Source organism: Pelecanus crispus, chromosome 3 (genome assembly GCF_030463565.1).
Source record: "Pelecanus crispus isolate bPelCri1 chromosome 3, bPelCri1.pri, whole genome shotgun sequence".
In the NCBI taxonomy this organism is placed as follows: domain Eukaryota; kingdom Metazoa; phylum Chordata; class Aves; order Pelecaniformes; family Pelecanidae; genus Pelecanus; species Pelecanus crispus.
In genome coordinates, this window is record NC_134645.1 from 18,122,501 (window position 1) to 18,175,607 (window position 53,107).

Consider the following 53,107-nt stretch of genomic DNA (forward strand, 5'->3'; position numbering starts at 1 on the left):
CCTCACCCCTTTACAATTTGGCTGCTAATCTCCATCTTCTTCAGTTTGCCTTTTATTCACCTAAGGAGTGGCACTGAATCAAATGCTTTACTAAAGTCCAATAGGTAAGACCTACCATGATTCCTTTGCCAAAGAGATTGGGTTATCACATCTAAGAAAGATAATTGCTTAGTTTGGCATGATCTGGTTTTGAAAGACTCATCTTGCATCTTTTCCTGTTTCCCAGCTACTCATTACGTGCAATTTGTAATTATTCATTCCTCTAAATTTGTTCTAAAGGTCTCAATATGCAGTTGGCAGGTATCTGGTGAAGACATGATCCATACGCTTTCTCATAAATCAGATATGGGATTTTTGTGTGACGGATCTAAATAATATGCTATGCCTACTTGTGCTTTCATCAGTTTTTAACATGGTCTATTTTTAACTCTTAATTTATCAGTCAGGTGAGTGCTTGCTCCTGAAGGCATAGGCAGATTCACTGACCTTATTCAGGACCTTCCATACAGGCTTTATGTGTTTTCATGTATTTTATACTTTAGTTCTCAGGTTGTGCTCTGTGTGAATGCTTTATGCCCTCAGGCTCTGGGGAGAACGGGTTGTAAAATTTGCAGAGAGTTGCTTGGCTGACTGTAGAACATAAAATTAGTGTTTGAAAGGGGAGAGCAAAACAGCCAGGGTAAATGCAGTGTTTCTCCTTGGAGTCACTCAGGTTCTCTGGGAGCTGCAGCGTTGCAGGAGCAACTCAGTGTCAGGGGAACACAGGAATTTGTTTTCATCAGAGAGATGCTTTCCCTGCCAAGCTGGCAGCAGCTATAGGTGAAGCCTTAGCAGGGAAGCACTTTCATAGTCCCTGTGCTAGGAGGGGAGTTCTCCACCAGTGACTGAGTGCCAGAATAGTGACCTTCACCTTCTGATCCCTTTCCATCTACGTTCTGCCATCTTTTTTTTTTTTTTTCTTTTTTTCTTGTTTAGGGAGCTCTTGTCATTTCCGAACTACAGTAATGTTCTTTACAGTGATCTTCACAAGCTCTCCAAACATCTCTTCCTTATTCTGTAGTTACCAAGATGCTGGATGGCAGTGAACACATGTATCCCTGAGGATTTGCATATTGCAAGGGCAGAATTCACAAGGTGAGAAAAACAAGTATTGTGTAACATCCAGTTTTCCAGCACAGCAAAGATAAGGTTTCCTTCAAACCTCAAGCTGTTTCCCACAACCATTCTGAGGATCACCTCCACAGCCTGCTCTGAGTTCTGGGAGGTTCTGGAGGAAGTTCATTTCTAGCTTTCATCCTGCATCAAGCCTCTGTGGTTCATGGGTGTAACATCTAGTGGGCTCTCTACCAGTTATCTGATCCACTGTATTTCATCCACCATGGGGTGGGGGGAGAGAGATTCCCCCCCACCGCCCCCCCCCCCCCCCCCCCCCCCCGAGGTTAAGCATCTAACTTAACAACCCTAGTGGGGCACAGCCCAAGATAAGAGTTAGAGGGGATGCTGATGGCCAGCCTAGTGATAGTATTTGCACTTTTGCAAGTGGTTGGGGTGTTGGAGGGTGTGTTCCCCAGTCATGTGAGGAAACAGCAAAGAAAATATCTATTTGCAAGGGTGAAGGGGAGGTCAGCAAGATGAGCATTGCAATTATTTGCTAGAATGGGGCCTCCCAATGTTCTCTCTCTACAGGAAGATACAGGCCCTAATAAGCTGGGAAAAGACAGCCATACCCCTGTGGATTTAGAAGTACACCAAAACGCTTTCTAAATTCTATTTCAAATTCCCTGCAAACAGGCTAAAATTTCACTGCCATGGGTATTTATGGGGCGGTTAAGGCACAATAATTCATGCGTTGAAGGGTGCTGTCTACTTGTACTTGAGATATTGCTGTCAGATATCCAGTCTAATCCACTTCTCATGCTGCCAGGTATATAAGGTAAATGTCCATTATCACCAACCAGTTCCATCCCAGACCAGTCTCTCGAAGATGTTCAAGTTGCTGACTTGCGATGTTGCTGCTTTAGTCATTATTGTGTTTCCTTGCATTCCTCGGGGTCACTGTCTCTTCTTTCCTCTTCATGTTGAAGCAGGGCTTGTTGAAGGACCTGGTTATCTGGCACTTTCAAAACATGGCCAAGGTCAATCTGTTTTCTCCGCTGTACTGTTTGTACAGCTGTGGGTAATCACGCAGGCTCTGTAATCTCAGCATTCCTTTTGCTCTCTGGCTGCTTTATGATCACTGTCCCCTGCAGGCATCTGCACTGAAGGTACTTTGATTTCTGGGGAAGAGACATGTTCTTCCAAGATTTCAACTTGTACAGGTGTATTGTAATGTATTTTTAATAACAGTGGCTCAAAAGATCTTACAGGGAAGCTTAGTGTTGATGCTGATGACTTCCATATGGGACGCATACTTGTCATGGAAACAGAGAAAAGATTACACTTGTTTTGATATCATATACTTAGACCAGTGACTAGACATGTGCATGTCATGGATAGGTATCCTGCAAAGCCCCCTACTCCAAGCTTAATCTATGTTGTGTATTACCCTTACACAGCCCGCAGTAAATTTAGAAATTATTAATAAAGGCATTTAGCATTAAAAAGGCATTAGGATTAGTGTTTCAGTTATTACAGTTTTCTAAACAAGTATTGATTATCTGGGAATTGTTGATATCAATAGATTTTCCTGGAGGACAGGAAAATAAAAACTTCATGCGGTCTTTTTCAAGGTGAGGTTACAAGTGCATATCAAACCTTTATTAGTTTGCTCTCAGGGGCCTTTGCACTGTGACAGAACTATAAAATGTTCAGTGTGTAATGAGCACAGTTTTATTATGATTTCAGTTTTCCAGGTTGGAGCTGGTCACACAGCACAGCAGTCAGGGAGAGCAGGGCCAGAATTTTGGAGACACATGGTCACGTAACAGACTATGACCAGGTCACAGCATTGGCATGTGTATGGTAATGAGGAGGTTTTCAGTCTTACTGTCCTCAGCATCTTCAAGGTCATCACCCATGACACAAAATTACATTCTTAGACTAATACCTCTTGACAAAGTCTTCTCCAGCTCATTTTCAGTAGACAAAGGTCTGTAGCACTACTGTGCTTCATCTACTTGTCTTTAATTCTTTGTTTTGATGCAACTTTGTATAGGAAGAGAATTCACCCTCCCCTGAGGCCCAATGTAAACCTTCTGGTTTCTGTGCCTGGACCAGTGCATCTTTGCCTTTCTCCAGAGTATAAGAAGGATCATGAGCCCCCTGTGGCACAGAGGTAGCAGATAAAGTCTTTTGATGTGATACCAAGACTTGTTCCTAGAGCACCTGGGTCAAAAAAAGGCAGAACTAACTCTGTACTAGCATTTAAGTGATGAAGTGAAACCTGGTCAGTACCAGTCACCATGACCCTGTGGAGCAGAAGAAACTTGGATGAAAGCAGCAGCTAGGTGTGGGAAGGTGTAAAGCTATGTGGGAAGGTAGATGGAAGACCACCAACACACTTTGAAGCAAAGGCTTCTTCAACACAAATCTGTAACTGGTACCCCCTGCTCCTTGCTCCTGACCCCTGGTAATGTGGCTAGCATAACTAATGCCATTTTATAAGGCAAATGGCCATTATCTGTGACCAAGCTGGTCATGTATCAGTCCCCTTTCCCCTCTTCATCAGGCCTTGAAGGTCCTGCGTGCCAGGCAGATTTCTTCTCCCCCTCCCTATCAGCCTCAAGGTTCCTGGGCGCCGCGCCGACTGCTGCCCTCCTTACTGGCCTTGAAGGTCCCAGGCACCCGGCCAACCAGGTTGTGATGACCCCATCACAGAACAGCAAAGCACAGCAGCACACAGAGCGCTGTCTATAAAATCAAGCAGTTACAAGTTCTGCGTGGGACTTGGATCAGAACTGCTGCTGGATGGCAAAACCCATGATCCCACGGTGGCCAGGGATGCCTCCACTGTCATGTGTTTCCTCTGAGGATTGAGTGACTCATATTCTTTCATGTGTTTAGAGTCTAGATTATCATTGTTATATTGATAATGCAAGCCAAGTATTAAGATTTGACCCGATCTGCAGAGGGTCCAGGTGATTAGGAACCATAAGCTAAGCTGTGCTATAAATTCTGTGCTATGCTACTTATGAAATTGTGGTACACTGATTATGAGTATAAAAATCCTGTGCTACTCTGATCATAAAATTGTATGCTACGCTGATCATAAAATTCTGGTAAAAAAATTAAAGCTTTGATTTTAACTACAACTTAGTGCCATCATCATTCTGCCCAGGATCCCTGTAGTGCTGGGTGGCAAAACCCCTTCACGTAAAATCTCTCCTGGCCCAGCTGGGAATAAATCATCTAGAAGAAGTCCCATACAAATAGCTGGTGCAGATGTAGCTATTTTTTGAGCAAGGGAGCCAGATTTACTCCAGTGTAAATATATCAAATAGCTCATCCTCCAGTCCAATAAAAAGCAATAAATGGCTCTTCAGCTCTGCACTGGGGAAGGGGTCTACTAAGTGGAGTGGTCAACCACAGAGAAGACAGAGTCTGACAAAGCCAAAGAAGGTCCTGGAGACCAGCAGTACCAGCAGAGTGCATGCTCAGGGGGGCACTTGTTAATCTCCATTTTTTTCCCCATCATCACCATAGCCTCTACGCATGCACCAGCCACTAATGTTACTGTTGCAGACGCCAGAGGGTTTTGCACTGAAGCGTGTAGGAGGGATGGGTATTTAGTTTGTTTCTTTATCCCGCAGAACAAGGGAAGCTTCTTGTTGGGGTTTGGAGTCTGTCACTGGGAGTGGTTAATACGAGGCATGCACGATAGCTTATGAGAAGAAGGTTCCCCTAACTTGTCATTTCTTGTGTGGGTGTGTTTTGCCCTGGAGCAACCTTAACTGCTTTTTAACAGAACTTTTTGGTGGGAATTGTTAGGAAAGCATTTCTCTAACTACCTGAGCCTTGCTGTGTTTTTGGCCCTACCTATACCACAGCATAAAATATTCTGTACATTGGGAATTCTCAAGGCCTGATAGTCATCTCAATGGTACCCAATTTAAACAAAATTATTCCTGATTTACATTGGCATGAATGAGGGTTTTCCATATATAATGTAATATTTTGCCTCTCTCAGATGTAGACACAAACACCATTCTCAGACTCCTTCTTATAGAGGGTTAACTGCAGATGAATCAGATTAACTCTTTTGCTAAGACCCATTACCTCCAAACTGCAGCATTGAAGAGGACCAAGAGGGTAAAGGAGAATATGTATTTGGCACTGTTTATCCAAGGGGTACTGAGGGCTGTAGGTACTGAAAAGCATCTGAGACTCTTCAAGGTTGGTAAGGTTCAGGTGAGAGACCTAGGTAGGTGTAAAAAAAAATGCAGATTCTGCTGTTGTGTGATCGGATTTACCATTTCTGATGAGAACTCCACCTTCAGGCTCCCTCACTTTTGTGACTCCCATAGCTGAAGGAACTGGTTTGGATTTGCTTTGTTTGCAGCTCTTACTCCATCAGCACCTTTTTCCTAAACTACAACAAACCATAACTTTAGCCTATACCTTTCCTGTGTCCTGCCACTATGGTAGAAAAGCCCAGCATTTCATCAAGTTGGCCAAACTGAAGGATCATGTAAAGGATCGTATCACTTCAGTTATAATTTGCAAGGGGCTCAGGCACAGAGAGAGGCATGGGACAGATGGGGGAGAAAGGTTAGTCTCTGCACTTTGCTTCTACTGCATTAAGGGTGTTGGTGTTGATATAGATGCAGAATAAAGATATTCTCACCTTGAATTCCTCCAAAGCAATTCTTTCATGTGGTTGCCTCAGTAGAATGAAATCTTTATGAAACAGCCAGCACACCCACCCAGACATAAGCCAGGCACTAACTGTTCATGTTTAGAAACAAACTTTCCCCATGGGTACATTATTCATAGCCGGTCACTTGCCAGTTTTCCCTTGGAAGTTATAAACTAAACATTAGGGATAAAGGCAATGTACAGTTGGGTCTCTTCCCGCCCCCCCCCCCCCCCCCCCCCACTGGATATTGCAGCAAACCTGTAGGTTCTCCCTGTCCTTCTCTGTCCCACTTGCTCATTTACAAGTCAGCTAAATTGATGATGCATTCCCAAAATCTTCCCGCTGATCCACTCAAAGGCTGCACCATGGTGTATTAGCATTTGGGAGGATCCTGCCACTTCCAAGAGAAATCCCAGATCAACTGGCTGAAAAACATTCACGGCTTTCAAACGTTATTCCAGGAAAAGAGGAAATCATCCTCCCGATCCATCCTGCCAAAAGACTTATGGGCATCTCTGTTGCCTGAGAAACATAACAGGTTATTGTTATAACAACTAGAGACCAGCTGACCTCCCACTTCCTTTCGTCAACCAGCTGCAAAACTCCTCGGTCATGTAACAGTCTCAAATTGAACATCTGACCCCAGTTTATGCAATTCCCCTGTAACTGTTTTGTAAGCTTTTTGTCACTTGACTTCACTCAAATTGTTTGTTGAAAGCATTCACAGCTATATTGGCTAATGTGAACGTTTCAGTATGACAGATAGGCCTATGGTTAAGCCCTCCATCTCCAAGGCAACCTCACAACCTTGCTCTAAGAGTATGTTGTGTCATGAGGTAAAACGAAAACCAAAAGGATACGTGGAGATAATTCCAGCTCTAACTATCCATAGTGCTATTGCTTTAGCAGAGACTTTAGGAGACACTCCCAGGCTGGTTATTTAAACATGGGAGGGCATCACAAAGATAGCATTTGTCTCTAAAGCTACACAAGCCATACTGGTCCATGAAGAGTACACTGCGAGTTCTGCCAGTAAACCCAGGGATCTTAAACAATTTCCAAAGAGCTACACTGAAATGACTGAGGGCATAAAGATACGGTGATTTCACGTGTCTGCCAAATCAGTTGGGCCCTACCTCTGTACAACTCAGTTACTTGAAGCTGCAGGTGTTGAAGCAGCTTCACTACTGTGGTCCTTTGGTTGGACCTGCTACCACTTCTATGTCTGCCCTTCACAGTGTTCAGCTCAGTCGATATTAGACTTGGGCTTTTCCAGAGAAGGAAAGATTCATTCTCCACTCCCTTGAGCATCATTTCAAGGTGGTCTCTGCTGACAATACTGCAGCAGAGCAAAAGCCTCACTGAAGAATATTGTGTAGGAGTGTTATTAAAGTAGGTCATTCCCCAAAGCAGCAGACTTCAGGGATAAAATAAATGAAGTTCCTACCTCCTACAGTGGTTGTTTTATGTTGGTTTGCCCACTCAGAAAGGCACAGATCATATCTGGTCCACCTACTCGTGCTCAGTCCTCACAATGGTGAGTCTTAAAAACCACTTTTTTTCCATATGAAATCTGAGTTACTGACCTTGTCTTAGGATCTGGAGCACAGTCATATGCAACCTATATGCAATGTCTCAGTGTGACCTTAAGTCTCTGAGAAAACCTCATTGGTTTGTTGTTAGTTTGTTTGGGTTTTTTGCCCTACCTTAAATCCTTATACCTCCCTTCTGTTAGCATTTAATCCCTCAAAATGTTGCTATTAACTCCTTCACACTTGTGCAGGTGTAGGTGCCATTCTCTTCAGGCATAAAGAAAACCTAACTGGAAGGGGAGGGGGAAACGTATAATTATCAGCTAGAAGAAAGGGAAAGGCACTGCAAATAACCTGTTGCCAAAGTAGTTTAACGCTGCCACATTCAAATGGATTGTGTCAGAAAAAAAAAAAAAAACCAACAGTTTTTATTCACGACAACATCTAAGGGATGTCAAGCAAGCTGTTGAGTATCTCCGGGCATGTGCAAAGTGTCACTGAGTCCAACAGAAATCAGTGGAAAATGAAACCTCCAGTCCCCACAACTGGCTGAAAATTCTCCACTGCTGGGAAACATTTGAATGCCAGTGCTCTTTTCACTATCCTGTGACATCAACAACCAAAACCACTCTGCTTTTTGTCCAAATAGCTGCCGAGAACAGGGAAATAGCACAATTACAAAAAAAAAAAAGTATGCTTTCCAAAAGCAGTTTTGTACATCTTCTAAAACAAAAGGCTGTGCTTAAATGTGTGCAATGATAACACCGACACAAATCATTTCATGTTTTGATTTTGCTACATAGAAAGCAGAAAGCTCCTGTGCAGCTGGTAGGGCAGCAATCAAGCTGTTGCACAACTCAATATGCAGATCAGGCCTGAGGAAGTTCTGCCGGGATCCTCTCTGTACTCTGTTTTTCAAATGTGATTAACATCTGCTTTCTTAGATTAGGAAATTGGAGAGAGGTTTTATGTTGCGCTTCTGAATAATTTTGAACGCTGCATGACAGAGTCATGTGTTCTAGATATTTGGAAATACCAGGTTTTAGAAACTTCTGCTTAGTTGCCTAGAGACTGTTTAAAAGTCATTGTCTAAGCTTTACGCCTCTACTGTCTGGCTGAGGCGATTTATTGTCCTCCTGAATCTGTTGACAGATTCACCTGGTATTCAAGTTTGCTAATAGCTGTATTTGTTTATTTGTCAAACACAAAGGCCTGAGCCAGGGGTGGTGTCCTTGCTCTGTGAGAACTCCCAGAGGCTGGGCACTGCTAATGTTGGACTCCCAAGCACTCGCATCTCACAGCTGGGCTTATCTGGTTTCTAGTAAGGTGCAAGGTCCACCTCAAATTTTTTCCCTAGTCAGGATGTTTATAATCGCTCCTGGAGGCTCTTTCCCTCTGTCAAATCGGATTGACCAATTGACCAACAGATTAAAAAATTATTAAGGGTGGGGAGGAAGGACAGACACACATGCACACCCACACACAAAGGCTGTGAGCACTCCGCCTTTGTGCTCATATGGTCTTTGTTTCCTTGGGAATCCAGCTACTAAACCAGACAACAGCTGTGACAAGAAATGAAATCTAGCAGCAGAGCAACAAGACTGATGATCTGCCAGCCTTTTGGTTCTGGAATTTGCAACACCCATCCCTTTTTTAAACATGTTAGAGGAACACATCAGGATGCGTGTGTAGGAAAGAAAAGCATGAATAATCCAGCAGGGCAAGCAGACTTTTTGTAGCGCATCACCATAAAAACTGAAGTGTCATCAAGTGCCCTCTGTGCAGGGAGATATTTACAGTGAACATTCATTCACCTCCCTTGCGCTCAATCCTGCGATGTCTCCTATGAACACCCACCCTAAATCCCTAGCAGAGGAAACGCTGCTTTTACTACAAAACATAGGATGCAAATAACCTGGGTTCAGGAATTAGCAATCCCGAGCCACGTCAGATTAGCAATCCACAGTCCCCTCACTGCCCCTCTCTCCCTGCCTGCAGGCCAGGGACCTCTATTCTCCCCTGTGGCAGCAGCTACATCTGCTGCTTCTCGGATTTCTTTTCCAGGTATCAGGTGGCTTCGCTATCAGATCTTTTCGGTGTACAGTTAGTGTCTCCAGGTCCTGTCTCGCTGTCAGTTAGCATCCTCTCTGGCCTCCTTCACCTGGTGCCCCTCGTAGCTGGGTGCCTCGGGGCCCTGTCCCCGCTGGGCATTAAGGGGAGAAACGCGGTGCCTGGTGCTGGCTGTTCTGGGTTCTTGGCGCGCTCCGATTCACCTCGCGTGGAAGGAGAGCGCCATGGTCCTGATATGGCACGGAAAAAAAGGGGCAGTGAGGAGACAGAGAGTGAGGAGAGTGCCTAAGAGGGAAGGGAGGCGGGTGCAGGGATGGCGACATGACAGCCGCTTTCCGCGGGTCCAGGCTGAGGGAAGTCGGTGGGACCGATGCCGATGTCGCCTCCTCCTCCACCTCCTCCGCTCAGCTGGCCGGTCAGGGCAGTGGCGGAACACGCCGGCTGTCAGCGAGGGCGGCCGGCAGGTTACACCGAGGCCTCCCCGCCGGCCGCAGCTCCGCCACCAACCCCGCTCCGCCGGCGCCGCCACCCCCGCCCCACTACATGTCCCGTCGTGCCGCGGGCGCGGAGGCCCCACGGCGGGCCCGCACACTGGCTGCCCAAGGAGCCGCCTGCTCGGAAGGACGGCCCGGCCCCCGGCGCTGCCCCGATTTCGCGGGCAGTGAGGCCCGCTACCGGGCTCCGCGGCGCCGCCGCTGCGCACCGCGCCTCCCTCGCTCTGGCGGCGGGCGGCCGCCCCGCCGTGCGGCTCCTGCCCGTCAGGCGCCCGCGCGGGCGCCCCGCCGTGGGGCCGTCGGGGCGGGGGCGGCGGGGCCCTGGCGGCGCGCGGGGCGGAAGCGGGTTGCCGGGGGGACGCGGCCTGGCTCGGCGGCGGCACCGGGATGAGCGGCAAGGAAGGTGACGGCGGCGGCGCGTACCTCTCCCCTCCCTCTTTCCCCCGGCCCGGCGGCGGCGGGAGCCGGCGGCTCCCCGGTGCGTGGCGCGGCTGCGGCCCCCGCCGGAGCGAGGCGAGTACCGCGGCCCCCTGAGGCTCGGTGCCGCCTCCCCGCCGGAGCGGGGCCGCCCGCCGCCACCTGGCGCGCAGGGGTATGGGCGGGCGCCTCTCGGGGCGGGCGGCCGATGCGCCGCCTGCCGCCGCCACCGCCGCCGAGGGGCGGTCCGGTCCGGCCCGGCCCGGCCCAGCCGCAGCTGGCCGGGGCCGGTGGCTGTGCGGGCCCTCAGGGGCCGATTCAGCTCCCTGAGCCGGCAGGAGACAAAGGCGTGAGGAGTTAGGGCGGGCGAAAGCGGGGGGGGGGGGGGGGGGGGGGCGCTGCCCGTACACTGAGAGAGACCGTTTCTTCATAGGTGTTACCGCCTTCTCACTTGGGCTTTACAGATATGTCTGTGAATGTAGTTGTAGAAATCTTCACCCTTGGGCGTAAACGAAGCAGTTGCTACAGTCAAGAGCTGAGTGTGTGTTAGGCCTGTAAAGTGCTTGCAGTGGTACCCGACTCTTAGTGATGCAGCACTCGCTTTGCGGATGCGTGTTGGTTTAGCCTGAGCGGTCACACAGACCTCCCTTCAGCCAGAAAGTAGGCTCTGCAACAGGGAAGCTGGCTTTTTTTATTTTTTAAAAAATTAAGGCTAAGTTACTGTTACTGCAGTCTGTAGTTTTCTGACATTCAAGTTGTTGGTTATTCAGTGGAACCTCTTCTCTATTTCTCCCCCCACACACACTTCAGGAGGGCCTGTTTTTTCCTGTAGGTCATGATGATGTTCCTAACTTTCGGAATACTGCAGAGAGTTTAATTTTCTGCACTATTTCAGGGGTTGTGTTTGTAATGTTTTCAACTGCTACAGGAAAAACACAACCCTGAACTCATGTCCTAACAGAAAAGAAGGAAAAAATGATTTTCAGTTTCCTCTTTTAGAAAGTAGCTACGCCCACTTCTGGTTTTGGTTTGGGATAATAAACAATTAAACGGAAACATTTTAAAATCCAGTGTTCCTCTGTAACTTTTAAGTAGCTTCCTTTTGTTCTTCTTTTAAGGAAATTGAGAGAACTCCACATATTCAAAAAGGTATGCTTGTGTGTAAGAGTTTGCCAAATTTTGGCCTCTGTTGGGAACACAAAAGTGTACAGCTGTTACAAAAAGGAGGTAGCGAGAGAGGAATGGTTAAAACATGAATGACACAATAAGTCAGGTCTAGGTGAAGGAAGGATAAAAGGAAGAAATGTTAAAAAGTGTAAATCAGTAGTAAAACAATTCAAAAGAGGTGAGTTCTGCTTGAGGGTTTGAAAAGTGAAGCTAAGGAAGTTGAAGAGAACGGCTATATCAGGGTGAAAAGAGAATAAACTGGTTAGTGGGCAATGTATAAGGACCTAAGATGCTACGCTGCTGGAGATAAACCTGCATACCTGGGTAATGGTAGTCTACTTAAATTATGACTTGCTTCTTTTTCTGATTACTGAAGACTATGACATAAATAATTACAGTAATGAAAAACTTGTAGTTTTAATGACTCCTGTCAAGCTGAATATTTAAAATATTTAAAATAATTAAAAAAAAAAAATTTCTAATCCTGTAGGCCCTTGCTCACACAAGGATTTCCATGCAGCCATTCCCTTACAGAAAGGAAACGTAAGAGGGTGTGATGACCTTACAAAAAAGAAAAACAAAAAGGGACTTGGGATCCTACCACACTCATCCATTGCAATTAGTAGCATTTTTTTCTAATTTTCACCAAGAATGTGATGGAAAAAGTAGCATGCTAACGTGAAGATGACATCAGTTGGTAATAAGGTTCATCCAGTTACCTTATTCTGTCCTGTAAAATATGGCTATAGTCAGGAATGCTCTGAAGACAGCATTCTGATGCATCTTATGTGCTGGCAAAACTACTGTATTTTTAAATGTATTTTTTTTGTGTGTATCTTCTATTAATAGGATCGGGTGGATTCAGAAAACGGAAGCATGACAATTTTCCACATGGTCCAAGAAGAGAGGAAAAAGAGAATGTTAATCCATCTTCAGCTTTGATGACGTCTTTTAAATGTAAGTAAGCATTTGGAAAGCCACATTATAAAAACGTGTGGCATAGAAATTGCTAGGAAATTACTAGTATTTAGTGATGGAATAAACCAGCTTCTCGGGGGGAGAAACTTGAAACTAGTTGGACTTATGCTTCATACATGTAGTGCTTGGTGTTTTGCTTTTTGTGCAATAGAGTCCTGAGAGTGGGATTTCACATAGCTCCACCTGACTCATGACTTGTTCCCTTTTTCATCCTACGTCCTGTTCCCCCTCCCCACCCCACTTGTGCTGAACCTGCTGCTAAGCAAACTGCTTAAGTGTTCAGCCAGACAAAAGGTGACCGGGCCCTTTGGTGGCACAAAACTGTAAGATCTGCGGAGGTGTAATGCAAAATCTGAGCCATGGGGACAAGAGGAGGAAACGGCTGCCTTTGGGGAGACTGAGAAGGCTCTTAGCTGTTGCCCTTTGCTCTGGTGCATAGATGACTAAGCTACTTTAATGTAAATCTGGATGCATTGGTTTGTGAGTTGGTAGCTGTTTATACATGCACTTTTTAAAAATAAGAATTTAGCTACTAATATAGACCTGCATGTAGATGCTTATTTCAGTTTGAGTGTCTTTTTAAAATTAGCTTATATTTCAGTTTCTTTAAATAAGCAAGTGTAAACTTCCCTCCATCCAAATAGTTTTTATAGGATTTTGCACAAAACCAGTAAATTCAGTTGAACTTTCCCATTAGATGAGCTCTAACGAGGCAAAGGACAAGAGGAAATGGGCTTAAGCTGCGCCAGGGGAGGTTTAGACTGGAAATTAGGAAAAATTTCTTTACGGAAAGGGTGGTCAGGCATTGGAACAGGCTGCCCAGAGAGGTGGTGGAGTCACCATCCCTGGAGGCGTTTAAAAAACGGGTAGATGTGGCACTTCGGGATATGGTTTAGTCTGGTCTACCCTTGATTAGTCTAGAGTGGGCTTGGTAGTGTAGGTTAATGGTTGGACTGGATGATCTTAAAGGTCTTTTCCAACCTAGATGATTCTATGATTCTATGATTCTAAAGCTGAGCTTCAGAAATGAGGAGCCTTTACAGAAGAAGGAAGATGTGATGCAGGGGAACAGATTAATTCTTGGTGTAAAATTTTCCCCATCCCACCTATTTTTTATGAAGCTAAGGAGAGTGAAGAAATAAGAGCTGGATGGCTGTTATAGATGGTCACTTCAACATCACATAATTTCCTTGCTTTCTTTGAAACAGATTATTTATTTTTTTTCCTGCGTAAGTCAGCTTGGCAGATGATTAACTTTGGCCCCTTAACTTTTATATTGAATAACGTACATACACTTGCACTTGAATTGAGTAGTTCAACTGTACTTTCAACTTGAATTTTTCACCCTTAAGCATATCAGATTATCGTAAGGTTGCCATTAATTCAACTTCAAAACAACAGTTGTTTCCCTCCTTTCCCATGAGATCCAGTCAGCAGCGTTTGGTTAATTTCAGAAAGGATGTCAGGGACACGGTTTATTCGCCTTTTCAAAGGTCCACTCTTTGTATTGCACTAGTGCTTATAAGCACCGGACAGAGACACTGGTGGTCTTTGTCTCCATTGTCAGGCCCAAGTGTTAAGAAAAGGTGTGCTCCAGATGGCTTATAATTGGGCAAGCTGTGTAAGGTGAACCAGAGTGGCACACTATTTCTATGCATGTTGCCTGAATCTAAACAACTTAATGTGTGAAATTAAATGGTTATACACATTTTGCGCTTTTTCATCTCTTTGGAAAAATGTTGTACTTGGATTGACATAGTTATCTGTTGGCACCAAAGATTTCTAAAAAACTAATGAGAAATTGTCTAATAATAATTAATCAAAAACCAAGGAGTATTCAGTTACACCTTTTTTTGCTTAATACATTTTAAATATGACAGCTCAGTGATACAGAGAGTCGATAGTATCTTGGTTTGTAAGGTTAAGATTTATTAAGTGTCATTTTTAATGGTCTGATTCCGCACAACCAAAATCAATAGAGTCTGAGTCTCTGCTTTCAGTGATAGATTAGATATTAAAGTGGAATGTGTGGAGGAAATGGCTGTGTGGTCTCGCTGTGTTAGCCTGGAGAATCCCCTGAGTTCCAATCCTTTGCAATTTTAGGCAACAGTACAGTAGGTTTTCTTGCATCATTTTAGGCTAAAGATTACCATATTTGTGGTTTATTTCAGGTCAAAACCCACTTCCTAGTAGTCCCTAACAGGTTTAAAATCTAATGTAAAAGTCTAAAAGCCACAATCGTCCAGAAGAGTTTGGGGGCATTGGTAATGTTGTAGATCTTCAGAATAGTGAATTTCCTGGTAGATGAAATTTGTAAATGGTCATTGGAAATGTCATATATGGCATACGATGAAGGATAGTACCAGTCACCCTCCCTCAAGTTCCTGTCTCTATGATCTGAGAGAAAATTTCTTCATGATGATGTGGATGTGACTCTCAGAATTTGGAAGAGACACACCAATCAGACATGTGAAATATTTAAAAGATCAGTAGGAGCATTTATGACTTAGAGTTTCAGAAGAAGACTGGGGAGAAAGAACAAAATAAGAGGAACCAAGTTTTTATCAAGGCCATGAGAAGTACAGTTATTTTTGTAGCTTGCTCTAAATTTTGCTTGCCAGCAAACCACTACGCTTTTCTAAAGGATATTCACTTGTCAGACCCTTTAAAAAATGTAACCTCTTAGCTTATTTTCACCATCTTCTTGCACGGACACTTTAACACTTCAGATAGTTATGCAGGAAATGTGTTAGATTTGTTACAAGCAGCTATTAATGGTTTATGTCGTGGAATAATGGTCTATAAAATGTTAATGGTATCTCTGAAACATTCATGATGTTTGACTGTGATAACCAGATACGCATCCTCTCTTCTCTGTGTTCGTTGTAGTTAGACAGAGGATTTACATCAGTAAGTCAGAAATCTTATTTTAAGTAATTGATATCACTTTGCTTTAGTACTTCCAGTTCTTAGGGATATTGAAATACTTGACTTTTGGCCAAGTCTAGTTGGGATGTGAAGCGCAGCTTTCCTTTTTACTAAATGGTGCGTTTTTAACAGTGTATGTGCCTTAGTCAAATGCCTTTTTTTTGTTGTTTTGTTTTTGAGACTGGTGAATCTTATTTACTAATGATTGTAGGGTTTTATTTTTTTTAATAGATCTTGCTGAATTTGGGTGAAATTTTAAGTCAGTTTCCTGAACAGCAGTATTGCAGAATAGATTTTACTAGTTAAAACAAGTATTTTGCCTTAAAATTGTTTGGGTTGGCTTAAAGCATCATCAAGGTTGATGTATATTTAAACCTGACTTATTAAACAAAAGTCATATTAATGATGAATTTTGCAGCTCTGGCAGGTGGTAGGCAGTGGTGGCTTCCGCAGCTGTGCCCCATGCACAGCTGTGCTGCCCGCCTTGGGAAAAGGCACCCTGGGATAAAGGCTGGTGGGGCTGGGGCCCATAAGCAGGTAGTGTAGCACAGGCTCTCTGCTCTTCCCCTATGCTGTATACATGTGATAACCCTGCTTGTTACTGTAATGTTTGACTCTGCAGCGTTTCAGCTGGAGCTTGACACCAGGCATGATAAATATGAACGGCTTGTGAAGCTCAGTCGTGATATAACTATCGAAAGCAAAAGAACAATATTTCTGCTCCACAGGTTTACCAGGTGAGTCACATTGAGCATGAAAGTGTTCACAGAAACCTAGAAGCTGCCTTGCGGTGTTTTCTGTATTTGTGATTAATAGCTGCAGTGTTCTGTTGAGAGGAATTTAATTAAATTCCCATAAACATCCTGTATGGTGGATGTGAGCTAATGAATGCACACTCCAGTTAGAGAATTAGAAGGTGCTGGTCCAGGTTTCTCAGTTGGTTTTATTGACATATTAAACAGGATCAGAGTACTAGAGTATAACAGCGGATGAGAGCTTTCCAGCTTTCAGCAAGCTGGGAGAGAAGAGCATGCACCCTTCTTTCAGGTTAGTTGCTTCTGCAGTTACTTCACCATTTTGGTTTTTGCAGCCCCACCCTAGGTCATCAATGTAAAGAGGGGGTGACCTGAGTTCTGTTTACTTCAATACATACTGCAGCCTAAGAGGCTTTTGTGTGAAGTTTTGAGCTTCTACGTGTTTTGTGTTCTCATGAGCCTTCAAGCAATCTTTGGAAGCCACAGACAAACTAGAATAATAACAGGACAATTTGAAGCTTCGCACAGTCTGTTGTATAAAATGTTTACTGTACGTGTCAAACATTGGTCTTATGTGTTGCAGTTATAACAGCTTTCCCTGTTCCTTTTACTTTTAATTTAACTTCTTTTTTGTTACCTATCAATGCATTTCTGCTGTAGTAGTAACTATTTATAGTTACCATAGTAGTAACAGTTATAAATAGGGATTATGAAGTTGCCCTCTTTTTAACTTGGTCGTCTTCTGCAAAGAGGCATTGTGATAATTCTAGTAACCTCTACAGCCTTGACTGTAAATAGCTACTCCCACTGCAGGGGCTAGATAGCTGGAAACTGGTAGAGGAAAGAACAACAAACTCCTCCTCTTTACTCTGAATTTTAGATTCCTGTTTTGTAAGAGATTCCTGGTTTTGTGAGAGTGGAAGCTTTCCATGCTCTAGTTTTTATTTCCTTCTCCTTTGCTTTTTGCTATTATTGTGGCTTTACTTTCAGAAATCTGTTTGCTTTTAAATGTTTTCTTGAGACCAGTCTATCAGTAGTTCCTTAAATAGACTGTAAACCATATAGATTATTTGGGGGTGGGGGCGGGAGAAGTTTAAAGCAAATTAGATAAACTAAACTTTAAATGCCAAGTATATATTGTGGTTGTGAATCAGATATTTTGGCTGTTCCTGAAGAGCACAGTCCATAACTACTTCCTAAAAAAAAAAAAATCGCATGTAGAAGTAGATCATGTATTGTATTTTGCAACACTCTAATGTATTGTGAAATATTGTTGGTGTTTGGGTTTTTTTTAAGAGATTGAAGGACTTCTGCAATTACTGTTAGTTTTTCGGAATAATTTTTTTGAAGCCTTTGCACATGTTTCTCATTGTTCTTACTTAAGCAATAATTACAATTCTAGTCTGGAATAAACATCATGCTATCAGAACTGTGTTTGGCTGTTTGATTATTTTCGTGGTAAGAATCTACAGAATTTCAGAATCTGCAGTAGGTATCAATGAAAGGTAAACTGTTTCTCATTCCAATATCAGCTTTGCTTTTTCCTAAAGCTATTGAAAATGTATTGATTAGTAAAAGAAAATGTGTAATATTTTTTAACTGTTTGCTCATGTTCAGAAAGCTGCTCTTTCAGTTTCTGTTTTATGATTGCAGTGCTCCCAATGGGGAAGAAATACTAGATGAATCTGAAGTCAAGCTAGATGCTGTCAGACGGAAGATTAAGCAGGTTGCACAAGAACTGATTGGAGAAGACATGTATCAGTTCCACAGAGCTATATCTCCAGGTAAATTATTTTAAAATAGGGAAACTATGCTATTTTGCACTAAGCTCAACTTCTCTTTATGTAGCAGTGGTTCCTCTTCATGCCACAGGTCTGAATTTGTCACATTTCTATGATTATGAATCAGGACTCAGAATAATCTTTGTTGTTAGCAAAGTAAGGTCTGGTATTAGAGAGGCTATTGCCCTACAGTTGTCTTATCATTGCAGTTAAAGGAAGATTTAAATGGGAGACTACAACTGGACAAATTTGGACCCTGACCTAAACTGAAGCTGGGAGTAGTTCTAACAACTGTACTAGCTGGTCTTCTCTGACTGAGAGGAGTATGTGCAACACCCTCATTTACCCCACCTGAGGGGTTATAATTTGTGGGAGGAGAGTGGGAACAAATGTGAAATGATCCCATTTTGAGTTGATAAAGTTCATGAATTAAAATCCTTCGATTAGCATGTTCTTTCTTCTAAAGACTCAGGATGTGCTTCTGCCTCTGTTACGAGCATTAAATCAGAGTTTGTATCTGTTTCAGTTGCATCTTTTTCTGCTCCTCTCTGTAAATGGCAGTCTTTACAAACATCCTTGAGATACTGAGTCCCAGTGCTTTTGTGACTCTTGCTGTCAAATCATATTTCTTTGCTGAATCTTTGCTGACAATCTGAATCTTACCTAAAATGGTTATGCCTTGTTTGTGGCAACACAAGTAAAAGATGTAGCTGCTTCTTTGACATCTTGGTCATGGCATAAAAGTGTCTTGTGTTTATCAATCTTGTTTTAAACATATTGGAATCCTGTATATCTTTCCTTGTTCAGGCAAGACTTATTCAGCTGAGGAGAGCTGAAGATTTGCCCTGAATGATTTAATTGTTTAAAAATGTCCATAGGATTGATTTGATAAACCAGCAGCAAATACATCTATGTAATTTACAAGACAAACAGTGCACAGGTTAACTTGTACTTATGTCTTAAACTTAAGTTTGTTAAGAGTGAGACAGCTCTTAAGTGAAAGCTCAGTTTGGCACTTCTGAACCAGGAGCTTGCCATACTAGTCTTCAATGGCTCTAACTCAATTCCACAGTCCTGTGGTGAATTGGGTTGTTCAAATTAAATATAAGTAGTTATCCTTAAAGAGCCACTTAATCTGTGTGTGTCTTGCTGCTATTTATAGCTTAGTACTGTAATGAGGAAATGAAAAGAAAGAGGTAATTCAAAACTCTGACACTACCAATGACCTCAATCTGTGAACAATACTAGTCCAAGTATGTTATGAGTATCTCGACATGCTGAAACCATGTTTGGATTTTCATTTTAAGTACTGCTTATAAAAGCTGAAAATCTTTGCATTCAGTTTTAGGAACAAAAATTTTTGAAAGCTTCATTAAGCCTTGTAAACCCTGTCTGAATAACCCCTGAAGTTTGTAGTTCCGTGTGAGTCATAAAATGCTCTCTATAGAACAACAGCATTTGAGGTCTGCTACCTTGTGAATCTTTGCGAGACCTCATGATACAAGCTATCAGCCTTGCCACGTGAGCAAAATTGTTATGGGGTAACCAGTTACCCTGCATCAGCTGCTTCACCTGAATTGTCTCTGTTTTCTTAGTATGTGGCTTTGCATAGGTGAATTCAGAGAGGCATACTTACCTCTATTTTTCCTGAGGGGCAGCTTGCCTGGAATTAGCTTGCATTCATCTCAGATGTAATAGAGTACGCCTACATAGCAGACATATGGGAACTTATTGCGCAATAACTTCTGTGTGTACCTGTGTCTTATAAAGCAAGTGAGCAAACCTGATGCTACGTTTCTACTTCCAGATTCTATCCTCTGAGTAAAAAACCAAAATTACTGGTGTTTTGGTTTTTAAAAAATACCTCTTTTCCAACCTGAAAAGTGTGAAAGATATGTAAACTTAAGCCAGACGTAGGAACCTGAAAATGAAGAAATTAATGAAAAAATTTCTGTTCAGGTTTGCTTTGTGTGTTTGGTAAATACTCATACACAGTCAGGGACACTGATTCTCCTGCATAATTGATTTCTGACTTGCATAAAGATGTCTGTTTATATCAAAATGGACCTGAATAAACTCTTTAGAAAACAAATGAAAATATGCTAGCAGAAACTATTTGGCATTTCTAAAATTCTTCCCCAGTGTTTTAGATCTCAGCCTCTTAAAATGACTAAGATGTACTTGTCCATTGTAGAGCAGGGCAAATTACTATAGACCTTTAGTAGAGGAAGTTAGAAGCCTGCTGCATGTGTATGATGACTCAATGCCTCCACAGCTGCAAAGCTTTTGGAATAGAGTAGAACAGACTATTTCAGTTGGAAAGGACCTACAATGATCACCTAGTCCAACTGTCTGACCACTTCAGGGCTGACCAAAAGTTAGAGCGTGTTATGAAGGGCATTGTCCAGATGCCTCTTACACACTGACAGGCTTGGGGCATCGACCACCTCTCTAGGAAGCCTGTTCCAGTGTTTGACCACCCTCTCAGTAACGAAATGCTTCCTAATGTCCAGCCTAAACCTCCCCAGTGCAGCTTTGAACCATTCCCACACATTCTATCACTGGATACCAGGGAGAAGAGATCAGCACCTCCCTCTTCACTTCCCCTCAGGAAGCTGTAGAGAGCAATGAGGTTGCCCCTCAGGCTTCTTTTCTCCAAACTAGGCAAGCCCAAAGTCCTGAGTCACTCCTCACAGGACATTCCTTCCAGCCCTTTCACCCCCTTAGTTGCCCTCCTCTAGATGCATTCAAGGATCTTCACATCCTTCTGAAATTGCAAGGCCCAGAACTACACACAGTTACATATACAACAGCACGTCCCTAACGGTTGCATGGGACTTGAGTGAGTTTGTCATAGAATTAAAGAATTTCTTGCTACAGTCTTACAACAACTTAAGAGAATGAATCTTATTTACATCTCTAGGTAAAAAGAAAGGATAACAAAGAGTATTATTTAGTACACTAAGTAATAAAGGGGAGGAGAAGTAGAGTCTGCTGTCCATCTTTCCAGCAATCAGGTGTGCAGTCTCTCAAACAAATGCCTGAACTTTGCGGTTTTGTGGACAGAACTAAAAGATAGAAATATGCAGCCCCCCATTGCATTTCTGGAGTTAGAACTGGGAATGGCTGTACTTTCACCTTTTTCCTCTCTTCAGGTGGCATGAGGAAGTGGGAAGTCTGTGGAACATCATCAGTTGTATAATACTGCCTGTCCCTGAGATCTCCCTGTAGTTTCTGTAATTAGGTAGCTCTTGCCTTATTACGAAGACTGTATGTAAAATCCAGCTGAAATAAGTTGCCTTCATTCCATTTCTGTAGGTCATCCACAGTGCCTGCTTAAATTCTAGCTCTTCTACATGATGCTCCTCTGTGAGGGGAGTTTGTGCCAGCTGGTGTCCATTGTGCATGTTTTTTGAGGGCACGTGCTAGCATATACGTGTGTGTCACTGAGAAGACAGGGACTGTTTTTAGGCTTTGTTTAAATGAGCCCGTGTATATGACAAGTATGAAATGCAAACTTTTAGCCAGAGCTTTACTCTTACCTTGTTTCATTAAATCCTCCGCTCTTCAGTTAGTCATTGGGATGGCAAAAAAAGGAATATGCAGGCTTAAAGACTTGTAGATCTTGATTGTGCTGAAGCTAGTATCAAGATGTCAGATGTGAAGATGCTTGATGTCAGGGTTATGAAGCTGAGATAGAAAACTGAGAGACATGAAGAATGAGGGGACAGTTAGATGAAGAGTAACTGTGAGAGGGAATGCTTTATTCCCCCTGCCCCCCACTGTTTATGGAGAACTGTAATTGGGAGGGAAACAGTGATAAGAGTTAACAATGTTGCTTTTAGTTTTGTTTTGAAGTCTAGTGTTCTTTAATTGTTGCTTTGCTTTTTTTGCAGTGGAAAAAGCTTGCATGCCTTTTTGAAAATAAATGTAGCTAGGAAAAGTGCTAGATCTTCTGTCTTTATGTATTTCCTAGAGCTGTAAGTCTTGGCCTTCCTTTCACGTATTTTTCAATTCTCATTTTGTATTTTAAAGAAATTCTGGAGAACTAGTTAAAAAGCTTTTTATGAACAAAAACATTGCCATGAAACTGCTTTTTTCTTCAAAAAAGAATAAAGAAACGCCTATGTCCCATATCTCAAAAGCAGCGTGTCCAATTAACCTCAAACTTCCTAAAAATATTCTCCTTTGTCTTGAAACCAAACATGAAACATCCTCCTGTTCCCCACCCTACCTCTCACAGAAAGAGTAAAAGGGATCAAAACTGGGCTTATAATGGAAACCATCGTAGCAGTCTTAACTGGGGAATCATGACTGCATCATAAAGCTGCCTAATACATATTTTATTCAGTATAATAGCTGTTAGCCTATAAATAGATGAGTGTTATGAGTATAATGCTTGGGAATATTGTTTGCCACTTGTAATTGTTAAATGCTTTTTTTGGGGTTACTCCAAGCAGTTGTTCTTTTGACTTGAAGATAAAACAATTCTGGCAGAGCACTAAAGGAGTTTCATGCTTTCCCTCATTAAGAATAGTGCTAACGGCACGCAGGTCATTTCCCCAAAGGACACTTGCATGAGCTCAAACACTGAGTATAGCACTAATTGAACAACAACAAAACTGATGACTGTTTTCTACACGTTTCTTAACAGTACACATTGTCCCAGGGGATGATTAAACAAGCAAACAAAGAGATACTGAAATAATGAAGTCTTTTTTTAATGTAGAGTTCTTCATTTGTTATGTTAAAATGTTCTGCTTTGTTGATATTTTTAAAGCTTTACTATTTGTAATATAGAATTCCTGCTCCTTTGCCCCACTTTGCAGTGTATACCTTATATATCCTGTGAGGAAACGTGTACTGTTTCTTTAAAATTGTTGTGAGACTGTGCAAGAAAAGGACTGAAAAAGATTGTATGAATTTATGAAGGGGAGGAAGAATTTTTTCAGGATTTTATATATGTATATATGTGTGTTTAGGTATTTATATATATGTATTTCACTCTAAAATACTAAGGAAAATATCAATAGTATTCAGGAAAGACCTGTAGGAGCCTTAAAGACAAGAAAGCGGGTGCTCTGCAACATGTTAGGATTTACGGAATTATTCTAAGCATGTTCTAAATCTGCTCTGCATAAATGCAGAACTTGTGTAATGCAGGGGGAAACTAAGAGTTTCTTGATAGGTTGGTATTGTGTGGGATTGAATGGAGCACCTTTTTAACACGGTTTTGTTAAATGAAATCTCTAGCTATTTGAAGACTTACTCAATTTTTTGTCCCTTAATAAGGGCATGTGAGAGAATTGCAAGGCTTTTGAGGTGTTAAACTATTTTCTGTAGGGCAGCTTGACTGAAGAACCTCTTGGAGTGATAGTTTTAACTATGTGTTGATGTTTTTACAATGAGGTCATTAGATTCTGCTAGGAGCAAGTATAGGTGTGGTATTATCTTCACAGCTGATAGCTGTACAGAAGACAAAATATGGAATGAGGAGCCCATAATTCTTCTGGGGCTTCTTCAGTAGTGTGGCATAGAGTGATGATAGTAGGTGCGACTAGGGCATTGTTGGCTGACCTTTCTGTTTGCTGTGTGCCTGTGCTAGCAGCAGTGGTGAGTGAAGTGGCGTGCAGAGAGAAGCTCATTAGCTCTTTATCATGTCTGCACTTGCTCTCAATAGGATGAGATGACGAGGCTGTAAAATGTCAGCACCTTGTCAAAACTATTGCTCTTTGAGTGCTTCTGCTGATGATGATGCAGGAAATTCTGTGTAAAAGTTCAACATTGACGCAGTCTAACACATAATTTATCTTGTGCAGGCGCTATTTGTGTTCTGAGAGAATGATATAATGGAGCTTATTTCTGTCCCCTGCCTTATGCCATTTAGAGTTGCTTCAGGCGTGTAATCATACTGCAACAAAATTGCATTGCTGGATTGGACAGTCAGTTAAGTTGGCATGGATGAAAAGGAAATACTTTAATTGTGCTAGAATACCGTTTTTTAACTGCAGTATGTAGGACCACCACGATGCTGTAAGAAATGCTATGGAGATGAGTGGGGTCCTTCCAAGCAGGCCAGACTTAGATTACTGATTATTTAAAATATTGGGTTTTTTGGTACTGTATGAAGGATTTGTATTAGAACACAAACTAAAGGAACTATCCACGTAATGATTTCTGTGTTACCTGTTTTTTTTTTTTCTTAACTTTTTCACTCATAATGTGGAAAGAACATCTCATACTTGAGCCGTGCTAGCTACCTTTGGAGACACCTATGTATTTCTGAAATAATACCAAGGTAAAGAACTATTCTGCACATCAGGAACAGTAGAAGTAGCACTTTTTTTTTTTCTTAAGGAAGTGTAAAAACTGTAATAAATTAGGTGGCATATTTAATCGTAGGTTGGCAATAAAAAGGAAAAGCTTTTTACTGCATGAGGAAGGTATCATGAACTGCAAAAATCTCACCCAGGAAAAGACTTGAATATACCTAAAACTTGAAAGGAAGGCTTATCCATGAAGGAAGCAATCAGGTTTCTGCAAGATGGTGGGAAAACATAACAACACAGGAACAGGATGTAACTGAAGAATTAAAGTTCATCTCTTTGCTGTTGTGGGTGAGAGGTAAAATGCCAGAAATGGAAACGAAGTTTCCTGATTATACTGGAAAATTAACAGAATTTGCAGTGAATAAGCTAATATTTATCAGATCTAATTTTGTTAATTTATTTGTTTCTCTGTTTTGTTACTTTCTCTGTTTCTCTGATGTTCTCACATCACCAGGTGTGCCAATAAACTGTCAAACGGATTTTCTTCACCCTGCAAGTCGCTTATTTCAAACTTGATACCTTCAACTTGTTGTGTTTTACTACCCTTCGATTATTTCTGGTTCGTGCCTTTTTTCTAGGTTCTTTCAGGGAATGTGAAAAATCAGCAACTGCAAAGCCTCTTGCTTTTTACTTTCTGCTGCAGGGTTTGTACATCCATACACAAAAACTTAAAACAAACCTGGGAAAATGAATGTGAATTCAGACATGACCAAACAGGGCATGCACTATGTGAGTGTTGATTATCAGCTGATCCCTGAATGAACCATTGAGTTCAGCATAAGCCATAAATTCAGCAGGAGCCGTTGAGGACAGCATAAGTCCATAAGAGAAGCTATATGCAGTCTTTTTAAAAGATGCGTGCTGTGGTTTGGGCCAAACAATGATTGTTCTTTCATAGTTCTAACTTAAAACCTAACTGTCCTAAAGTTTTGCAGTACTGTTATGGCAAATACTGCAGTTATTTATGTGACAATCTGAAACTAGTGATGTTGTTTGCCTTTTAATTCAGTTTCATAGCTAGCAAATGGAGGAGACCTTGTGCTCTGGCTCAGGAATTTTTTTTTGCCCCTGCAGCTGTTAACATCAGTAATTCACAGAGCAGAGCTCTCCAGTCCTTTACAGGAACCAAGTGCAGGTGGAACATGAGAGAAGACCAAGAAAAATCTATGAACCTTTTTTTGTTTATTTGTTTAAAATCACACAGGAGAATGTGTCACAGAGGAACTCCGTTCCAGGAAACAGGTAGTGTAGTGCATCATGATTAGGTTTTTGTTTTGCACTCATGTGGTGAGAAATAGGGGTTGGTGAATGGTGATGCACCTTTTTTACCATCTCACCAGATCTATATTTATGAGGATAAATGGCCACCATTGGTACTTATGATGTGCTAGTGAGTTGGGGCTGTTGCATCAAAACAACATCATCCTGAAGAGAACTTTCACTGGGGTTTGAACTGAAGAAGCTGTGTTGTGTTAGGTGCTCTTCCTTCTTTGATCGTTGAACATCCTGGCTGAGTCAGAGCTTCCTTTGTTTGATGTCTTGAACACTTGCCCTCAAGGCTGTTAGTAGTGTAAAATTTGCCATTTAACTGAACGACTTTTAAAGCTCTGTATCAATTATCAAGGCAATTGGAGGTAGTCAAGGAGACCGGGAAGACTAATTGTCACAGGAATAGTTTGGGGTTTTTTTGTTTGTTTTTTACGAACTCATGTAGAACATTGGCTGCTCTTCAGAATTACTACATTTTTTGGGGTAAGTAAACAAAAAAACCCCCTTCAAAACAAAACACTTAGTTACAAAAGTAACCATGCTACATTCTCCAGGTCTTCAAGTAGGAGCAAAATGAAAGCACGTGAATTTCTCATCCATGAGGAGTCATCTGCAAAAAACCTTGCATGTCATATGTACATGTATTTCTAACGACAAACAAAAAGGCTTGATTAAACTGTTTTCTGCAATGAGAGGTTAAAATATTCTTTGCAGTTCTCTGCAGGGTTTTTGTGCCTGTTTGGGGAAATAATTTCACTCTCACAGGCACCTGTGCCTATTCAATAGGGAGCCTATATTTGTTTCTGTAGTTATTGGGGAAAACAGACTAATCTTGGGATTACCTTTTCCCTAAAGTTGGTGTGTATTCAACTTTAAAGAAAGTGCGAACAATATTAATACTTCAGTTATCTGAAATACATCACTTTGATGCATGCAGCTAGAAGGGAACAGAACTTGGTGGTCATATTAGCAATTAACTCATCAGCAAAGCATTCAGGGCTTAACATGAGAAATTTGCATTGATGTAATTGTTGATATAATAGTAAACCAGTTTAGATAAATCACTGCTGGATAACATATTCTTTATTTATATTCTATTAGTAATCAGTTCAAGGTTATTTAAAATAAGTTTTTCTGAGAAATATTCACATCTGGGTTTGTACTGATTACTAAAGTAATTTCAAAACTGGATTGATAAAGTGGAGCAGTTTGTTTGTGTGGATGTGGACTTAGTTGTGTTTTTTGTCTCCCCAGTTCCATTAAAAATTCAGACTACTCGTAGCCCTACCTGCCATAATGACTCAGCTTTTGAAGTATTACTCAGAGATTTTTTTTTTTTTCCCAAAATTTGTAAGCTTTTATGGACATTTGTTCTAGTGCTTTAATTTGTATTTGTTCATTAGTCCCATTTTATAAAATCCATCCCCAAGTGGAATTATTCTTTTAAGCCGTTTTCACAACAGGATGTCCAGAGCATGCTTGTCTCTGAGAATAGCTGGCTTTATGCTCTTTGAGTGTACTGTTATAAAATTAACCTTTGACTTCACACTCGCAATCAACAAAGCAGTTGGATTGTTTCACAGCCTCAGTTTTAGTTTAATTACTTAAGTTTTTATCACTTGTGCATGGAAAGAGACCTGTGAATCTAAGGAATCATTGCTGAGTCTGCAGAGAACTTAAATGCTTAAATGGATAAGACTGAGGTGTGAATTGTCAGTTTCATCTTAATAGAACACTGACTCTAAAGCAAAATGACTTAATTTGTGAATTAATACTTCTAAATTTATTGCTTGTACTTGTTTTAGTTGATGTACCTCATTAATTATTTGCTTATTTCACGAGTTCTCCCCTTCATTGATCATTATGCTTGTAGAAGTGGATTCTTTAAGTCTACCATCCTCCCCATATTCTGCAGAGCTTAGTAATAAGGGCTCTCCAGTTTAACTCTGTTTTTTCTCTGTTTGGGATTTCAACAAGAATATGACTCTCTTTTTCTGGGTTGTGCGGAGTTGTGTGAGTGTTTTTTTGGCTTTGGCTTTTTAAAATGAGGATGTAACTTACCAGCCTAAACATGATGATAAGATAGAGCTGTGGCTGTGCTGTTTTGATTTTGTAATGAATTTGCAAGTAGGTAGTTTCATATGACTCGCCCTGTAAATAATATGCCCCACCCTTCATGTAGTGATCCTGGCAGAAACTTGCTGTGTACATTTTCCTACCATATTTCTAGCGGCTGCTATTGGCCTGTGATTCCTGCTGCACAGTTTAGGGGAGGAGCTGGGTAAAAGAACACAGGCTGTCATCTGCTTGTGTCCTGACCATCAGCACAGGCTGCTCTGTGAACAAAAATGTACAGAGAAAGAGGACGAAGGGATAGAAGGAAAATGAGTTTGAGAAGAAATAGGGAGAGAAGAAGCTTATTCGGGAAGATGGCAGGTAGCATTGGCATTGCTAACCTTAAGAACTGAGAAGCATGAAATCCACTTTAACCATTTTTTAACTGTTGAACAGATATTTAAAGGAGGAAATAAAGTAAACAAAATTTTAGGAGGAAACTTTCACCTCTTGTTTGATCTGTCATTCTGGGTTAAAACTTGGGTGCATGCATGCATGTACATCTCAGGTGGAATTAGATTCTGTTTACCCTAACCTGACTCCTGCAATTAAGGAATTTATCATCTTTACTCATTTTTTAAATGGAACTATCTTTTCCTACCCCTTATGCATTCATTTGACTCTTGGATTAAGTGCTCCAGTGACTTGGTTTTTTGAAGAAACCTGATTTCTTGCTAAGTTTCTTGGAGAAAATGCTTAACAGTTCTTTCTCAGAGCTTGCATATGTAGATAAGGATAAGCGTCCTGAATATCAGCTGGCAAAAAAAGTGCACAAACTTTCAGGCACAAAATCTCCTCCTTTATAGATAATATGTGCTCAGAAGATATCTCAGTGTAACTTCCTAACTCTTACGTAGAAAATAAATTTTCAAACTATAGAGGGAAGCTGTTATACCAGGTCACTGTAACTTGTCACTAGTACAAGCTATTTATATAAAGTAAATGTAATAAAATATCAAAATACTTAAACATTTTGTTACCTTACATCTGTAATTTAAGAAGTTCTAGTAGAAATAATGCAGTGCTTTAAATTAGGATTTTTGGTCTGTGTACTAGGAAAAAAAAGTTACATAAAAGGCAGTCTTACAAACTATTCCATTACTGGCAGCTCAATTTGTAAATAAGCCAATTTTGGAATAAATCCAAAACAAGAACATAAGGGGAAAGGTATTGTTGGATGGTGTAGTGAAATGGGATGGGGTTTTTCACCTTGGGGATTATTTGCTGAAAATAGCGGATGTCCTACCATTAAGCTAAAACATAACATGTTTAAACATCCTTCTACCTGCACATGGAAACACCTTATGTCAAGGTCTTGGGTCACTGAAGTGTCATGTTGTAGCTACTTCTGGAAGAAGGACTTGAAAAAAAAAAAAAGTCAAATATGAGTATATTTTGCAAAGTAGTTGTTACCACAGTTTGTTACCAGTCTATTTGTAATGGTAACAACTTTAAATGAGGTTTTGTAAGGCTTACTTGTAAATAGTAGGAGAGAGATTCCCCAATTGTGAAAAGGTGACAGTAAATGACAAACTAGACTGTGTGTGCAACATTCACATGCTGGCGAGAAGAGTGGAACGCGTTAGCTAGGGTGAGACAGCAGGAGGAAGGAAAAATGTGTGTGTGTATGCATACATATAAGTATGCCTATATAAAAAAAAATACATAAAAATAAATGAACGGAGGAGCCAAACACTTATCCTGGAAAAGGACAAAACATTTGTGGAGAAGTAGTGGAGTGAGCTGAAACTGGAAGTTACGATCGATCAAGAAAACTGTTTACCAATAAGTTTGAGAGCTGATTTGATCTCTCTGAGAACTTGGGAAAATGTCAAGTTGATTCTTCATACGTGATAGTCGTCTTCACAGATAGCAGAGAGAGATTCTCACAGATGTTGTCACGTTGAATGCTGCTGTATCTGGTAGCTTACAGCTTATCCACAGAAAAAGCCAAAATTTCGTAATGAATTACTGGCCATGCTACATGAGAGGGTAAGTCAGGAAAAGAATGGGTGATGAAATCTACCTCTCTGCAACTTCTGAAGTTAGTTATCTTAGAAGATCCTGAGTAGCTTTTTTCTAGTATCCTTGTATTACTTGTGCCCAGAATGCTTTATGTGAATTCAGTTGATTAAATTATTGTATTTAATTAGCCTTGCAGCTCCCTGTGTGTGTTCTGATTTGTGAACAGCAGTGCTGAGTGTGGCTTTGGTTGCTGAATGTTTATTCTGCTTTTCCCACTGCTGCTGGACAGAAGCATAAAGGGTGCAGGCTGAACTGCCTTTATGGATTGCTTCTGCTCACCTTGCAAATACATATTTAAAAGGAAAAAAATGCAGGTCACTCATCATGCTTTTGTGATTGTAATGTGGAAAGTCTTCTACAATTGAATTTTCCCTTGAGGTTACCTCTAGTTTTTCAGGGGTATTTCCACCTTCATCTGTTTTTCAAATTGATGTTCTCTTCTTTTTGATTTAGACTTTTTCTTTGATCCAGATGAACTCTAAATTTGCTGCTTCATGCTTATCTCTGTATGCTGAGGTCCTGGCCCTGTAGAGGTCAGTTGAGGATTTTAAGATTATTCTAATGGAAACAGGTTTCTACTTCTGGTACCCTTGGGTACCTCCACGTTTTCTCACTTCACACACTGGCAAAACTATTGTCTAATTGTGGCCCCCTTGCAGCATGATACGGCAGTGTCACCTCTTTGCGTCTCTTGAAGTGAAACCATCCCCTTAAAATGGCTCAGAATGGCTCTGCTAGAGCAAGCTCTCTCATGTTACAGTCTGTTCCTGTAACATCCTCCTTTGCTGCTTTTTCTGTCCGTAGGTCGGATGTACATGTGCATTGAGTTTGTCTTCAAAACTTTTTTTTTTAGCTTAGTCCTGCCATGACTGTTTGTTCCAGGTTTGTTTCTGCTTTTTTTTTTTTCCACCAACAGTGCCAACTTCAGCTTTCTGCTTATGAACTTTTCCCACATGCTTTCCCCAAATCTGCTCTTTGCACATAAGGAAAAACTGACAGAACCTGTGAAATCGTTGTCTGAACATACAAGCTCTTTTTTAGATCTCACCTTTGCTATAATGAAATAAGAAAATCACCATCTGCTAAGTAGGTAGCAAGGGGTAATTGTGGCAGGTGGCTGCAGATGGCATACAAGTCTGGTACAAGCTACATTTGTTATCCCATCTTCTATTTCCTTGCCAGCACACCAACTCCTTTTGTCCCCCTACATGCCTTGTTTTTAGACTGTAAGTTCCTTTGGACAGAGCTGTTGTTTGGTATATTCCTCTTGTTGGACATCACAATCCTGTCTGGTTGATTTTTTCTTTTTTTTTTTTGGTCTGCAGTGATTTGGAACAACAGATGCTTTGTCCTGAATATTCACCTAACCTGCATGTTCTAAGGAGCCTGTTCACTAATTCCCACAAAATAGAGAAGTGGGAAATTCAGTTTTAAACAAGTCTCTGCTGTTCCTAATAAGATGAAACAAAGGAAACGTTTTTTTTATAGGTGGGCTGCCTTGCTTTCGATTTATCTGCAGTCTTTTTCTCTGCATTGTGTCCTGTGTCTTTGTGAATTCATGAAATACTAATCTGCACTCTCCATTGTACAAATGCTGTATTTTAAAAGCTCCATTATCATAGAATGCTTTGGGTTGGAAGGGACCTTTAAAGGTCATCTAGTCCAACCTCCCTGCAATGAGCAGGGACATCTTCAACTAGATCAGGTTGCTCAGAGCCCCATCCAGCCTGACCTTGAATGTTTCCAGGGATTGCGGCATCTACCACCCCTCTGGGCAACCTGTTCCAGTGTTTCACCACCCTCATTGTAAAACATTTCTTCCTTATATCTAGTCTAAGCCTACCCTCTTTTAGATTAAAACCATTACCCCTTGTCCTGTCGCAACAGGCCCTACTAAAAAGTCTGTCCCCACCTTTCTTATAAGCCCCCTTTAAGTACTGAAAGGCTGCAATAAGGTCTCCCCGCAGCCTTCTCTTCTTCAGGCTGAACAACCCCAATTCTCTCGGCCTTTCCTTGTAGGAGAGGGGTTCCATCCCTCGGATCATTTTTCATGGCCCTTCTCTGGACCTGCTCCAACAGGTCCATGTCTTTCCTGTGCTGAGGACTCCAGAGCTGGATGCAGTGCTCCAGGTGCAGTCTTATCATAGCAGAGGGGCAGAATCGCCTTCCTTGACCTGCTGTGGCCACACTTCTTTTGATACAGCCCAGGATATGGTTGGCTTTCTGGGCTGCGAGCGCACATTGCTGGCTCATGTCCAGCTTTTCATCCACCAGTACCCTCAAGTTGTTCTCCACAGGGCTGCTCTCAATCCTTTCATCACCCAGCCTGTATTGATATTGGGGGTTGCCCCAAGCCAAGGGCAGGACCTGCACTTGGCCTTGTTGAACCTCATGAGGTTCCCATGGGCCCACTTCTCGAGCTTGTCCAGGTCCCTCTGGATGGTATCCTGTCCCTCAAGCGTGTAAGGCGCACCACTCGGCTTGGTGTCATCTGCAGGCTTGCTGAGGGTGCACTCGATCCCACTGTCTGTGTCACTGATAACATTAAACAGCACTGGTCCCAATACGGACCCCTGAGGGACATTATGGAGAGCTGCTGTTCAGTATGCTTCTGAGAGTAGCATGATGCTTTATACTGATACTGTGGAAGGTTCTGAATAAAAAAATGCAGTTGGAGTGAAAGCTTGAAAATGTTTATCTACTGTGTTCTTGGTCTGGTTTTCATACTTCAGAAGTGTGCTATGTTAAATTATGTTTCAGTGTTATTTCTGAATTATCTTAGTTTTTACTTTTTGCTAGTAACCTTAAAATAGTCTCAACTTAAAATATTTCTAAAAAAAAAATAATTGTGAGCGCGGATCGTTGCTGGAAAGTTTGAATCATTAGCTTAATTCTGCTATTTTTGCAGGACTTCAAGAATATGTTGAGGCAGTGTCATTTCAGTATTTTATCAAAACACGATCTTTGATTAGTGTTGAAGAGATCAACAAACAACTAATATTTACAGCGGAAGACAGAGAAGAAACAACAGTCACGGTAAAAGTTTTTCTCATGTCACAAACATCTTTTTGGGATGGAAATGCAATGAGTAGGCCTAGTCACATTTTTGGCATCTGATTAAGTAAGGCCAGTTAGTAGAATGATACTAGATATACATGTGGGCTTTGACTCGTGTTCAAAACATGCTTTTTATTCTGACAAGTAATAAACTAAATCTATGGGATACAAGTTTATAAATTTCACATCTTTTTTTATTCAGAGCAAACTGAACTCCTTCTGGTAGGGGGAAAGATCCAGGACAGTGAAATGCTAGCAAACAAATGTAGAGGATGGATTTTTAATGGCTGTGACTGCCTGTAAGGCCTACTGGTGTATAGTGATGTAGCAAAAGTTGGGGGAGACGAATGAATCTAAGGCAGGATGAGCTCCATGAATGAAATCTTACTGCTGGTACTGAACTAATCACAGGAGGCACTGTATTCAGCTTCTGTTAAAATGCACTGCATGTGTCTTAGCTTGGTCATTTGTAACTTTCCTGGAGTTGATCTTGATCCTTCCCCTCAGAGCACAAGCTTGTGTCTCATCATACCTTAGCCCTAATGCAGTATCTGCTGTTTCTTGACTTGCCCATACTCCTACCTTGCCCCTAAATAGAACTTTTTGCATAGGGACACACTGCTGCCACTGACCACAGTAAACTGGGTACAGTTTGATTGTTGACAGGGGACAAAAGGCAATTTTGTAGTAATGTACCTAAATGCACATACTGTGCATGTGCAATGTACAGTAATGCACAGCACTGCTGCTTTAGATGAATTCCTGAGTCTGCTTCTGTTGAAGAGATTCAGCTGTAAAGCCCTTTTTATTCTTTCTTCAGTCTCTTGGTAAGATATTTGCAAAGAAGCCAAGTTTTTAGCTTAAGTTCATTTGTTCTTACCAGAGGCAAACCCATTGTGGCACACTTGTTTTAACAAATTGTGTTAACCCCTGCATACAGACCTCTGACCAGCTTTGTGAATTTGGGTGGATAGCATGTTATGGGAACAAGGGAACAGAAACCTGCGTTGTTTCCTACATTACCAATATTATGGCAGTAAAAAGTATTGGAAACTTGGATATAGGAGCAAACTTGTAACTTTGCGATGAGTTTTCTTCATGAAGTATTTTTTTTAGCTGTTTTAATGAGTTCGGTTGATATAAACCGGATCTGAGAGAATGATACCTATCAGCTTCTTGTAGAAAATATATTTTGAAATTCAATATACTATTACAAAATTATATGATTTGTTTTCATAATGTAGACTCTTTTTGAGTCTTGATTGCTTTGGTAGTGTTGGACAGACGATTTAGGAAAAATTTAAATCTGTTAGGCTGAGCTCTGTGAGCCAAAAAAAACCCAACTGCAAATAAATGTTGGTACAAAGATGTGGTAATTCTGTTTGCAAATAGAGATGGTAGAAGCAGGCTGTTTCTCATGCTTGCTAGAATGGAAATCACATCTCAAGGGGAAATGATGCTTTCATACCTTCCGGTCTGCTGGAAGCAGATTAGTATTTCTGAAATAAGACTTTGTGGAAATGCCATGCAATTTGATTTTCTGGAATGTTTTTAATTACCAGTTATGTTAGATAAGTTAGTGTGTATTTGAACCATTCTAGACTGTTTTTTCATAGTTCTCTGTACTGGACTTTGTTCTGTTCTGTCCTCAGACCTCCAATTCCCATGATAAACAACCACACACTTGGAGCCTGAAGGTGACACCTGTAGATTACCTGCTGGGAGTGGCTGATCTAACTGGAGAGCTGATGCGGCTGTGCATCAGCAGTGTTGGAAATGGTGACATAGACACGCCTTTTGAACTGAGCCAGTTCTTACGTCAGATTTACGATGGCTTTACCTTCATTGGCAACACTGGACCTTACGAAGTATCTAAGAAGCTGTATACCTTGAAACAGAGTCTGGCAAAAGTAGAGAATGCCTGCTACACGTTAAAAGTACGGGGATCTGAAATCCCAAAGCACATGCTGGCTGATGTGTTCTCTACCAAAACAGAATTGATTGACCAAGAGGAGGGCCTTTCTTAAAATAAGGAGACTCTCACAACTTGGGCAGAGGACTTACAGAAACATTTTAGTTATGGTTTGTGGGATTTTGACCCTTCTCAAAGCTTTTTAGGTAGAGACAGTTTTAGTTTTATCTATGAGAAGATTGTTTGCAGTGGTAATTTGGAACAAAAAGTACTTTTTATGATGTGCAAGAGAACAAATGTTTGACTTTGTCCTCTTGGTATGGAATTTCCTGTATTGCTCCATTGTGTCTTCTTTCAGAATGGCCAAAATTTCCACTGTGCACTACACCAGTGACTGTCAGTTGTGTGAGTCACCTCAAACTGTTGTGGTTGCTGTTACCAGTTTTCAGCAAGCACAGCAGTGGAAAAAAATGGTTAGGTACTGTTATTTAGCATTATCTATAGGTTTCTGCTGACCCCTGTTTTCTGAGTATTTGGGTTCTCTATACTCGTATCATACCTAAAACAGTGCACCGATGTATGTGTAAATTCATTCCTTGACTTGAAACTGAGGTGGTCTCAAAGGTGCCATGTAATTTAATTTTTTTGATTAATGCTTTTGAGCATGAAACTGAAGCTAAGTCAACTTTTTAGCAATTGATAATGAAGCTAATTACACCACAAAAATGCTACTGTGCATTCATTATTTTGGGGCTCCGTTTAAATTGAGCTCTGTTTAAGTTAACACTGGTACTTCACAGTTTTGACATGAGCTACAAAATCCACAAAAAAAATATTGTGGAATATATTGGTTTACATTTTTTGTAATACAGTTTAATGCAGAATCTGACATCTTTCTGTTTGTAGACAAAAGCAGAAGACCTACCAAGTATGTTTAACGTGAATAATTTGGTGTTAGGACAAGCAGGTTTTGGTCAAAACAAACACGGTGTGGTGCTGGAAGTCTGTTCTCCGTTGTTTGTGCTGCCCTGAGGACCTCCAGTGGGGTTGAACTGGTATTAGTGAAAAAAGGCTAGCCAAGCTTTAAATATCTGTTAGCAGGAACTGTATCATGTACGTGTTCCTATAGAAAGGAAATTGCAAACAGAAATAAGGCAGACATTCTGACTTCCACATTTATCTTTGAGGTGGGTATGTCACCATTGGCAAAAAATCAGGGCTTTCTGCTGGTGTCTGAAGTTATGAAACTCTGATAATGTACATTATGCTAAAGGAAAACAGATAAAACAACATGATCTTTAGACTCCAGGAAATAGGCCTCCCAACTGCAATTGAAAATACTGCATGTTTTTTATTTCCACTTCCATATGCTGTGATACTGCCAATATTTTTCCCATGAGCATGTCCTGAGTAGCTGGGATCATGTGATATATGGATAGGAATGGGTAAATACATTTCTGTCACATTTTTCCATTGTTTCCACATAAAGCAATATGTGGTGGGTTGAACAAGGAGTGGCTTTTTTCCTATTGTTTAATACTATTTTTTACAATAAATTCTGAAAAGCAGTCACTGCCTGTACGTTGGTCCTTTTGCCTGTTGGTCCTAGTGGTAAATAACGGTGAGAGTTTCCCACTGTGCGGGACTTGACTTGGAAATTTCACTCCATTCCTATATTCATACTTTGAGGGGCACTTTCTAATCCTGAATCTCTTCCTTTTCTCCCTAACTTTATTCTGTGAAGTATAAAAACTAGGCAGGATAGAAAGTTCATGTGATCCTCTTGAATTTAAAAAAAATGCAAAGGATTCAGATGACAAAACGAGTTTATCACGGGAATAAATCTGCAATGGTACCCACGTTTTTATATCTCTCCTTGTTTTTTCTCTCCTTTTTTTCTGATGGGAAGAGGGGAAAGAAAGGAGAAGGATACTTACTAATAAGGAATGTTTTTGTTTCCCTCCCCCCAGATATATGCATCTAGTATTTTGGTTGATGCAGGTAAGAGTATATAGTTCTGTGTCTTTTAGCACAGCTAAATTTACTGCAAGTAATTGCATGTTGAGTGTATGTGTGTGAAGTGAAAGCAGATAGTTACTAGAGGTATTGTGTGATATTAAACAGAGGTCTGTCTCCTGACTGTCCTAGCAGCTATCAGGTGGAATTTAAAAATTTTCATGGCACAGTTTGAAAAGGGATGAGATGAACTCCAGCACGTGGCAGTGCTTGGCTGAGTGACATTCTGCCTCTAGCCATGGAACGAGCACACAGTGGCCACCGCTTTTGTCAGACAGCTCCTGCTTTTGTACAGTCATTTGTTATTTTAAAATTACAGATGGCTTAAGAAGCTTACCTTTTTCTAGCGGTCTTCAGAGGTTCTTTCAAAAAAATGCGTACTGATTCTAGTGATTTTGAGATTTAAATTTTCTGTAAGGCTAGAGAAAACTTTTTAGTGACAGGCATGATTTCTAAACTTCAGGCTGCCTGTCTGTAATCAAAAGCTGTGAATAATTTCTAATAGGGAGCAAAGTGCATGTGTGGTGTATTAAAACACCAGCACAGATGGGAAATAGCTAATGGCCTGCAAACCTCCTGCTCAAGGAAATATTTTCCCCAAAAAACAATTACAATGTAGCTATTTGAAAAGTGACAGACATTTATCAGCAAAACAAGCTGCTAAACAAGCAATGGCAATTTTCCCATTTCTTATCCCATTACTCCGTGGAGCTATTGATATGCTTGGTCTACAGCCAGAACAGGACTACGTCATAGCAGATGTTTCACAAGGGCAGCTCTGCGTGCTAAAAATCATCTGCCTTTCTAGAATCTCCTTTCTCAGAAATGATTTTTCTTTATGGGTTCACTTTTGTCCTGACTATTAATCTGCAGTGAGGAAAATAAACCCAACCGCATTTAGCTTTCCAGAACTGCCAGAGAAGTTATGCAAGAGAAACTTCCTGTTGACGGGACACGTATGTCTGTCTACTTAGTCCTGCTTACTTGGATTTTCAGTGAGTTTATTGGAAATCAAAAGCAAAAAGACTAGAATAGGACCTTTTATAATATTTAGCATATTAGGTGCCTTGTGGAATTCTACGGACCGGATTCTGGCACTGCCCTCAAAGAGTTTGCAATTTAAGAGTAGGCAAAAGAGTAGCCAAGACAAACAAAAGGAAGATGGTAGAAAGGGGGGGAGATGAAGTGACGGGATTTTTACCAGAAGACTGTGGGTGGTAGTAGGTTGGTTTACCACTTCCCATTTTGGAAAAGAAACTTGTCAAAACTTCAGAAAGTCTGGAGCGTGACAGTAAAGGGTTAGCTGGGAAGGGTGAAGGCAGTGGAGAGGCAAAATGGAAGGAAGTGAGGTAGAGACAAAGAGGGGAAGAGTGGCAAGGAGTGGGACAGCATGGAGGAAGAGCGGGCTGAGCTGCAGGACATCGCGTGCACATGTGAGAAGGGTGGGACTGGGGAGGACGTGGGACAGGAAGACAGCCCTGCAAGAAGTTGGAAAACGACACTTCGAAACCAGGTGACTCAACTGTAAAACAGACTTGGAGTTGACTGTAGGAACTGAATTTAAAATGACCACAAGGTCCCCAAAGCATCTTTCAATCCTTGGGTCATAAATAAGAGGAACTTGCTTTTCTGAGCAGCTGAGAACCTGCAGGTCCTGAACTGAGCAGGGTTTGCAGGCTTCCAGCTGTGCTGTCACAAATCAACAAGCAGCTCTTGGTTCCCACACCACCCAACTTCCCATGCATGTTCCCTTCACTCCCGTATTGGTAGCCACAATCCTTGATGTGTGAACTACCACCATTTGCAGCTGTTAGAGACATGGTTAGATACAGTTTTTAACATAAAGGAACGCTTACGGTGACCACTTTTTCCCTTGTGTGCTGTTTATGTGTCCGTTTCGCTGTCACTGCTGCTTCGACCCTCTCTCTGTTTCTTCCCTTTCTTTACTTATCCTTGCTTAGGCTGTACTGTTCTTTCGAGCCATTGCCCGTGTCCATCCCATCCATGGTTTGGTCCTTTCCGTGTTTAGCTGGCATCCTGGGGTAAAACATCTCCATGCAGGAAGAGGAATCAGTTGGTTTCTTAGGTAGGTTTGTCTACTTGCACCTCCAAATTTGGAAGCAGTGTTCTGGCTGTGAGGGGAGAGGTCTGATATTCCTGCACTCAGAAGGCCTGGTGCATGTGTCAGGATGGATGGGTGGGCAGATCTCATGTTGCTTTTGCAGGTGAGCAAACCTTAGTTATTCTGAGGTTTGCAATCATCACGAGCCAAGGTAAATTGCCTACAAACATGAAAGAAGTTTCTTCTCCAGTTCTGAGGAAGGTTGTCTTTGAGGAGTATTATTTCCCACCAACTCTACCTCTTTTTACCTGACCCATTATCCCTTTGAAAGGCCTATTTGCAGAATAGAGCAGAAGAGACTCGCCTACGACTTCTTCTGGAGCCAGTCGGTGCCTCCCTGAACACTGGCCAAAAGTGATGTGATGGCTCCTTTCTCAGCTCCTCCCACAGCCCCGGCAGGCTGGCTCTGGTGTCCCTCTGGCCACCCAGGGGCTGAACTCTGAGCCTCTGCTATTGGATTTTGCAGACCGGTGACATGTGGGTTCATCCTCTTTTTTTTCTAATGGTGTTGTTTTCATGCCACGCAGATGTTTGCTCCTTCCAAAGAAAGAGGTTGTTGTGTAGGCTGTGCTCCTCCGCTGCCACAACAGGTCAGATGACTTCTTGAGCCCATCATAAACTGTTTCTCAGCTACTGGTGCAGTGCAGGTTTCATGTGACATCATCTATCTTTGGGCAGTTCTCCCACAGCCCTGTGCCTTCCTGCAGGCTTGCAAGCCCCTTTTAATCCAGAAGGGTCCTACCGCTTCTATTTAATTCTTCCTCAAGGTCCTCCCCTCCCATGTCTCCAGCAAGAAGGGCTGACAAAACTGATCTGGAAATAGCCCATTTTTTTGTTAAAATGAGCTTTTCACGCTTGGGGACAGGAACCAGATGAATGAAGGCTGCACTTGAATAGACAGTCCTGGATGTTTCAGTGTCATAGGAATATTGTTAAGCGCTGGCAGTCTCATTTTAGGAGGGAGGGGGTTGTTTCTCTCCTTGTAGCAAGGACTGTTTTGCTTTGTGTACCTCACAGTAAGGTGATGGACAGGAGATGCAAGGGCTGTGAGGGAAAAGGAGTAAGATGAAGTGGTGCAAGGTCATATAGCAAATCAGTCAGGAGCCTGGAGTTAGACTTGGCTCTTTAAACTTCCAGCCCAGCTTCCACCGCTGCGAACCTGAGCTCCTTCTTGCGCTCCAGAGTCAGCCAAGGCAAGAAGCTGCTCCGAGCCCTTTATGGGACTGAAACGCAAAGGCCACTCGCACGTGCAGGTCTGTCACCTGCCACGTGTGTGTGTGTGCCCAGTGGGCAGGTAATAGCATGAGAAACGCTGATGCTGAACTTCCAGCCAGCCTTCATAAAATCCGATTTTCTCAGCGGAACCAGTTTTTCTAATCCATTCCCCATTTACTGAGCTGTGTGTGCTTGCGCTGCATCCCCAGAGCCTGGAGCAGCACGCGTTCCCTTCCCGCTGGCAGCGCGTGGAGAGGGGCCAGCCGGCTGCCTGCCGACACCTCGTGGTGCAAACCGTTTCCTTTGCCGTCTTCCCAGACCTTTTTTCCAGCCTCTTCAGCTCAGCCTTTACCCACAGTGGCTCCTAGTTGATATGCTGTTGAAGAAATGTTGCTTTACAGGAACAAAGCAATAATTAACAAATCATTTTGGTTCTTACTTCTTAATTTGAGTTACCTGTGCAGTGTCCTGCCGATATGTAGTTACACTGATATTCCTAAATCGCTTGGGCTCGTTTGAGATTCTTACCTCTCTATAAAGACTTTTATCGTCTGTGAAATGTTGCGGTAGAGTTTGCCAGGCTCCTACTTTAAAATGTGTTGTATGGGGAAAGGGGAGCCATGGGCGTCTGTGGCGAGAGATGGGAGTTTGTGACTAAATCGTTAACGTTAATTGTAAAGAACATAAAAGGTTTAAACCCAACCTTAACAGGGCTTGTGCTCTACAGGAACTGATCAGGAAAAGCAGGGCACCTATAAGCTTTCAATTTATTTTAGATATGTGCTATACTTTAGCTTCTGTGGGCCTGCCTTCTTACTGAAAGGATTCGTGTTTGTTAATTATTAGCGAATGTATATTTGTTCTGCCACCTAGTGCCCAGTTCTAGAAATACTCAAATCAAACTTTCTGAGGTTTTTTAGTTACGAGTTATTTGTTGTTTTCTCTTTTAGTTCTTATAAGCACAATTAGTGTTGCAGTGTAAGCTTCATTTTTAGACTTAGGTAGGCCTCTGATAGTAATAAACTATACTCAGCACCTTCTGCTATTTGGAAATTTTGGGAATAGCAGGGAATAGTATATGTTTCTTTTATATCTCGTCATATATGTGTATGGTGTTTCAAAGACAAATAATAAAAAGCCACAAGAAACTTTGACTAGACGTGTCCTTGCAGACTTGTGAATTATACAAATACTCTTTTTTGAAGTAGTAAGTTTAAGGAGTACCGGTACTAATAAGGATTTTTAGCCTTGAGTCCTAAATTCCTTAATTTATATTGTAATTGTGCTACCCATACAAGAAAATGCACGCCTTTTTTAGCTGTTGAACTCCTGGTATAAAATCCAACACTTCTGCCTGTGTGAATGTGCCTGCGTATTTCCCTGCGGTGACTGTGGTTGCCACAGAAGGCCATGAGGCGGAAAGCACAAGTGGCTTCAAACCCATGAGGCTTTGTGTCTGTAGCACAAAAGAAGGGGCTGTGCTGCGCTCTGTGAATGGAGTGGGGCTGGGCTTGGTGCTTGGCCCCTGGGACATTGCCCACTTGATGCTAAAGGTGCGCCGGTCCCTCTCGTCGTCCCCGCCCGGCAGCTCTCCCTTTGCCCTGCGCTGCTCAGAGGTGCCTCAGGCCAGGAGAGACCTGGCACGTGCCATGGCGGGGGGCACCACGAAACACTGTGGTGGGCTTTTAAAGGGGGTAACACAGCCTGAGCTGCTACTTGGATTCCCCCTGTGGGAGGGGCGTTGATACCAGTCGCTAATAAAATTGCATAAATAGACTTCGGAAATGGTGGCACTGTCACCACGGAGACTTATTTATTCTTCTAGAGGTCATTCAAGGGTTATTTTAGGGCCCTTCTCCTACAGGGCCCATTCATTACCGAGTACCTTCCACAGGATACCCACCCTGGGGCTGAAAGCCATTGAAGAGCACAGAGATCTCCTGGTTTTACACCCACAGCTCCTGCTTGTCCTCCAGGGTGGTGGGCTGGCACGCTGGAAACTATCGGGCAAGGCTGGTGTGTCTGTCTGGGCACATGGCTGCAGACGTCTATTGCTACCCAGGCACTCTGCAACACCAAATTAGCTCTGTTTTATGTCATATTGTCACAGTCGTATCTGAGCATCTTTGGCTTTTTGTAGCTTAGCTGGGGGCCAGACACCCCATCAATGTAAACTGCTTTCTGGATTGCAGCCACGGGAAGGAAGGAGATGCTAGTTTGTTTTAGAGCAGTTCCTTTGCCTGTGGAAGATCACAGGTTTTGGAGGGATTTCCGTCTTTTTCCACCACAGCTTAACAAAGACTGAGATTTCATATGAACCTCTGACTGCATAGAACCCAGCTTGCACTGCGTATAAAGGCAAGAGAGAGTTGGAGTCCTTTCAGTCTTTTGGATAAACTCAGGTGAGATTCCAGGTGGTGTCTTCAGTAAAAAAAACTTTGAAATCTCTAGCTCTGGCGGGGAAGTTAGTGGCATACCTCACCTGCCAAAACCCAGCAGCTACATCCTGCAGCTCTGCCTCAGGTCAAAGCTCTCCCTCAAGTCATCAGGAGCTCTGAGCAGACCTCGAGGCTTCCTCGGGGCAGCAGGAAAACCCCGAGAGAGGCAGCTATGACAGTGTCTCCCCACCTCAGCAGCCTCTCCCTGAGCCACCTGTGGCCCTGCTGCTTTTCTGGTCTCCTTTGCTTTTGGGAATTGCATTTTGCTGTAGGGTGTTACCATGGGAGTTTGCTGATGCAGTGTCTGAAAACCGAATAACTGGTACATGGGTACATATTTGTATTTTTGCCTTATTTCCTGCGCGCTTCCTTCCCCCCTGCCCTGTGCACACACACGCACCATACCCGTAAAGACATGGAACAGGAGGTGAGCTGTGAGGTGAGAGAGTTTGCTCATGATATCCACTGTAGTAAAGACAACAGTTGACTGAAAAAATGCACAGTGAGACTGCACAGTGACAGGATGGGGAAACAGACTGAGTGTAGGTAGATGTGAAACGGTACACATAGGGAAAAATAATCTCTGTGTACCCTCTTCAAGATCAAAATATTGGATTTCTTCCATGAAAATATCAACTCAATGCTTGTCAGCAAGCAAAAAAGCCAGTCAAATGTTAGGAATTATTAAGAAAGGACCAGAAATAAAGATGAGGATATGCTGCATAAACGTCACTGTATGAATCTTGTGAGTCACCTGCTTTTGAGTGGGACTGATCCCTCATCTCAAAAAAGATATAGCAGAAGTGGAAAAAGTCGAGAGAAAGGCAAAAAGAGGTGGCCAAAGGTGGGGAATACTTTCTCTGTGAAAGCAAATTATGGAATTCCAGTGAGCTGGAATCCTTCAACCTGGAGAAAAATGATGTTAGGGAGGGTATAAGAGGTCTACCGAGTTAGGTGTGCCATAAAGAAGGTGGATGTGCAGCAACCATTCGCTCTTTCTGCCAAGGAAAGAATTAGAGGCCATCAGCTGCAGCTGGCCACAGCTCCAGGAGCCGGTGCCTCACGCAGTGGATGGAGACCTGGGGAACCCCTCACCCGTGGCTGCCGTGTGTGCCAAAAGCTGAAGCAGGCTCCAGGGGAGGCTGGGCAAGCACTTGGAGAGCGTGAGATCCCCTGCAGGTTACTGACTCCACAAACTGAACTGAGCTGAGGAAGCCCCTGAGCCCCTTTCCGGCCCAGGCTCCATTTAGGTGAGTGCTGCTCTCAGCCGGAGGGTCGCCCCTCCGGGAGCTTTGCCCTCCCAGCCCACCATGGGCGAGCGCTGCGCAGCTGGGCAGCCCCCGCAGCGGCTGAGCACAGCGACGGCAACCAGGACTGCGCACAGCCAGGGGACAACAGCCTGTGCCCTGGGCCAGCTGCTGCCTCCGGCGTTTTCCTCCTTCTTCCCAGAGGGGGATGCAGGAGGTTCTCCTAAGAAGCGTGTTTGTGTGGAGGCGGCCAAAAACATAGGGAGGGAGGATGTTGATGTAAACTGCTGTGGCCATACTTATGCTCTCATGTGTTGCAGCACAGGAGAATAGAGTTTAAACAAGGTATTCCAGGTCATCGAAGCCAAACGCTTTCTACCAGAGCCAAAGATGTCTTACGCCTTTCCCCCCAAGCTCCCCCAGCAAACCAGTTGGGTTTCTCAAGCAGTGCTTGGGGCTGGGAAGAGGACCTGGGCAGGACATGGCCCTGAGAAGCAGTGGGGATTTGGACCACAGACCTAGCCACGTGCAGGAGAGACCACTTGGGCACCTCGACACAAAGCTACTGCTGGACGCGCTTCAGGCACGGCTCTACGGTGCAAACAGGACCATCACAGCATCCCCCAGGCTTGACCTGAGCTCTCGCCACACCACAAAACTCGCACCGTGTGAGCTAACACAGGTTTTGATGTCGATGTCCTTAAATTGTTTGTCTCTGTTTTTAACAGGCTTGCATTGATTTAGGTTAATTTAGTTACCCCCAAAAAGGGTTGTGCTGATTGCTCTAAATGGATTAAATAGTGATTTTAGTTAAACTGATGGCAGGCTTGTGTGTAGACAGGGCCTGGAGCTTTGTAAGCTAATGACTTGGCAGTAATGCAATGAGTTATTTTAGACAGCTGAGACCAAGCTGTTGTTTTAAATATAAGCCTGTAAGTGTTACTATTCCAGTAGATGGGCCCCAAACATGATATTTTTCTACTAACTTGGGCTCCTTCTGAATCCTGGCAGATCTCTTTGCTAACTCTCACTTTTCTGATAATAATTTGGCAGGTAATTTTACTCCAAATGGATTTTGGATTAAATCCAAGTGTAAAACATGGAAAATTTCAATTTTTTGGCAAGATTTTCTATTTTTTGTTCACCTTTCCAGCCTTCTAAATTTTCCACATTTTTGGCAATGGAAAAAAAAGTTTATCTTCATTTTTTATAAAAATTCAGATAGAAGAAAAATGCAAATGAGCCCAGCTCCTGCCAACAGCAGGGACCTTTCCCCACAAGTGAGACCTGAGAGGAGGACAGGTCCAGAAGCAGCCACTGTTTAATTTCCTCACTCAGAAAAGAGCAAGGATGAGATCAGGCCTTGGTCATTACATCTTTTGTGCCCATATCACCTCAATGGGAAGAAAACACTGTATGTGCGTAAAGTCTTTCCTGCCTGTCTCTGAACCAGCTGACTGAGCTTCTTCCAAGTGAATTTGCCTTCACAGGTGGTTTCTCTATCAAACTGCAAATCCCATTTTGATTCATCTGCTTTCTCTGTTGATGTTTTTGTCTCCAGGTTGGGACTGAAATTTGAAGAGAACATGACTCCAGACCAATGAGTCACTGAACCTTGGTTACCCTTGATTTGCAAGGAAGCCTGCTGAGATACTGAATAAGCCTTAGCTCAGAAAACAACAGTCCAGCAGGTAGGCTGTGATCCCCTCCTGGCTTAGGCAGGTTTATGGAACCAGAAGCAGAAAGCTGGTGGCAAGAATGAGAGGAGACTCCACGCCTCCGAGAGCAGAGAAAACAGGGGGAAGGGAAAGCTCAGGGCTACCGACAGGACAGCAATCAGAGGCCAAGAATCTGAATTACCTAGAGAAATTAAGTACGTGGTAACCCAGGGTGCACTAAGATGAATTTCTGGCAAAGAGGTTTCTATGCCACTAGTGCATGTTGGATCCTTGACTGGTTGGGCGAAATTGGATCCCAATAACCTGGAGGGCATGTAGAGGTGAAGCTGTGGGAGAGGGGCAAGACACAATTCAGGCAAATCAGGGGTTAGAGCATTTCTGGAGGAGCTGGGTTACCCAGAAGGAGTAACAAACTGATTCTCTGTCCAAGACACAGGCCAAGAGATCAAGACAATCACCACCATAAAAGCAAGTGGGTTGTGTGTGACCCAAACGCAGCAGCTTGCTGGGGGTAGTGGTCAGTAAGGGGGAGCAAAGTGTGAAAGCACAGCCACAAGGCAGTCCCACAGCCATAAACTTGCAGGCTGCTTGTAACCCTGTGTCAATAAGCACTGTGGAGGCCATCCCCATCTTCACTGACCCCCTTGCCAGAGCAAGCTGCTGGTGGACAAATGCCCTTTCGCCCCTTCCTTCTAACCTGCAGCGTGTCCCCAGCTGTTCATGCAGCCTCTGGGCCTGTGAATGCACTCATCTCTCTTGCATGCATCCTTGGTGCCCGTGCCTAGGGTGTATCAGCATCTCAGGACCACTGATGCATTGTCCTTACGTGAGGGAAAGGGAGCTGACAGTCTGCTACGCACTTGGGATGAAGACATGGGAAGGCTGTGGCAAAGCACGGCCCTGGATCTACATGCCTTCCGGACCCCCATTCATTCCCGTTTGTCACCCAGGATGTAACATCCAGCCCCCATAAAGTAAACCTCCACTAGAAGCCAAGAGCTCTTCCCCATCTTGTACCCGGCTCTACAGCTCACTGAGCAAGGCTCAGGGGCTAATCATTGAGACTTCTTATCCACAGTCTATTAAGTCTGGGGGCTTGGGGGTAGAGAGATTTGTCAAATAATAATGACACAACCATCTCCTCACCTTGAACACCTGAAATGTAGGTGAACAAATCTTAACCAAACTGACTGAACCATTTGCATAAAGCTAGACTAAGAATAAGGCCATTTATCCCCTCCTCCCATTTGCCATCAGGTGGTGTCTGAGAGCTCCTTTTGGGTAGCTCAGAGCTATTCCAGGCTCACAACAGAAAATGCTGCCCATGAGGGATGCCCTGCCCTGGAACACAGCTTTCCCTGGGCTATGAGTCGTAAAATAAACTCACAGATCAGAACGGCTGGCTTTGCTACAAAAGACTACATAGCTCACAATGAGCAAAAGAATATCCCACAAAATCCTTCTTCAGTCTTCCCCGAGCCTCTTCCATGAAACAATTAGTGGATGCTCTTGTTTTGAACTCCATGACTCACTGCTGCAATTCAGTCATGGCCTGCGATCACTCAGTCGCTTAATGTGGTGCAGGGAAATAGGCAATTGTGCGAATTTCCTCTCTCCCTCCCTCAGCCTCTCGTTGTAGCTCTGCGGCATGTTATACTGCAGCACCATGCGACCGCAGTCTGGACACTTGCATCCCAGATGTGCTGGCTCACCCTTCAGGCAACGCTTCCTCACAGTATTAAATGGTGATCAGGGAGGCCTCTCAAAGAGAAAATGCATGTCACTACATTTTACAGTACTTTGTAAACCAGCTGCAAGTGCAGTCCTTTTATCAGCGGTCTTAATAGTTATGTTGTGGCTTATGGGGTCTACTAGAGTTGTATTTCTAAGTCAGTGTCTTCTGCGTGTGCACGTGTGTGCACGTGTGCATTTGTAAAAACTCCATTAAAGATAATAGACTCTATTAAAGCAATTACACTGGCGAGCCTCCCACGTTCTTTTTTATTAACCATACTTAACTTTGCCAGTCAGCAGTATATTTACTGTTATGAACTCGTAAGTGATTTTTAATCACTGGATTTGCATAACATACACATTTGTGTAATTTTCCAGGTACATGGTAGGTACGAAAGACATTTAACAACTAAACCAAAAGTGTTTCCAGAGATTCCCAGCACCCACAGAATGTGTTTGGAGGCTTCTCTGTGCTCACCTTGCCTTGGTCACGCTGTGATAATTTTGGCATCAGAGCAAGGAAAAAGCCCTCAATAATTTGCCAACCTTTTCATATCTAAAAGAGAATGAAAACAGAAAACTGAAAAATTCCTCCTGCTGGTACCATGCCTCAGAAACCCTGCCTTGTGTCCATTAAACAATGCTGTACGCTTGTCAGGATGAAAAGACTATTTCATTCTCCATCTGCTGACTCCCAAGTGCTAAATTTCTGCTGTTAACATGAATGGCAGAAGGGGCCATTGCAGGAATTGCCGGGACGGAGCAGGCTGCGGTGTCCTTCACGCAGGGCTCCCTCCACGCCCTGGGGTGGCTGGGCCAGTGACTTCCACTGCCGCAGGCAGCAGCTGCTCTTTTGTCAGGGTTTGGGGGCGAGGGCTTCTCCACGTGATGCTCAGGCTTCTCACTTGTCTGCTTTTGACTTCCCTCTGCTTGATCTCTTCTCTCAGACACTTTTTTTTACCATTACTCTGTTTGTTATTTCCCTTCGGCAGTTGCTTTCCTTCTTACCCCTCATCTTAATTTCTTTCCATTTCTTCCCCTTTTCCTCTTTTAGCTTCCCTATTTCTCTTGCTTTTCCCTCTTGCTTTCTGCCAAACCATGTGCACCACCTTCTCCCTTTCTGATCATTTTCCCAAGGGCTGAATCACAGCAGCTGTGTTTGTGTGGCCATTTGTATGGCCCAGAGTCATCTCCCACAGCTTGGGGCGCCCAGCTGAGGAGGGTGATGATCTTCCTTGGCTCCCTCTGTAGTCTCTGGGGAGAGACAGAAGCCTCCAGAAGGTGACTCAGTTTTTAAGGCTGTCAAAAGACCATGTGAAGACTGATCTTCTGCCATGGTCTGTCTGTAAGACAGACGAATATCCTAACTTACAGGCTTTGAATCGGGGGCCAAAAGTTATTTAGTACAAATCCTGCTTTTGCACAGTCTTTTGGCACATGTCAGATGGAAGGGGAGCACAAAACAGAGCATCTTTCCTCTGACCAGCGTTGCTCTCCCACGTACCAGACTTCTGCCCGCACCCTGACAGTCAGCACGAGTTGCGCCTGCAGCACAGCAGCAGACTTGCTGACAGACCCTTGCAACAACTTTCCCCCACCCCAAAGTCCTGTCTCTGCACTATAGACAAAGCATTTGGTCCAAGCCAAGCAAGCATTTTCACTGGTGTTCCTCTTTTTGCTCTAAAAATAAGTATCATGTAAGGAATAAGGAAATAAAAGTGGAAAGGGAAGCAAAACTTTCATTCTCACCCAACCATTTAAAAGCAGGCATCTGCACAGTTTCCACAGCTTTCGTTTTGCTGGGAGAATGTCTCCCAGGGGCTAACATTGACATTTTGAATAGAGCCATGTTTAGCCTTTTCAATAGCAAATCACACAGGAACTATGAACCACAAATGCAGCCTTATCTCCATCCAGACATTTGTTCCCAAAGAGATTTTTCCAGTTCTCTGTGATCAGACCAAAAAAATACAGGCGACATTATAATAACCCTCCCAGAGTTTCTCCGTAGGCATGCTCTATTGTACATTGAGGTTGCTGACAAGCTGTTATATGGTGAAGGTCTATTTTCTATGTAGAAATCTGGTCCTATGATCTGCCTGTGAAATTTTGTCAATGGCTTTCTTAGGATTTCACCCCCAGCCAAGGTCATGGCTTTTATTGCTTGCTGATCCAGGAATGCAAAAATCTGTCAAAATTGCATGTCCCCTCCCCTTCCCTGTGCATCTCTGCCCTCCCCTCCCTTTTAAACACTTGTGAGCACAGGAGGGATGACCAGTGTCCCCAGGAAGGTCCCTTGTCCCCGGGGCAGGCTCAGTGGGACATTCTTCCCCACACTTATCCGTTCTCCACAGGTTACTGACGGAGGGAAAACTGGGTCCACATCCACATGTTCTATGGCCCAGATAGCTCTTGGGAGTATTTTTGGTTAATTTTATTACTGACCGCAGGACATGACGTAACAGAAAAGTGTAATTATACGGCCTTGTGTCTGACCAAGGTGGCTGTTGTGGTGGTGGCTGCTACAGCTCTCTCTCTGCCCCTCGACTGCCATTCTGTGTGCAGCTGACCTAGTGGCTTTGATAATCAAATTTTTATTAGCCTGTCAAGTAAAATGCTGGCATTGAGCCGCTGGCAAGTTGTAAAGCTAGCCAAATAATTGGAATAATAATTCACTCACATTGAATGTGGTCCATTTAAAGGTGGTGCTTATTTCCTGAGTGGAAATGAATCTCTTCTAAGGATTTGGTTTAGATTAGTTCACTGCATGGTTTACTTGAGCCCTATAATTTTACCACCGATACGTAAAGTAGGTTCATAAATAGAGCAATAGAGCCTTGGCTGTGCTAGGAGATAGTGCTATGCACTAATGTAAATTATAAATGTAGAGTTAGAAAACCTAACAAGCCCAGCTGGCAAACTTCCATGTATTATCTCACAATAATTGCTTCCAGCCAGTAGACATTTTTTGTACAGCAGAAGACAGGTTATTTATATTATATATTTAGCCTAAAACTGTAATAACATCCTCTGGCAAAGGTATTATCTGATGGTGTCTGAAATGGAACCAGCTTTCCTCTTTCCAGGCATTAACAAATGAAAATCTTTGTGTCATCTCATGGCATTTCCTGAATTGGAGAATAAAATGAGGAGGATTTTTAATTCATATAGTTTATTTCTAAAAAGTAAATCTATTTTCGACAACCAGGTTTCCCAGAATTGTTATACGTGGTTTGTATCACTGTCCAGAGAAATATTTCCTTTATGATTCTAATCAGGCAGAAACAACAGTACCACTAGCAAGACTGGCTCTTGGCTTAGCAGAGTCAGAAAAATACCTGTGAACAAGCAAGGCGCATGAAGGTCACAGAAGAGAGTATGTTTTTTCCTGTTGCCTCAGAAATGCCTGGATGCCTGCTACATTGCCCATCCGCACATTCTCAGGCAAGCACTACAGTAGTGAGGATGTGAAGTCAATGATTAGGAAGCCTAGTAAGGGTATGTTTTAGAAATCTTAGGCAGAGACATATCTTAGTGACGGGCCAGGCCCACTACTCAATGTAGCTGTTCCGTCTGCTAGTGATGACAGAGAATGAGAAAGCAGGAGAACAGCACCTGGGCTTTATGAAGATATCTCAGGTGCTTTCCAGTCCTTTGGTAACTTGGGAGGGCATCATGAATATTAAGCAATTGGTTGGCCTGAGTTGCCTGCTCCCTCCTCAGTCACAGGTCTTGGCCAAGGAAGTCCCTGCCAGTGTTTGGGTTGGGTTACTATTGGGTCCTGGCACAACCCCAGAAGGTCAGGCTGTGCTGATGACAGGATCCTTCTCAATAAGGGAGACTAGCCTGACTCAGGGAATCTAGGCAGGTCGACTTAACCTCTGCCCTGGGCAAAGTCACTAAAAATAATTTAATTCCTGGTAAAGAACACAGTCAGTTGTGATCTGAAGATGCTGATGTAGTAAGTGCAGAAGGTATTAATGAAAACAAGCCTAGTCAGACCTTAAACTCAGTATTCATCTTTGATGAGAGCACAAGTTTGGTGGATATAGACCATCATAAATGTAAGTTTTCTGTCAGTTATTTGAATAAGTATGACACAACAGCTTGATTTTTAAAAAAAGAAAACGTAGAACTACATAAGATCAAAATATTCAATGGTATGAGACCTGGTGGATTGAAAAGGTACGGTTGTCCAAGGAGAACTGTTAAGGAACAGGTGTTACTGTAGTGAAATCTGCCTGGAGCAGTATAAGGCTTATTGCCGTTCAATGTTTTTATCAAGATCTGAGAGTAAACATACCATTTCTGCTAAGAAATCAGATAGTGCAAACGCTGGCCAGGTGGCAAATAATGACAAAAAGAAGAGTCACCTAGAGTGGCCAGGACTGCTCAGGAGAGAGCCCATCCAGGCAACTGATGTCTTAGTACAGTCCTAAGTTACGTAGCTAAATTAGATACCTAAAAAGCAGGAAAGCAGGCTGTACTTACAGAAGGTGAGTATCAGAGGGTAAGCAGTGACTCTGAAATACTTTGGAGAAGTCAGAACAGAGAAGCAACTCAGTTGGAGCTCCCAGTATGATGGGAGAAAAGGTGCTGACTGCCTTTGGATACACAGTTGGTAAGAAATGGGTAGGGATCAAAAGCCCTACATGAAACTGTTGCCGGAATACGTATCCTGCTGGAGCGTTCCCACTGAGAAAGAGTACTGAAGAATTTTCTGCTGGCACATCAAAGAATCAGAGAAATAATTCAAGAACTGGAAGAAAAGGTCTTTCATCAGCTGCTGTAGAGTTCACTTTATTTAGTTTATTCAAAGGAAGAAGATATCAGCCTGCATCACCTAGGGTATAAACACTTGTATAGGGGTAAAACCCCAGCGTGGGATTCAATCACCTAAGCACACAGGCACTTACAGCATGCTAGATGCTAGATGTGTTACTCCTCCTTTGGGCAGAGGGAAGGATGAGATAAACTCTCAAGGCCCTGCCCAATCCTGCATCCGAGCCTGCTGGATAGCCACAAGCTCAGACGGTGTGCACTCCCCATACTAAGCGCTTCAGTCTTCCCATGTCAGCGAGTTCCCCCAGCTGCTCTGCAAGCTCTGCAGGTAACAGAAGAGTTGTTTTAACAGAGCAGCAAAATCCCCCTGCAATTACTGCTAACATAGCCACACACAATCAGAGGATACCCTGCAGTTCCTGTTGTAAACTCCAAGGACAGTCTCAGCACAGACATGCATAGGTCAAGTTGGATTTGAAGCCAGAATCCATCCTCCAGCTGGAGACCCAATGCACTGGGCTTTCAATCCCCAGACTGCGGTCCTGGTCTAACACCCCTTGGATTTCTGGCATGCAGTTCCCCGTCTGGCAGGGAACGTTTCTTTGGTTGTTTTACATATTTGCACTTTTAATATCTTGTATTTGTGCTTAATACATCATTTAAACACTCCTACACATATAATGTATATAGGCATGAGAATGGGAAAACCAAATGTGGCAGGAGCTTGTTGCCAAAGCTAACACATTTGAATGCTCTTCGTGGCTGGGCACGTGAGCAGCTCTGAGCGGCCCCATACAACCCAGGGCACTCGCCCTCTTAGCGTCCGCTGCTCCTTCAGGCATGGCAGTTGTGTTGACCAGCTGTGGGCGAGTCACAGGATCATTCCTCAGCCAGCGTTTTCCCCTGCATCACAGCACCTGGATGTCATTTGATAGCACTGATGCAGTTAGCTGGGAACTGGCAGGAGTGTGGGAAAGCCAGCAAGAGCAGCCGTGTCCCACTGCTGCAGGATGGGACCAGCTATTGCCACAGCTCTGTGGTGTGAGGTTTTTGTGAGGGACTCTGTGCCAGAGTCACTGTGACTGCCCAGACCCCAGGCACACCCCTCTATCTGATCCTCTCAATCCACACGGGAAAATGGGTATACAACGACCATCGGGTAAGATGACATGTTAAAGGGGTAAGGTTTATTGAAATGAATGCTACAGCCAAATAATAAGAAGTTGAAATCCAAATACACACATGCTCTGG

The 53,107-nt window shown here is 42.8% G+C and overlaps 1 protein-coding gene across 1 annotated transcript; it reads left to right on the plus strand.

The window, feature by feature from the left end:
• The first annotated feature begins 10,255 nt into the window (after window positions 1–10,255).
• TSNAX (translin associated factor X) lies at window positions 10,256–36,136 on the plus strand. Its single transcript, XM_075708009.1, has 6 exons — window positions 10,256–10,293; window positions 12,324–12,431; window positions 16,003–16,117; window positions 17,789–17,919; window positions 32,563–32,690; window positions 34,364–36,136. The coding sequence occupies exons 1-6, from the start codon at window positions 10,278–10,280 to the stop codon at window positions 34,736–34,738; spliced, it is 873 nt and encodes a 290-aa protein (XP_075564124.1). The 5' UTR covers window positions 10,256–10,277; the 3' UTR covers window positions 34,739–36,136.
• The last annotated feature ends 16,971 nt before the right edge of the window (window positions 36,137–53,107 follow it).

Bases quoted from the DNA above. Each gene is read 5' to 3' on its own strand.
- TSNAX (XM_075708009.1), top strand. The intron at 12,432-16,002 runs GTAAGTAAGCAT...TTGACTCTGCAG, and splicing joins TTTGATGACGTCTTTTAAAT to CGTTTCAGCTGGAGCTTGAC. The intron at 32,691-34,363 runs GTAAAAGTTTTT...TTCTGTCCTCAG, and splicing joins GAGAAGAAACAACAGTCACG to ACCTCCAATTCCCATGATAA.